Source organism: Heterodontus francisci, unplaced genomic scaffold (genome assembly GCF_036365525.1).
Source record: "Heterodontus francisci isolate sHetFra1 unplaced genomic scaffold, sHetFra1.hap1 HAP1_SCAFFOLD_878, whole genome shotgun sequence".
Lineage (NCBI taxonomy): Eukaryota > Metazoa > Chordata > Chondrichthyes > Heterodontiformes > Heterodontidae > Heterodontus > Heterodontus francisci.
Window position 1 is genome coordinate 5678 of NW_027140631.1, and position 72089 is coordinate 77766.

At 53.5% G+C, this 72089-nt stretch overlaps 1 protein-coding gene across 1 annotated transcript; it reads right to left on the reverse strand.

The window, feature by feature from the left end:
• Nucleotides 1-15366: 15366 nt before the first annotated feature.
• Nucleotides 15367-56678, reverse strand: LOC137360351 (caveolin-2-like). Its single transcript, XM_068025789.1, has 3 exons — nt 56529-56678; nt 16698-16885; nt 15367-15517 (listed from the first exon to the last, which is right to left on the reverse strand). Exons 1-3 carry the CDS (start codon nt 56676-56678, stop codon nt 15367-15369), a joined length of 489 nt encoding a protein of 162 aa, XP_067881890.1.
• Between the last annotated feature and the right edge of the window lie 15411 nt (nt 56679-72089).

A 72089-nucleotide genomic window follows, 5' to 3' on the forward strand; every position in this document is an offset into this window, starting at 1 on the left:
TGATTAACCCTAAATAATGGAGAAATACTGATTAACCCTAAATAATGGAGAAATACTGATTAACTATAAATAATGGAGAAATACTGATTAACTATAAATAATGGAGAAATACTGATTAACTCTAAATAATGGAGAAATACTGATTAACTATAAATAATGGAGAAATACTGATTAACTATAAATAATGGAGAAATACTGATTAACTATAAATAATGGAGAAATACTGATTAACTCTAATAATGGAGAAATACTGATTAACTATAAATAATGGAGAAATACTGATTAACTCTAAATAATGGAGAAATACTGATTAACTATAAATAATGGAGACATACTGATTAACTATAAATAATGGAGAAATACTGATTAACTCTAAATAATGGAGAAATACTGATTAACCCTAAATAATGGAGAAATACTGATTAACCATAAATAATGGAGAAATACTGATTAACTATAAATAATGGAGAAATACTGATTAACCCCAAATAATGGAGAAATACTGATTAACTCTAAATAATGGAGAAATACTGATTAACTCTAAATAATGGAGAAATACTGATTAACTCTAAATAATGGAGAAATACTGATTAACTCTAAATAATGGAGAAATACTGATTAACTCTAAATAATGGAGAAATACTGATTAACTATAAATAATGGAGAAATACTGATTAACTCTAAATAATGGAGAAATACTGATTAACTATAAATAATGGAGAAATACTGATTAACTCTAAATAATGGAGAAATACTGATTAACTCTAAATAATGGAGAAATACTGATTAACTCTAAATAATGGAGAAATACTGATTAACTATAAATAATGGAGAAATACTGATTAACTCTAAATAATGGAGAAATACTGATTAACTATAAATAATGGAGAAATACTGATTAACTCTAAATAATGGAGAAATACTGATTAACTCTAAATAATGGAGAAATACTGATTAACTCTAAATAATGGAGAAATACTGATTAACTATAAATAATGGAGAAATACTGATTAACTCTAAATAATGGAGAAATACTGATTAACTCTAAATAATGGAGAAATACTGATTAACTCTAAATAATGGAGAAATACTGATTAACTCTAAATAATGGAGAAATACTGATTAACTCTAAATAATGGAGAAATACTGATTAACTCTAAATAATGGAGAAATACTGATTAACTCTAAATAATGGAGAAATACTGATTAACTCTAAATAATGGAGAAATACTGATTAACTCTAAATAATGGAGAAATACTGATTAACTCTAAATAATGGAGAAATACTGATTAACTATAAATAATGGAGAAATACTGATTAACTCTAAATAATGGAGAAATACTGATTAACTCTAAATAATGGAGAAATACTGATTAACTCTAAATAATGGAGAAATACTGATTAACTCTAAATAATGGAGAAATACTGATTAACTCTAAATAATGGAGAAATACTGATTAACTCTAAATAATGGAGAAATACTGATTAACTCTAAATAATGGAGAAATACTGATTAACTCTAAATAATGGAGAAATACTGATTAACTCTAAATAATGGAGAAATACTGATTAACTCTAAATAATGGAGAAATACTGATTAACTCTAAATAATGGAGAAATACTGATTAACTCTAAATAATGGAGAAATACTGATTAACTCTAAATAATGGAGAAATACTGATTAACTCTAAATAATGGAGAAATACTGATTAACTCTAAATAATGGAGAAATACTGATTAACTCTAAATAATGGAGAAATACTGATTAACTCTAAATAATGGAGAAATACTGATTAACTATAAATAATGGAGAAATACTGATTAACTATAAATAATGGAGAAATACTGATTAACTATAAATAATGGAGAAATACTGATTAACCCTAAATAATGGAGAAATACTGATTAACTCTAAATAATGGAGAAATACTGATTAACTCTAAATAATGGAGAAATACTGATTAACTATAAATAATGGAGAAATACTGATTAACTATAAATAATGGAGAAATACTGATTAACCCTAAATAATGGAGAAATACTGATTAACTCTAAATAATGGAGAAATACTGATTAACTCTAAATAATGGAGAAATACTGATTAACTATAAATAATGGAGAAATACTGATTAACCCTAAATAATGGAGAAATACTGATTAACTCTAAATAATGGAGAAATACTGATTAACTCTAAATAATGGAGAAATACTGATTAACTATAAATAATGGAGAAATACTGATTAACTATAAATAATGGAGAAATACTGATTAACCATAAATAATGGAGAAATACTGATTAACTATAAATAATGGAGAAATACTGATTAACTCTAAATAATGGAGAAATACTGATTAACTCTAAATAATGGAGAAATACTGATTAACTCTAAATAATGGAGAAATACTGATTAACTCTAAATAATGGAGAAATACTGATTAACTCTAAATAATGGAGAAATACTGATTAACTCTAAATAATGGAGAAATACTGATTAACTCTAAATAATGGAGAAATACTGATTAACTCTAAAATAATGGAGAAATACTGATTAACTCTAAATAATGGAGAAATACTGATTAACTCTAAATAATGGAGAAATACTGATTAACTCTAAATAATGGAGAAATACTGATTAACTCTAAATAATGGAGAAATACTGATTAACTCTAAATAATGGAGAAATACTGATTAACTATAAATAATGGAGAAATACTGATTAACTCTAAATAATGGAGAAATACTGATTAACTCTAAATAATGGAGAAATACTGATTAACTATAAATAATGGAGAAATACTGATTAACTCTAAATAATGGAGAAATACTGATTAACTCTAAATAATGGAGAAATACTGATTAACCCTAAATAATGGAGAAATACTGATTAACTCTAAATAATGGAGAAATACTGATTAACTCTAAATAATGGAGAAATACTGATTAACTCTAAATAATGGAGAAATACTGATTAACCCTAAATAATGGAGAAATACTGATTAACCCTAAATAATGGAGAAATACTGATTAACTATAAATAATGGAGAAATACTGATTAACTCTAAATAATGGAGAAATACTGATTAACTATAAATAATGGAGAAATACTGATTAACTCTAAATAATGGAGAAATACTGATTAACTATAAATAATGGAGAAATACTGATTAACTCTAAATAATGGAGAAATACTGATTAACTATAAATAATGGAGAAATACTGATTAACCTAAATAATGGAGAAATACTGATTAACACTAAATAATGGAGAAATACTGATTAACTCTAAATAATGGAGAAATACTGATTAACCCTAAATAATGGAGAAATACTGATTAACTATAAATAATGGAGAAATACTGATTAACTCTAAATAATGGAGAAATACTGATTAACCCTAAATAATGGAGAAATACTGATTAACTATAAATAATGGAGAAATACTGATTAACTCTAAATAATGGAGAAATACTGATTAACTATAAATAATGGAGAAATACTGATTAACCCTAAATAATGGAGAAATACTGATTAACCTCTAAATAATGGAGAAATACTGATTAACTCTAAATAATGGAGAAATACTGATTAACTATAAATAATGGAGAAATACTGATTAACTCTAAATAATGGAGAAATACTGATTAACCCTAAATAATGGAGAAATACTGATTAACATAAATAATGGAGAAATACTGATTAACTCTAATAATGGAGAAATACTGATTAACCCTAAATAATGGAGAAATACTGATTAACTATAAATAATGGAGAAATACTGATTAACTCTAAATAATGGAGAAATACTGATTAACTATAAATAATGGAGAAATACTGATTAACTATAAATAATGGAGAAATACTGATTAACTCTAAATAATGGAGAAATACTGATTAACTATAAATAATGGAGAAATACTGATTAACTCTAAATAATGGAGAAATACTGATTAACTATAAATAATGGAGAAATACTGATTAACCTAAATAATGGAGAAATACTGATTAACTCTAAATAATGGAGAAATACTGATTAACTATAAATAATGGAGAAATACTGATTAACCTAAATAATGGAGAAATACTGATTAACTATAAATAATGGAGAAATACTGATTAACTATAAATAATGGAGAAATACTGATTAACCCTAAATAATGGAGAAATACTGATTAACTATAAATAATGGAGAAATACTGATTAACTCTAAATAATGGAGAAATACTGATTAACCCTAAATAATGGAGAAATACTGATTAACTATAAATAATGGAGAAATACTGATTAACTCTAAATAATGGAGAAATACTGATTAACTATAAATAATGGAGAAATACTGATTAACCCTAAATAATGGAGAAATACTGATTAACTCTAAATAATGGAGAAATACTGATTAACTATAAATAATGGAGAAATACTGATTAACCCTAAATAATGGAGAAATACTGATTAACTATAAATAATGGAGAAATACTGATTAACTATAAATAATGGAGAAATACTGATTAACTCTAAATAATGGAGAAATACTGATTAACTCTAAATAATGGAGAAATACTGATTAACTATAAATAATGGAGAAATACTGATTAACTCTAAATAATGGAGAAATACTGATTAACTATAAATAATGGAGAAATACTGATTAACTCTAAATAATGGAGAAATACTGATTAACTATAAATAATGGAGAAATACTGATTAACTCTAAATAATGGAGAAATACTGATTAACTATAAATAATGGAGAAATACTGATTAACTAAATAATGGAGAAATACTGATTAACTATAAATAATGGAGAAATACTGATTAACTCTAAATAATGGAGAAATACTGATTAACCTCTAAATAATGGAGAAATACTGATTAACTATAAATAATGGAGAAATACTGATTAACTCTAAATAATGGAGAAATACTGATTAACTCTAAATAATGGAGAAATACTGATTAACTCTAAATAATGGAGAAATACTGATTAACTATAAATAATGGAGAAATACTGATTAACTCTAAATAATGGAGAAATACTGATTAACTATAAATAATGGAGAAATACTGATTAACTCTAAATAATGGAGAAATACTGATTAACTCTAAATAATGGAGAAATACTGATTAACTCTAAATAATGGAGAAATACTGATTAACCTAAATAATGGAGAAATACTGATTAACTCTAAATAATGGAGAAATACTGATTAACTCTAAATAATGGAGAAATACTGATTAACTCTAAATAATGGAGAAATACTGATTAACTCTAAATAATGGAGAAATACTGATTAACTATAAATAATGGAGAAATACTGATTAACTCTAAATAATGGAGAAATACTGATTAACTCTAAATAATGGAGAAATACTGATTAACTCTAAATAATGGAGAAATACTGATTAACCCTAAATAATGGAGAAATACTGATTAACTCTAAATAATGGAGAAATACTGATTAACCCTAAATAATGGAGAAATACTGATTAACTCTAAATAATGGAGAAATACTGATTAACCCTAAATAATGGAGAAATACTGATTAACTCTAAATAATGGAGAAATACTGATTAACCCAAATAATGGAGAAATACTGATTAACTCTAAATAATGGAGAAATACTGATTAACCCTAAATAATGGAGAAATACTGATTAACTCTAAATAATGGAGAAATACTGATTAACCCCTAAATAATGGAGAAATACTGATTAACTCTAAATAATGGAGAAATACTGATTAACCCAAATAATGGAGAAATACTGATTAACTCTAAATAATGGAGAAATACTGATTAACCCTAAATAATGGAGAAATACTGATTAACTCTAAATAATGGAGAAATACTGATTAACCCCAAATAATGGAGAAATACTGATTAACTCTAAATAATGGAGAAATACTGATTAACCCCAAATAATGGAGAAATACTGATTAACTCTAAATAATGGAGAAATACTGATTAACCCTAAATAATGGAGAAATACTGATTAACTCTAAATAATGGAGAAATACTGATTAACCCTAAATAATGGAGAAATACTGATTAACTCTAAATAATGGAGAAATACTGATTAACCCCAAATAATGGAGAAATACTGATTAACTCTAAATAATGGAGAAATACTGATTAACTCCTAAATAATGGAGAAATACTGATTAACTCTAAATAATGGAGAAATACTGATTAACCCTAAATAATGGAGAAATACTGATTAACTCTAAATAATGGAAAATACTGATTAACTCTAAATAATGGAGAAATACTGATTAACTCTAAATAATGGAGAAATACTGATTAACCCTAAATAATGGAGAAATACTGATTAACTCTAAATAATGGAGAAATACTGATTAACCCTAAATAATGGAGAAATACTGATTAACTCTAAATAATGGAAAAATACTGATTAACTCTAAATAATGGAGAAATACTGATTAACCCTAAATAATGGAGAAATACTGATTAACCCTAAATAATGGAGAAATACTGATTAACTCTAAATAATGGAGAAATACTGATTAACCCTAAATAATGGAGAAATACTGATTAACTATAAATAATGGAGAAATACTGATTAACTCTAAATAATGGAAAAATACTGATTAACCCTAAATAATGGAGAAATACTGATTAACTCTAAATAATGGAGAAATACTGATTAACTCTAAATAATGGAGAAATACTGATTAACCCCAAATAATGGAGAAATACTGATTAACTCTAAATAATGGAGAAATACTGATTAACCCTAAATAATGGAGAAATACTGATTAACTCTAAATAATGGAGAAATACTGATTAACTCTAAATAATGGAGAAATACTGATTAACCCCAAATAATGGAGAAATACTGATTAACCCCAAATAATGGAGAAATACTGATTAACTCTAAATAATGGAGAAATACTGATTAACCCCAAATAATGGAGAAATACTGATTAACTCTAAATAATGGAGAAATACTGATTAACTATAAATAATGGAGAAATACTGATTAACCCTAAATAATGGAGAAATACTGATTAACTCTAAATAATGGAGAAATACTGATTAACTATAAATAATGGAGAAATACTGATTAACCCCAAATAATGGAGAAATACTGATTAACTCTAAATAATGGAGAAATACTGATTAACTCTAAATAATGGAGAAATACTGATTAACTCTAAATAATGGAGAAATACTGATTAACTCTAAATAATGGAGAAATACTGATTAACCCTAAATAATGGAGAAATACTGATTAACCCTAAATAATGGAGAAATACTGATTAACTCTAAATAATGGAGAAATACTGATTAACTATAAATAATGGAGAAATACTGATTAACCCCAAATAATGGAGAAATACTGATTAACTCTAAATAATGGAGAAATACTGATTAACTCTAAATAATGGAGAAATACTGATTAACTCTAAATAATGGAGAAATACTGATTAACTCTAAATAATGGAGAAATACTGATTAACTATAAATAATGGAGAAATACTGATTAACCCCAAATAATGGAGAAATACTGATTAACTCTAAATAATGGAGAAATACTGATTAACCCTAAATAATGGAGAAATACTGATTAACCCTAAATAATGGAGAAATACTGATTAACTCTAAATAATGGAGAAATACTGATTAACCCTAAATAATGGAGAAATACTGATTAACTCTAAATAATGGAGAAATACTGATTAACCCTAAATAATGGAGAAATACTGATTAACCCTAAATAATGGAGAAATACTGATTAACCCTAAATAATGGAGAAATACTGATTAACCCTAAATAATGGAGAAATACTGATTAACTCTAAATAATGGAGAAATACTGATTAACTCTAAATAATGGAGAAATACTGATTAACCCTAAATAATGGAGAAATACTGATTAACCCTAAATAATGGAGAAATACTGATTAACTCTAAATAATGGAGAAATACTGATTAACTATAAATAATGGAGAAATACTGATTAACCCCAAATAATGGAGAAATACTGATTAACTCTAAATAATGGAGAAATACTGATTAACTCTAAATAATGGAGAAATACTGATTAACTCTAAATAATGGAGAAATACTGATTAACTCTAAATAATGGAGAAATACTGATTAACTATAAATAATGGAGAAATACTGATTAACTCTAAATAATGGAGAAATACTGATTAACTCTAAATAATGGAGAAATACTGATTAACTATAAATAATGGAGAAATACTGATTAACCCCAAATAATGGAGAAATACTGATTAACTCTAAATAATGGAGAAATACTGATTAACTCTAAATAATGGAGAAATACTGATTAACTCTAAATAATGGAGAAATACTGATTAACCCCAAATAATGGAGAAATACTGATTAACTCTAAATAATGGAGAAATACTGATTAACTCTAAATAATGGAGAAATACTGATTAACTATAAATAATGGAGAAATACTGATTAACCCCAAATAATGGAGAAATACTGATTAACTCTAAATAATGGAGAAATACTGATTAACTCTAAATAATGGAGAAATACTGATTAACTATAAATAATGGAGAAATACTGATTAACCCCAAATAATGGAGAAATACTGATTAACTCTAAATAATGGAGAAATACTGATTAACTATAAATAATGGAGAAATACTGATTAACTCTAAATAATGGAGAAATACTGATTAACCCTAAATAATGGAGAAATACTGATTAACTCTAAATAATGGAGAAATACTGATTAACCCTAAATAATGGAGAAATACTGATTAACTCTAAATAATGGAGAAATACTGATTAACCCTAAATAATGGAGAAATACTGATTAACTCTAAATAATGGAGAAATACTGATTAACTCTAAATAATGGAGAAATACTGATTAACTCTAAATAATGGAGAAATACTGATTAACCCTAAATAATGGAGAAATACTGATTAACTCTAAATAATGGAGAAATACTGATTAACTATAAATAATGGAGAAATACTGATTAACCCGAAATAATGGAGAAATACTGATTAACTCTAAATAATGGAGAAATACTGATTAACTATAAATAATGGAGAAATACTGATTAACCCTAAATAATGGAGAAATACTGATTAACTCTAAATAATGGAGAAATACTGATTAACCCTAAATAATGGAGAAATACTGATTAACTATAAATAATGGAGAAATACTGATTAACTCTAAATAATGGAGAAATACTGATTAACTCTAAATAATGGAGAAATACTGATTAACTCTAAATAATGGAGAAATACTGATTAACTCTAAATAATGGAGAAATACTGATTAACTCTAAATAATGGAGAAATACTGATTAACTCTAAATAATGGAGAAATACTGATTAACTCTAAATAATGGAGAAATACTGATTAACCCTAAATAATGGAGAAATACTGATTAACTATAAATAATGGAGAAATACTGATTAACTCTAAATAATGGAGAAATACTGATTAACACTAAATAATGGAGAAATACTGATTAACTCTAAATAATGGAGAAATACTGATTAACCCTAAATATAGAGAAATACTGATTAACTATAAATAATGGAGAAATACTGATTAACCCTAAATACAGAGAAATACTGATTAACCCTAAATACAGAGAAATACTGATTAACCCTAAATACACAGCCCTATATATTAACCCAAATACCAGGCCCTATAGATTAATCCTAAGCACCAGTTACAGGATAACCCAGGCCCCAGGAACTTACTTTAACGATTTCCTCATTCAGGTGTTTGGGATCCCTCTTGACCAAGTCAATCTCTTTCGTGTGTCTGTCGAAGTGAAGATTTCCCTTCCTCTGGCCCTCCTCAGCCATGGCTCTGTGTGCCCGGTTGTTTTCCCTGTCAGAGAGCAGCTTCAGGACGAGGTCCAGGAGTCCAGCTGGAATCCAGCACAGCTGCTCCTGGGGTCGGTTCCCAGAGTAAATGTAGCCAGGTTCCTTCCCCCATCGACACTTTCGCCAACAGTCTTGAGATAGTTGTAACATGACAAGTGTGAAGAGGAGGCGGGGGGGGCCAGAGACGGAGAGTTCAGAGAAATGGAGAGGGAGGGATCAGAGACAGAGAGACAGACTGGAAAGTGTTCAGAATGGAGACGGAGAGAGACGGAGACACAGAGAGATGGAAAGGGAGATCAGGGTCAGGCACCCACGCACACAGAGGGGGAAAGAAGTAGAGAATGTGAAAGGAAGTGGAGAGAGAGAGAGTCGAAACAGAGAATAAAAGGACGGAGAGATGGGTCAGGGATGAACGAGTGTGGGAGAAAAAAGAGAATTATGAGGGAAGAGGAGGCAGAGAAATGTACATAGTAACATAGAAAATAGGAGCAGGCGTAGGCCATTCGTCCCTTCGCGCCTGGTCTGCCATTCAGAAAAGATCACGGCTAATCGTCTCATTCAGTACCCTGTTCCCGCTTTCTCCCCATATCCCTTGATCCCTTTGGCATTAAGAAATATATCTATCCCCTTCTTGAATATATTTAATGACTTGGCCTCCACTCCCTTCTGCAGTTGAGAAGTCCACAGGTTCACCACCCTCTGAGTAAAGAAATTTCTCCTCATCTCGGTTCTAAATGGCATTCCCCATATCCTGAAACTGTGACCCCTGGTTCTGGACTCCCCAGCCATCGGGAACATCCTCCCTGCATTGGGCCTGTCTAGTCCTGTTAGAATTTTATAGGTTTCTATGAGATCCCCTCTCATTCTTCTAAACTCTAGTGAATAAAGGCCTAGTCGACACAATCTCTCCTCATACGTCAATCTTGCCATCCCAGCAATCAGCCTAGTAAATCTTCTTTGCACTCCCTCCATGGCAAGAACATCCTTCCTCAGAAAAGGAGATCAAAACTGCACACAATACTCCAGATGTGGTCTCACCAAGGCCCTGTATAACTGCAGTAAGACATCCTTGCTCCTGTACTCAATTCCTCTTGCAATGAAGGCCAACATACCATTCGCCTTCCTAATTGCTTGCTGAACCTGAATGCTTACTTTCAGCGACTGGTGTACAAGGACACCCAGGTCTCGTTGCACCTCCCCCTTTCCCAATCTATCACCATTCAGATAATAGTCTGCCTTTCCATTTTTACATCCAAAGTGGATAACCTCATATTTATCCATGTTATACTGCATCTGCCATGTATTTGCCCACTCACCCAACTTGTCCAAATCACATTGGAGCCTCTTTGCATCCTCCTCACAGCTCACATTCCCCCCGCACCCCCCCCCCCCCCCACCCCCAGCTTTGTGTCATCTGAAAAGGTGGAAATGTTACGTTTAGTTCCCTCACCCAAGTTAATATATTGTGAATAGCCGGGGCCCAAGCACTGATCCCTGCGGTATCCCACTAGTCACTGCCTGCCACCCGGAAAAAGACCCGTTTATTCCTATTCTCTGCTTCCTGTCTGTCAACCAATTCTCAATCCATGCCGGTATATTACCCTCAATCCCATGTGCTTTAATTTTGCGCACTAACCACTTACGTGGGACCTTATCCAAAGCCTTCTGAAAATCCAAATACACCGCATCCACTGGTTCTCCCTTATCTATTCTACTAGTTACATCCTCAAAAAACTCCAGTAGATTTGTGAAGCTTGATTTCCCTTTCGTAAACCCATGCTGACTTTGTCCAATCCCGTTTGTGCTTTCCAGGTGCTCTGCTTTCACATCCTTTATAATAGACTCTAGCATTTTCCCCACTACTGATGTAAGGCTAACTGGTCTGTAGTTCCCTGTTTTTTCTCTCCCTCCTTTTTTTGAATAGTAGGGTTACATTTGCCAACCTCCAATCTGTAAGAATTGCTCCAGAGTCTATAGAATTTTGGAAGATGACCACCAATGCATCCACTATTTCCAGGACCACTTCCTTCAGTACTCTGGGATGTAGATTATCAGGCCCTGGGGATTTATCAGCCTTTAACCCCATTAATTTCCCTAGCACTTTTTTTTATTAATACTTCCTTTGCTGAATTCTAAACTGTTCCCAATCCTCAGACTTGCTGCATTTTCTGGCAATTTTATATGCCTCCTCTTTGGATCTAATACTATCCCTAATTTCTTTAGTAATCCACGGTTGAGTTCCCCAATCTACCATAGCCAACTCGCGCCTCATACCTTCGTAGTTTCCTTTATTTAGATTCAAGACGTTAGTTTCGGATTCAACTACGTCACTCTCCACCCTGATGAAGAATTCTATCATGTTATGGTCGCTCCTCCCCAAGGGACCCCGCACAAGATTGTTAATCCTTTCTCATTGCACAATACCCAGTCTAGGATAGCCTGTTCTCTAGTTGGTTCCTCAACGTATTGGTCTAAAAAAAAAAACCCGTCACGTACACACTCCAGGAAATCCTTCTTCACAGTATTATTGCTAATTTAGTTTGACCAATCTATATGTAGATTAAAGTCACCCATGATTACAGTAGTGCCCTTATTGCATGCGTCTCCAAATTCCTGTCTAATGCCATCCCTTACATCTCCACTACTGTTTGGGGGCCTACAGACAACCCCCACCAATGTTTTCTGCCCCTTGGTGTCTCTTAGCTCCACCCATACAGATTCCACATCATGATTTTCCGAGCCAATAACCTTCCTCACTATTGTATTGATTTCCTCCTTTACTAACAACGCTTCCTCTCCTCCTGTCCCTTTTTGCTTGTCCTTCCTAAATATTGAATACCCCTGGATGTTCAGTTCCCATCCTTGGTCACCCTGCAGCCATGTCTCCGTAATCACAACTATATCATAACCGTTTATATCTACTTGAGCTGTTAATTCATCTACCTTATTGCGAATGCTGCGTGCATTAAGACACACTGCCTTTAAGACTTGTCTCTTTAACATTGTTAGTCATCTTAGCTTTATTTTGTACAATGGCCCCTTTTGTTTCTCCCCCTTGTTTTCTCTGCCTTCCACTTTCGCTTCTTTCCTTTCTGTCTTTCATTTCTATCCTTCTTTCCCGTTCCTCTGTCTCCCTGCTCAGATTCCCACCCCCCTGCCATTCTACTTTAAGCCCTCCCCGACAGCAGGAGCAAACACCCACCCCGAGGAAATTGGTCCTGATCCTGTGCAGATGCAACGCGTCTGAGATGCTGGTCCGATGCTTATGATGATATTAAAAAAAAACACACTGGCAGATTCCACCCAGCGTGCCTGTTTCAGCACGGTCGGAAAACAAATTATTCCTTATTTGTCATCATTTATACTTTGCTTGCAAGGGATTCGCCTGACATTCCACCACATTGCAAAGAAGACCCCAGGAGATTGTTTGACAATTGATCACTCAACACTTTTAATAAAAACGACAAACAACTTGTGCTCATTTGGTGCCTTTAATATCATAAAGGAGTGTCTTAAAAGAGGAGAGAGAGGGAGGCGGAGAGGTTTAGGGAGGGAATTCCAGAGCTTAGGGCCCCAGGCAGCTGAAGGCACGGCCGCCAATGGTGGAGCGATGGGAATCGGGGGGATGGCCAAGAGGGCGGAATTGGAGGAGCGCAGAGATCTCGGAGGGTGGTAGGGGCTGGAGGAGGTTACAGAGAAAGGGAGGGTCGTAGGGGCTGGAGGAGGTTAGAGAGATAGGGAGGGTGGGAGGGGCTGGAGGAGGTTACAGAGATAGGGAGGGTTGTAAAGGCTGGAGGAGGTTACAGAGATAGGGAGGGTTTTGGGGCTGGAGGAGGTGACAGAGATAGGGAGGGTTGTAGGGGCTGGAGGAGGTTACAGAGATAGGGAGGGTTGTAGGGGCTGGAGGAGGTTACAGAGATAGGGAGGGTTGTAGGGGCTGGAGGAGGTGACAGAGATAGGGAGGGTTGTAGGGGCTGGAGGAGGTTACAGAGATAGGGAGGGTTGTAGGGGCTGGAGGAGGTTACAGAGATAGGGAGGGTTGTAGGGGTTGGAGGAGGGTACAGAGATAGGTAGGGTTGTTGGGGCTGGAGGAGGTTACAGAGATAGGGAGGGTTGTAGGGGCTGGAGGAGGTTACAGAGATCGGTAGGGTTGTTGGGGCTGGAGGAGGTTACAGAGATAGGGAGGGTTGTAGGGGCTGGAGGAGGTTACAGAGATAGGGAGGGCTGTAGGGGCTGGAGGAGGTTACAGAGATAGGGAGGGTTGTAGGGGCTGGAGGAGGTTACAGAGATAGGGAGGGGCTGGAGGAGGTTACTGAGATAGGGAGGGTTGTAGGGGCTGGAGGAGGTTACAGAGATAGGGAGGGTTATAGGGGTTGGAGGAGGTTACAGAGATAGGTAGGGTTGTCGGGGCTGGAGGAGGTTACAGAGAGAGGGAGGGTTGTAGGGGGCTGGAGGAGGTTACAGAGATAGGGAGGGTCGTAGGGGCTGGAGGAGGTTACAGAGATAGGGAGGGTGGGAGGGGCTGGAGGAGGTTACAGAGATAGGGAGGGGCTGGAGGAGGTTACAGAGATAGGTAGGGTTGTAGGGGGCTGGAGGAGGTTACAGAGAAAGGGATGGTTGTTGGGGCTGGAGGAGGTTACAGAGAAAGGGAGGGTTGTAGGGGCTGGAGGAGGTTACAGAGATAGGGAGGGTGGGAGGGGCTGGAGGAGGTTACAGAGATAGGGAGGATTGGGGCTGGAGGAGGTTACAGAGATAGGGAGGGTGGGAGGGGCTGGAGGAGGTTACAGAGATAGGGAGGGTTGTAGGGGCTGGAGGAGGTTACGGAAGGAACGGGGGAGGCGAGGGCCGTGGAGGGATTTGTAAACAGGGACGACGATTCTTCAATCGAGGCGTTGCTTAACTGGGAGCCAGTGTCGGTCAGCGAGCGCGGGCGTGCTGGGTGAGCGGGAGTCGGCGCGAGTGAGGGCACTGGCACGGGTGAGGGTTTTAGCGGCAGAAGAGCTGAGGCGGCGGGGGGGTGGGGGGCGGCGAGTGTTTCTGAGGGGGAACTAAGCTGTCTTAGTGATGGAGTGGGATGCTCATTTCGGGGTCAGTCTGTTTTCGCCTCAGACAGTTGCCAGGGAGAGGGATGGAGTCGGTAGGTAGAGACTGGAGCGAGGACTGAGAACGTTCGAGCAAGAATCCAGCGGGCGGTGATCAGGAGCCTTGACTTTGGCCAATTGCCAACCCCTTCGACCCTTCACGAACCCCGCCTGCTACCCACCCTGACTGAGATGCTAACTCAGGGTTTCCGCGGCCTTTGCAGGTCAGTACCTCATAGGGGTGGGGGGGGCTTACTGGTGGGCCTTATGTGGTACAGAGTTGGAGAGCGGGCATGGGCCTATGGCTGAGGCCTGGTAGCTGAATGAGGAGGCCCGTGCCTGGGAGAGTAGGCCTGGGGCCTGGTGACGGAATGAGCCCCGGGAGAGCGTGTTTGGGCTGGGGGTTGGGTCTCATACAGGGAGGAGGGACCTAGTATCTAGCCACGTGCAGGTGAACACTCCGGAAGCAGCGGCCCATGCTGGAGCAGAGCGGGGTAACGATGACGTCTGTCAGGCTGTGGCAGACACTCTGGCAGGTAGGCCGGCTTAGTAGACACATCCTCACACAGGGCGTCAGGCACCTAGAAACAAGAGACAGTAACTTCAGGCCCAGCTCCAGTGCCTTGTCTCCACAAGCCCGGCAACTCCTTGCACATACCCCAAGCCCAACAACAAGCTAATCCTCACCGATCTCCCAAACTCCTAATCCCCGGCCGACACCACTTCGCGCAACCTTGCTGCACTGTGGGGCTTTGGCCCTTCCCCCTGGTGTTCCTGCACCATAGCACCTCGGCTGTTCCCCTGGTATCCCTGCACCATGGGGTCTCAGCCCTCCCCCTGGTGTCCCTGCACCGTGGGGCCTCAGCCCTTCCCCAGGTGTCCCTGCACCACCGGGCCTCGGCCTTTCCCCTGGTGTCCCTGCACCGTGGGACTGCAGCCCATCCCCTGGTGTCCCTGCACCGTGGGACTGCAGCCCATCCCCTGGTGTCCCTGCACCGTGGGGCCTTGGCCCTGGTGTCACTGCACCGTGGGGTCTCGGCCCTTCCGCTGGTGTCCCTGCACCGTGAGGCCTCGCCCCTTCCCCCTGGTGTCCCTGCACCGTGGGCCCCGGCCCTTCCCCCTGGTGTCCCTTCGCCGTGGGGCCTCGGCCCTTCCCCTGATGTCCCTGCACCGTGGGGCCTCGGCCCTTCCCCTGGTGTCCCTGCACCGTGGGCCCCGGCCCTTCCCCCTGGTGTCCCTTCGCCGTGGGGACTCGGCCCTTCCCCAGGTGTCCCTTCGCCGTGGGGCCTCGGCCTTTCCCCTGGTGTCCCTGCACCGTGGGACCTTGGCCCTGGTGTCCCTGCACCGTGGGGCCTCGGCCCTTCCCCTGGTGTCCTTGCACCGTGGGACCTCAGCCCTTCCCCCTGGTGTCCCTTCGCCGTGGGGCCTCGGCCCTTCCCCTGGTGTCCCTGCACCGTGGGACCTCAGCCCTTCCCCCTGGTGTCCCTTCGCCGTGGGGCCTCGGCCCTTCCCCTGGTGTCCTTGCACCGTGGGACCTCAGCCCTTCCCCCTGGTGTCCCTTCGCCGTGGGGCCTCGGCCCTTCCCCTGGTGTCCCTGCACCGTGGGACCTTGGCCCTGGTGTCCCTGCACCGTGGGGCCTCGGCCCTTCCCCTGGTGTCCCTGCACCGTGGGACCTCAGCCCTTCCCCCTGGTGTCCCTTCGCCGTGGGGCCTCGGCCCTTCCCCTGGTGTCCCTGCACCGTGGGACCAACAAATACTCACCATATGTGTAGACAGGTGACCAGGGAAAAGAGGCAGCCAGTGAGGATGGAGACGGGGATGGCACAGAGCAGTGAGAGGATTCGGTAGCTCCACAGCTTGCAAACCTCGAACGAGACATTGCTCCAGGCCCAGACCTTGTCGAAACTGTGAATGCTGGAAGGTTCCGCAATCACCTCGGGGAAATCCACCTGCAACAAGGAAGGAGACGGTCCCAGCTCCAGCATTCCCAGCACAGACCCAGAGAAATTCCCTCCCTTGCTCTCTCCCCCTTTTAGAGGCACCCATTCTCGCTGGGTGCCCAGGCTCCACAAGCTCTGGCTGTCTGCAGTTCCTTACCCCTGAGGTTCAGTACCACACTGTGTGGGACCTTTACCCTCATCTGGCATTGTCTCCATGTGTAATCCCCCACAGACCTCCCCCAGCTGTAATTCCCACACAGCTCAGGCTTGATCCTCTGCATAGCCCCAGGTGTGATCCCCTGCATAGCCCCAGGTGCGATCCCCTGCATAGCCCCAGGTGGGATCCTCTGCATAGACCCAGGTGCGATCCTCTGCATAGCCCCAGGTGGGATCCCCTGCATAGCCCCAGGGTGCGAACCCTTGCACAGCTCCAGGGTGCGATCCCTTGCAAAACCCCAGGTGCGATCCCCTGCATAGCCCCAGATGCGATCCCCTGCATAGCCCCAGGTTGGATCCCTTGCATAGCCCCAGGTTGGATCCCCTGCATAGCCCCAGGTTGGATCCCCTGCATAGCCCCAGGTGTGATCCCTTGCATAGCCCCAGGTGTGATCCCCTGCATAGCCCCAGGTGCGATCCCTTGCATAGCCCCAGGTGGGATCCCCTGCACAGCCTCAGGTGGGATACCTTGCGTAGCCCCAGGTGCGATCCCCTGCATAGCCCCAGATGCGATCCCCTGCATAGCCCCAGGTGCGATCCCCTGCATAGCCCCAGGTGTGATCTCTTGCATAGCCCCAGGTGCGATCCCCTGCATAGCCCCAGGTGCGATGCCCTGCATAGCCCCAGGTGTGATCCCCTGCATAGCCCCAGGTGCGATCCCCTGCATAGCCCCAGGTGCGATCCCCTGCATAGCCCCAGATGGGATCCCTTGCATAGCCCCAGGTGCGATCCCCTGCATAGCCCCAGGTGTGATCTCTTGCATAGCCCCAGGTGGGATCCCTTGCATAGCCCCAGGTGGGATCCCCTGCATAGCCCCAGGTGGCAACCTCTGCATAGCCCCAGGTGTGATCCCCTGCATAGCCCCAGGTGCGATCCCCTGCATAGCCCCAGGTGCGATCCTCTGCATAGCCCCAGGTGGGATCCCTTGCATTGCCCCAGGTGTGATCCCCTGCATAGCTCCAGCTGTGATCCTCTGCATGGCCCCAGGTGGGATCCTCGGCATAGCCCCAGCTGTGTACCTCTGCATGCCCCAGGTGCGATACCCTGCATAGCCACAAATGAGTTTCCCTGCATAGCCCCAGGTGCGATTCCTTGCATAGCCACAGGTGCGATCCTCTGCATAGACCCAGGTGCGATCCCTTGCATAGACCCAGGTGCGATCCTCTGCATAGCCCCGGGTGTGATCCCTTGCAAAGACCCAGGTGTGATCCCCTGCATAGCCCCGGGTGCGATCCTCTGCATAGCCCCAGGTGCGATCCCTTGCAAAGCCCCAGGTGTGATCCCCTGCAAAGCCCCAGGGTGGGATCCCCTGCATAGCCGCAAATGCGATTCCCTGCATAGCCCCAGGTGCGATCCCCTGCATTGCCCCAGGTGCGATCCCCTGCATAGTTCCAGGTGGGATCCCCTGCATAGCCGCAAATGCGATCCCCTGCATAGCCCCAGGTGCGATCCCCTGCATAGCCCCAGGTGTGATCCCCTGCATAGCCGCAAATGCGATTCCCTGCATAGCCCCAGGTGCGATCCCCTGCATAGCCCCAGGTGCGATCCTCTGCATAGCCCCAGGTGCGATCCCCTGCATAGCCCCAGGTGTGATCCCCTGCATAGCCGCAAATGCGATTCCCTGCATAGCCCCAGGTGCGATCCCCTGCATAGCCCCAGGTGCGATCCTCTGCATAGCCCCAGGTGCGATCCCCTGCATAGCCCCAGGTGCGATCCTCTGCATAGCCCCAGGTGCGATCCTCTGCATAGCCCCAGGTGTGATCCTCTGCATAGCCCCAGGTGCGATCCTCGGCATAGCCCCAGGTGTGGTCCTCTGCATAGCCCCAGGTGTGGTCCTCTGCATTGCCCCAGGTGCGATACTCTGCATAGCCCCGGGTGCGATCCTCTGCATAGTCCCAGGTGTGATCCTCTGCATAGTCCCAGGTGCGATCCTCTGCAGAGCCCCATGTGATCCTCTGCATAGCCCCAGGTGTGATCCCCTGCATAGCCCCATGTGATCCCCTGCATAGCCCCAGGTGCGATCCCCTGCATAGCCCCAGGTGTGATCCCCTGCATAGCCCCAGGTGTGATCCCCTGCATAGCCCCAGGTGCGATCCTCTGCATAGCCCCAGGTGTGATTCCCTGCATAGCCCCAGGTGTGATCCCCTGCATAGCCCCAGGTGTGATCCCCTGCATAGCCACAAATGCGATTCCCTGCATAGCCCCAGGTGCGATTCCTTGCATAGCCCCAGGTGCGATTCCTTGCATAGCCCCATGTGCGATTCCCTGCATAGCCACAAATGCGATCCCCTGCATAGCCACAGGTGCGATCCCCTGCATAGCCACAGGTGCGATTCCCTGCATAGCCCCAGGTGTGATTCCCTGCATACCCCCATGTGATCCTCTGCATAGCCCCAGGTGTGATCCTCTGCATAGCCCCCGGTGTGATCCCCTGCATAGCCCCAGGTGTGATCCTCTGCATAGCCCCAGGTGCGATCCCCTGCATTGCCCCAGGTGCGATTCCCTGCATAGCCCCAGGTGCGATTCCTTGCATAGCCCCAGGTGCGATTCCCTGCATAGCCCCAGGTGCGATTCCCTGCATAGTCCCAGGTGTGATCCTCTGCATAGTCCCAGGTGTGATCCTCTGCATAGTCCCAGGTGTGATCCTCTGCATAGTCCCAGGTGCGATCCTCTGCATAGACCCAGGTGCGATCCCTTGCATAGACCCAGGTGCGATCCTCTGCATAGCCCCGGGTGTGATCCCTTGCAAAGACCCAGGTGTGATCCCCTGCATAGCCCCGGGTGCGATCCTCTGCATAGCCCCAGGTGCGATCCCTTGCAAAGCCCCAGGTGTGATCCCCTGCAAAGCCCCAGGGTGGGATCCCCTGCATAGCCGCAAATGCGATTCCCTGCATAGCCCCAGGTGCGATCCCCTGCATTGCCCCAGGTGCGATCCCTTGCAAAGCCCCAGGTGTGATCCCCTGCAAAGCCCCAGGGTGGGATCCCCTGCATAGCCGCAAATGCGATCCCCTGCATTGCCCCAGGTGCGATCCCCTGCATAGCCCCAGGTGTGATCCCCTGCATAGCCGCAAATGCGATTCCCTGCATAGCCCCAGGTGCGATCCCCTGCATAGCCCCAGGTGTGATCCTCTGCATAGCCCCAGGTGCGATCCTCTGCAGAGCCCCATGTGATCCTCTGCATAGCCCCAGGTGCGATCCTCTGCAGAGCCCCAGGTGTGATCCCCTGCATAGCCCCAGGTGGGATCCCCTGCATAGCCACAAATGAGTTTCCCTGCATAGCCCCAGGTGCGATCCCTTGCATAGCCCCAGGTGGGATCCCCTGCACAGCCTCAGGTGGGATACCTTGCGTAGCCCCAGGTGCGATCCCCTGCATAGCCCCAGATGCGATCCCCTGCATAGCCCCAGGTGCGATCCCCTGCATAGCCCCAGGTGTGATCTCTTGCATAGCCCCAGGTGCGATCCCCTGCATAGCCCCAGGTGCGATGCCCTGCATAGCCCCAGGTGTGATCCCCTGCATAGCCCCAGGTGCGATCCCCTGCATAGCCCCAGGTGCGATCCCCTGCATAGCCCCAGATGGGATCCCCAGCATAGCCCCAGGTGTGATCTCTTGCATAGCCCCAGGTGGGATCCCTTGCATAGCCCCAGGTGCGATCCCCTGCATAGCCCCAGGTGCGATCTCTTGCATAGCCCCAGGTGGGATCCCCTGCATAGCCCCAGGTGGCAACCTCTGCATAGCCCCAGGTGTGATCCCCTGCATAGCCCCAGGTGCGATCCCCTGCATAGCCCCAGGTGCGATCCTCTGCATAGCCCCAGGTGGGATCCCTTGCATTGCCCCAGGTGTGATCCCCTGCATAGCTCCAGCTGTGATCCTCTGCATGGCCCCAGGTGGGATCCTCGGCATAGCCCCAGCTGTGTACCTCTGCATGCCCCAGGTGCGATACCCTGCATAGCCACAAATGAGTTTCCCTCCATAGCCCCAGGTGCGATTCCTTGCATAGCCACAGGTGCGATCCTCTGCATAGACCCAGGTGCGATCCCTTGCATAGACCCAGGTGCGATCCTCTGCATAGCCCCGGGTGTGATCCCTTGCAAAGACCCAGGTGTGATCCCCTGCATAGCCCCGGGTGCGATCCTCTGCATAGCCCCAGGTGCGATCCCTTGCAAAGCCCCAGGTGTGATCCCCTGCAAAGCCCCAGGGTGGGATCCCCTGCATAGCCGCAAATGCGATTCCCTGCATAGCCCCAGGTGCGATCCCCTGCATTGCCCCAGGTGCGATCCCCTGCATAGTTCCAGGTGGGATCCCCTGCATAGCCGCAAATGCGATCCCCTGCATAGCCCCAGGTGCGATCCCCTGCATAGCCCCAGGTGTGATCCCCTGCATAGCCGCAAATGCGATTCCCTGCATAGCCCCAGGTGCGATCCTCTGCATAGCCCCAGGTGCGATCCCCTGCATAGCCGCAGGTGTGATCCCCTGCATAGCCGCAAATGCGATTCCCTGCATAGCCCCAGGTGCGATCCCCTGCATAGCCCCAGGTGCGATCCTCTGCATAGCCCCAGGTGCGATCCCCTGCATAGCCCCAGGTGTGATCCTCTGCATAGCCCCAGGTGCGATCCTCTGCATAGCCCCAGGTGCGATCCTCTGCATAGCCCCAGGTGTGATCCTCTGCATAGCCCCAGGTGCGATCCTCGGCATAGCCCCAGGTGTGGTCCTCTGCATAGCCCCAGGTGTGGTCCTCTGCATAGCCCCAGGTGCGATACTCTGCATAGCCCCGGGTGCGATCCTCTGCATAGTCCCAGGTGTGATCCTCTGCATAGTCCCAGGTGCGATCCTCTGCAGAGCCCCATGTGATCCTCTGCATAGCCCCAGGTGTGATCCCCTGCATAGCCCCATGTGATCCCCTGCATAGCCCCAGGTGCGATCCCCTGCATAGCCCCAGGTGTGATCCCCTGCATAGCCCCAGGTGTGATCCCCTGCATAGCCCCAGGTGCGATCCTCTGCATAGCCCCAGGTGTGATTCCCTGCATAGCCCCAGGTGTGATCCCCTGCATAGCCCCAGGTGTGATCCTCTGCATAGCCCCAGGTGCGATCCTCTGCATAGCCCCAGGTGCGATCCCCTGCATAGCCACAAATGCGATTCCCTGCATAGCCCCAGGTGCGATTCCTTGCATAGCCCCAGGTGCGATTCCTTGCATAGCCCCATGTGCGATTCCCTGCATAGCCACAAATGCGATCCCCTGCATAGCCACAGGTGCGATCCCCTGCATAGCCACAGGTGCGATTCCCTGCATAGCCCCAGGTGTGATTCCCTGCATACCCCCATGTGATCCTCTGCATAGCCCCAGGTGTGATCCTCTGCATAGCCCCCGGTGTGATCCCCTGCATAGCCCCAGGTGTGATCCTCTGCATAGCCCCAGGTGCGATCCCCTGCATTGCCCCAGGTGCGATTCCCTGCATAGCCCCAGGTGCGATTCCTTGCATAGCCCCAGGTGCGATTCCCTGCATAGCCCCAGGTGCGATTCCCTGCATAGTCCCAGGTGTGATCCTCTGCATAGTCCCAGGTGTGATCCTCTGCATAGTCCCAGGTGTGATCCTCTGCATAGTCCCAGGTGCGATCCTCTGCATAGACCCAGGTGCGATCCCTTGCATAGACCCAGGTGCGATCCTCTGCATAGCCCCGGGTGTGATCCCTTGCAAAGACCCAGGTGTGATCCCCTGCATAGCCCCGGGTGCGATCCTCTGCATAGCCCCAGGTGCGATCCCTTGCAAAGCCCCAGGTGTGATCCCCTGCAAAGCCCCAGGGTGGGATCCCCTGCATAGCCGCAAATGCGATTCCCTGCATAGCCCCAGGTGCGATCCCCTGCATTGCCCCAGGTGCGATCCCCTGCATAGTTCCAGGTGGGATCCCCTGCATAGCCGCAAATGCGATCCCCTGCATAGCCCCAGGTGCGATCCCCTGCATAGCCCCAGGTGTGATCCCCTGCATAGCCGCAAATGCGATTCCCTGCATAGCCCCAGGTGCGATCCCCTGCATAGCCCCAGGTGTGATCCTCTGCATAGCCCCAGGTGCGATCCTCTGCAGAGCCCCATGTGATCCTCTGCATAGCCCCAGGTGCGATCCTCTGCAGAGCCCCATGTGATCCTCTGCATAGCCCCAGGTGTGATCCCCTGCATAGCCCCAGGTGCGATCCCCTGCATAGCCCCAGGTGTGATCCCCTGCATAGCCCCAGGTGTGATCCCCTGCATAGCCCCAGGTGCGATCCTCTGCATAGCCCCAGGTGTGATCCCCTGCATAGCCCCAGGTGTGATCCCCTGCATAGCCACAAATGCGATTCCCTGCATAGCCCCAGGTGCGATTCCTTGCACAGCCCCAGGTGCGATTCCTTGCATAGCCCCATGTGCGATTCCCTGCATAGCCACAAATGCGATCCCCTGCATAGCCACAGGTGCGATTCCCTGCATAGCCCCAGGTGCGATCCCCTGCATAGCCACAGGTGCGATTCCCTGCATAGCCCCAGGTGTGATTCCCTGCATACCCCCATGTGATCCTCTGCATAGCCCCAGGTGTGATCCTCTGCATAGCCCCCGGTGTGATCCCCTGCATAGCCCCAGGTGTGATCCTCTGCATAGCCCCAGGTGCGATCCCCTGCATTGCCCCAGGTGCGATTCCCTGCATAGCCCCAGGTGCGATTCCTTGCATAGCCCCAGGTGCGATTCCCTGCATAGCCCCAGGTGCGATTCCCTGCATAGCCCCAGGTGCGATTCCTTGCATAGCCCCAGGTGCGATTCCCTGCATAGCCCCAGGTGCGATTCCTTGCATAGCCCCAGGTGCGATCCCCTGCATAGCCCCCGGTGCGATTCCCTGCATAGCCCCAGGTGCGATCCCCTGCATAGCCACAGGTGTGATCCCCTGCAAAGCCCCAGGTGTGATCCCCTGCGTAGCCCCAAGTGTGATCCCCTGCATCGCCCCAGGTGCGATTCCCTGCATAGCCCCAGGTGCGATTCCCTGCATCGTTCCAGGTGTGATCCCCTGCATAGCCCCCCATGTGATCCTCTGCATAGCCCCGGGTGTGATCCTCTGCATAGCCCCATGTGCGATCCCCTGCATAGCCCCAGGTGTGATCCCCTGCATAGCCCCAGGTGTGATCCTCTGCATAGCCCCCGGTGTGATCCCCTGCATAGCCCCAGGTGTGATCCCCTGCATAGCCCCATGCGATCCTCTGCATAGCCCCGGGTGTGATCCTCTGCATAGCCCCAGGTGTGATCCCCTGCATAGCCCCAGGTGTGATCCTCTGCATAGCCCCCGGTGTGATCCCCTGCATAGCCCCAGGTGTGATCCTCTGCATAGCCCCAGGTGCGATCCCCTGCATAGCCCCAGGTGTGATCCCCTGCATAGCCCCAGGTGTGATCCTCTGCATAGCCCCCGGTGTGATCCCCTGCATAGCCCCAGGTGTGATCCCCTGCATAGCCCCAGGTGTGATCCTCTGCATAGCCCCAGGTGCGATTCCCTGCATAGCCACAGGTGCGATTCCTTGCATAGCCCCAGGTGCGATTCCCTGCATAGCCCCAGGTGCGATCCCCTGCATAGCCACAGGTGTGATCCCCTGCAAAGCCCCAGGTGCGATTCCCTGCATAGCCCCAGGTGCGATTCCCTGCATAGCCCCGGGTGCGATCCCCTGCATAGCCACAGGTGTGATCCCCTGCAAAGCCCCAGGTGTGATCCTCTGCATAGCCCCCGGTGTGATCCCCTGCATAGCCCCAGGTGTGATCCTCTGCATAGCCCCGGGTGCGATCCTCTGCATAGCCCCATGTGCGATCCCCTGCATAGCCCCAGGTGTGATCCTCTGCATAGCCCCCGGTGTGATCCCCTGCATAGCCCCAGGTGTGATCCTCTGCATAGCCCCGGGTGCGATCCTCTGCATAGCCACAGGTGCGATTCCTTGCATAGCCCCAGGTGCGATTCCCTGCATAGCCCCAGGTGCGATTCCCTGCATCGTTCCAGGTGTGATCCTCTGCATAGCCCCGGGTGTGATCCTCTGCATAGCCCCATGTGCGATCCCCTGCATAGCCCCAGGTGTGATCCCCTGCATAGCCCCAGGTGTGATCCCCTGCATAGCCCCAGGTGTGATCCTCTGCATAGCCCCAGGTGCGATCCCCTGCATAGCCCCAGGTGTGATCCTCTGCATAGCCCCCGGTGTGATCCCCTGCATAGCCCCAGGTGTGATCCTCTGCATAGCCCCGGGTGCGATCCTCTGCATAGCCACAGGTGCGATTCCTTGCATAGCCCCAGGTGTGATCCCCTGCATAGCCTCCCATGTGATCCTCTGCATAGCCCCCGGTGTGATCCCCTGCATAGCCCCAGGTGTGATCCTCTGCATAGCCCCAGGTGCGATCCCCTGCATAGCCCCAGGTGCGATTCCCTGCATAGCCACAGGTGCGATTCCTTGCATAGCCCCAGGTGTGATCCCCTGCATAGCCCCCCATGTGATCCTCTGCATAGCCCCGGGTGCGATCCTCTGCATAGCCCCAGGTGCGATTCCCTGCATAGCCCCAGGTGTGATCCCCTGCATAGCCCCCCATGTGATCCTCTGCATAGCCCCGGGTTTGATCCTCTGCATAGCCCCGGGTGCGATCCTCTGCATAGCCCCAGGTGCGATTCCCTGCATAGCCCCAGGTGTGATCCCCTGCATAGCCCCCAATGTGATCCTCTGCATAGCCCCGGGTTTCATCCTCTGCATAGCCCCGGGTGCAATTCCCTGCATAGCCCCAGGTGCGATCCTCTGTTTTGCCACAAATGCGATTCCCTGCATAGCACCAGGTGCGATCCTCTGCATCACCCCAGTTTCGATCCCCTGCATAGCCCCAGGTGTGATCCCCTGCATAGCCCCAGGTGTGATCCCCTGCATAGCCCCAGGTGATCCTCTGCATCGCCCCAGTTTCGATCCTCTGCATAGCCCCAGGTGTGATCCTCTGCATCGCCCCAGTTTCGATCCTCTGCATACCCCCATGTGATCCTCTGCATAGCCCCAGGTGCGATCCTCTGCATATCCCCAGGTGCGATCCCCTGCATAGCCCCGGGTGTGATTCCTTGCATAGCCCCAGGTGCGATCCCCTGGATAGCCCCAGGTGTGATTCCTTGCATAGCCCCAGGTGCGATCCCCTGGATAGCCCCAGGTGTGATTCCTTGCATAGCCCCAGGTGCGATCCCCTGGATAGCCCCAGGTGTGATTCCTTGCATAGCCCCAGGTGCGATCCCCTGCATAGCCCCAGGTGTGATCCTCTGCATAGCCCCAGGTGCGATTCCCTGCATAGCAACAAATGCGATCCCCTGCATTCCCCCAGGTGCGATTCCCTGCATAGCCCCAGGTGTGATTCCTTGCATAGCCCCAGGTGCGATTCCCTGCAATCCCCCAGGTACGATCCCCTGCATAGCCCCAGGTGCGATCCCCTGCAAAGCCCCAGGTGTGATCCCCTGCATAGCCCCAGGTGCGATCCCCTGCAAAGCCCCAGGTGTGATCCCCTGCATAGCCCCAGGTGCGATCCCCTGCAAAGCCCCAGGTGTGATCCCCTGCATAGCCACATGTGCGATTTCCTGCATAGCCCCAGGTGCGATCCCCTGCATAGCCCCAGGTGCGATCCTCTGCATAGCCCCAGGTGCGATCCCCTGCATAGCCCGAGGTGGGATCCCCTGCATAGCCCCAGGTGCAATTCCCTGCATAGCCCCAGGTGCGATTCCCTGCATAGCCCCAGGTGCGATCCCCTGCATAGCAACAAATGCGATTCCCTGCATAGCCCCAGGTGTGATCCCCTGCATTGCCCCAGGTGCGATCCCCTGCAAAGCCCCAGGTGTGATCCCCTGCATAGCCACATGTGCGATTTCCTGCACAGCCCCAGGTGCGATTCCCTGCATAGCCCCAGGTGCGATCCCCTGCATAGCCCCAGGTGCGATCCTCTGCATAGCCCCAGGTGCGATCCCCTGCATAGCCCGAGGTGGGATCCCCTGCATAGCCCCAGGTGCGATTCCCTGCATAGCCCCAGGTGCGATCCTCTGCATAGCCCCAGGTGCGATCCCCTGCATAGCCCGAGGTGGGATCCCCTGCACAGCCCCAGGTGCGATTCCCTGCATAGCCCCAGGTGCGATCCCCTGCATAGCCCCAGGTGCGATCCCCTGCATAGCCCCAGGTGCGATCCCCTGCATAGCCACATGTGCGATTTCCTGCACAGCCCCAGGTGCGATTCCCTGCATAGCCCCAGGTGCGATCCCCTGCATAGCCCCAGGTGCGATCCTCTGCATAGCCCCAGGTGCGATCCCCTGCATAGCCCGAGGTGGGATCCCCTGCATAGCCCCAGGTGCGATTCCCTGCATAGCCCCAGGTGCGATCCCCTGCATAGCCCCAGGTGCGATCCCCTGCATAGCAACAAATGCGATTCCCTGCATAGCCCCAGGTGCGATTCCCTGCATAGCCCCAGGTGCGATCCTCTGCATAGCCCCAGGTGCGATCCCCTGCATAGCCCGAGGTGGGATCCCCTGCATAGCCCCAGGTGCGATTCCCTGCATAGCCCCAGGTGCGATTCCCTGCATAGCCCCAGGTGCGATCCTCTGCATAGCCCCAGGTGTGATCCTCTGCAGAGCCCCAGGTGCGATCCTATGCAGAGCCCCAGGTGCGATCCTCTGCATAACCCCAGGTGCGATCCTCTGCATAGCCCCGGGTGTGATCCTCTGCATAGCCCCGTGTGAGATCCTCTGCATAGCCCCGGGTATGATCCTTTGCATAGCCCCAGGTGTGATCCTCTGCATAGCACCAGGTGTGATCCTCTGCATACCCCCATGTGATCCTCTGCATAGCCCCAGGTGCGATTCCCTGCAGAGCCCCAGGTGTGATACCCTGCGTAGCCCCAGGTGTGATACCCTGCGTAGCCCCAAGTGTGATCCCCTGCATAGCCCCAGGTGGGATCCTCTGCATACCCCCATGTGATCCTCTGCATAGCCCCAGGTGCGATTCCCTGCATAGCCCCAAGTGTGATCCCCTGCATAGCCCCAGGTGCGATCCCCTGCATAGCCCCAGGTGCGATTCCCTGCATAGCCCCAGGTGCGATCCCCTGCATCGCCCCAGGTGTGATCCCCTGCATAGCCCCAGGTGCGATTCCCTGCATAGCCCCAGGTGCGATCCTCTGCATAGCCCCAGGTGTGATTCCTTGCATAGCCCCAGGTGCGATCCTCTGCATAGCCCCAGGTGCAATTCCCTGCATAGCCCCATGTGTGATCCCCTGCATAGCCACAAATGCGATTCCCTGCATAGCCCCAGGTGTGATTCCTTGCATAGCCCCAGGTGCGATCCTCTGCATAGCCCCAGGTGCAATTCCCTGCATAGCCCCATGTGTGATCCCCTGCATAGCCACAAATGCGATTCCCTGCATAGCCCCAGGTGCGATCCTCTGCATAGCCCCAGGTGTGATTCCCTGCATAGCCCCAGGTGTGGTCCTCTGCATAGCCCCAGGTGCGATACTCTGCATAGCCCCGGGTGCGATCCTCTGCATAGCCCCATGTGATCCTCTGCATAGCCCCAGGTGTGATCTGCTGCATAGCCCCATGTGATCCCCTGCATAGCCCCAGGTGCGATCCCCTGCATAGCCCCAGGTGTGATCCCCTGCATAGCCCCAGGTGTGATCCCCTGCATAGCCCCAGGTGCGATCCTCTGCATAGCCCCAGGTGTGATTCCCTGCATAGCCCCAGGTGTGATCCCCTGCATAGTCCCAGGTGTGATCCCCTGCATAGCCACAAATGAGATCCCCTGCATAGCCCCAGGTGCGATTCCCTGCAATCCCCCAGGTACGATTCCCTGCATAGCCCCAGGCGTGATTCCTTGCATAGCCCCAGGTGCGAAGCCCTGCATAGCCACAGGTGCGATCCCCTGCATAGCCCTAGGTGCGATTCCCTGCATAGCCCCAGGTGTGATCCCCTGCATAGCCCCAGGTGCGATTCCCTGCATAGCCCCAGGTGCGATTCCCTGCATAGCCCCAGGTGTGATCCCCTGCATAGCCCCAGGTGCGATTCCCTGCATAGCCCCAGGTGTGATCCCCTGCATAGCCCCAGGTGCGATCCCCTGCATAGCCCCAGGTGCGATCCTCTGCATAGCCCCAGGTGTGATCCTCTGCAGAGCCCCAGGTGCGATCCTATGCAGAGCCCCAGGTGCGATCCTCTGCATAACCCCAGGTGCGATCCTCTGCATAGCCCCGGGTGTGATCCTCTGCATAGCCCCGGGTATGATCCTCTGCATAGCACCAGGTGCTATCACCTGCATAGCCCCAGGTGTGATCCTCTGCATAGCCCCAGGTGTGATCCCCTGCAGAGCCCCAGGTGTGATCCCCTGCATAGACCCAGGTGTGATCCCCTGCATAGCCCCAGGTGTGATCCTCTGCATACCCCCATGTGATCCTCTGCATAGCCCCAGGTGGGATCCCCTGCATAGTCCCAGGTGCGATCCCCTGCATAGCCCCAGGTGGGATCCCCTGCATAGTCCCAGGTGCGATCCCCTGCATAGCCCCAGGTGTGATCCCCTGCATAGCCACAAATGCGATCACCTGCATAGCCCCAGGTGTGATCCCCTGCATAGCCCCAGGTGTGATCCTCTGCATAGCCGCAGGTGTGATCCCCTGCATAGCCACAAGTGCGATTCCCTGCATAGCCCCAGGTGTGATCACCTGCATAGCCCCAGGTGTGATCCCCTGCATAGCCACAAATGCGATCACCTGCATAGCCCCAGGTGTGATCCCCTGCATAGCCCCAGGTGTGATCCCCTGCATAGCCACAAATGCGATCACCTGCATAGCCCCAGGTGTGATCCTCTGCATAGCCCCAGGTGTGATCCTCTGCAGAGCCCCAGGTGTGATCCTCTGCAGAGCCCCAGGTGTGATCCCCTGCATTGCCCCAGGTGTGATCCCCTGCATAGACCCAGGTGTGATCCCCTGCATAGCCCCAGGTGTGATCCTCTGCATAGCCCCAGGTGTGATCCTCTGCAGAGCCCCAGGTGTGATCCCCTGCATTGCCCCAGGTGTGATCCCCTGCATAGACCCAGGTGTGATCCTCTGCATAGCCCCAGGTGCGATCCCCTGCATAGCCACAAATGCGATTCCCTGCATCGCCCCAGGTGTGATCCTCTGCATCGCCCCAGGTGCGATTCCTTGCATAGCCCCAGGTGCGATTCCTTGCATAGCCACAAATGCGATTCCCTGCATAGCCCCAGGTGCGATCCCCTGCATAGCCCCAGGTGCGATCCCCTGCATAGCCACAAATGCGATTCCCTGCATCGCCCCAGGTGGGATCCCCTGCATAGCCCCAGGTGTGATCCCCTGCATAGCCACAAATGCGATTCCCTGCATCGCCCCAGGTGGCATCCCCTGCATAGCCCCAGGTGTGATCCCCTGCATAGCCCCAGGTGCGATCCCCTGCATCGCCCCAGGTGTGATCCCCTGCATAGCCACAAATGCGATTCCCTGCATCGCCCCAGGTGGGTTCCCCTGCATAGCCACAAATGCGATTCCCTGCATCGCCCCAGGTGCGATCCCCTGCATAGCCCCAGGTGCGATCCCCTGCATAGCCACAAATGCGATTCCCTGCATAGCCCCAGGTGCGATCCCCTGCATAGCCCCAGGTGCGATCCCCTGCATAGCCACAGGTGTGATCCCCTGCATAGCCCCAGGTGCGATCCCCTGCATAGCCACAAATGCGATTCCCTGCATCGCCCCAGGTGGGATCCCCTGCATAGCCCCAGGTGTGATCCCCTGCATAGCCACAGGTGTGATCCCCTGCATAGCCCCAGGTGCGATCCCCTGCATAGCCACAAATGCGATTCCCTGCATCGCCCCAGGTGGGATCCCCTGCATAGCCCCAGGTGTGATCCCCTGCATAGCCACAGGTGTGATCCCCTGCATAGCCCCAGGTGTGATCCCCTGCATAGCCACAAATGCGATCCCCTGCATCGCCCCAGGTGCGATTCCCTGCATAGCTACAGGTGTGATCCCCTGCATAGCCCCAGGTGTGATCCCCTGCATAGCCCCAGGTGCGATCCCCTGCATAGCCACAAGTGTGATCCCCTGCAAAGCCCCAGGTGTGATCCCCTGCGTAGCCCCAAGTGTGATCCCCTGCATAGCCCCAGGTGCGATCCCCTGCATAGCCACAAGTGCGATTCCCTGCATAGCCACAAATGCGATCCCCTGCATAGCCCCAGGTGCGATTCCCTGCATAGCCCCAGGTGTGATCCTCTGCATAGCCCCAGGTGCGATCCCCTGCATAGCCCCAGGTGCGATTCCCTGCATAGCCACAGGTGCGATTCCTTGCATAGCCCCAGGTGTGATCCCCTGCATAGCCCCCCATGTGATCCTCTGCATAGCCCCGGGTGCGATCCTCTGCATAGCCCCAGGTGCGATTCCCTGCATAGCCCCAGGTGTGATCCCCTGCATAGCCCCCCATGTGATCCTCTGCATAGCCCCGGGTTTGATCCTCTGCATAGCCCCGGGTGCGATCCTCTGCATAGCCCCAGGTGCGATTCCCTGCATAGCCCCAGGTGCGATCCCCTGCATACCCCCATGTGATCCTCTGCATCGCCCCAGTTTTGATCCCCTGCATAGCCCCAGGTGTGATCCCCTGCATAGCCCCAGGTGTGATCCCCTGCATACCCCCATGTGATCCTCTGCATCGCCCCAGTTTCGATCCTCTGCATAGCCCCAGGTGTGATCCTCTGCATCGCCCCAGTTTCGATCCTCTGCATACCCCCATGTGATCCTCTGCATAGCCCCAGGTGCGATCCTCTGCATATCCCCAGGTGCGATCCCCTGCATAGCCCCGGGTGTGATTCCTTGCATAGCCCCAGGTGCGATCCCCTGGATAGCCCCAGGTGTGATTCCTTGCATAGCCCCAGGTGCGATCCCCTGGATAGCCCCAGGTGTGATTCCTTGCATAGCCCCAGGTGCGATCCCCTGGATAGCCCCAGGTGTGATTCCTTGCATAGCCCCAGGTGCGATCCCCTGCATAGCTCCAGGTGTGATTCCTTGCATAGCCCCAGGTGCGATCCCCTGCATAGCCCCAGGTGTGATCCCCTGCATAGCCCCAGGTGCGATCCCCTGCATAGCCCCAGGTGTGATCCTCTGCATAGCCCCAGGTGCGATTCCCTGCATAGCAACAAATGCGATCCCCTGCATTGCCCCAGGTGCGATTCCCTGCATAGCCCCAGGTGTGATTCCTTGCATAGCCCCAGGTGCGATTCCCTGCAATCCCCCAGGTACGATCCCCTGCATAGCCCCAGGTGCGATCCCCTGCAAAGCCCCAGGTGTGATCCCATGCATAGCCCCAGGTGCGATCCCCTGCAAAGCCCCAGGTGTGATCCCCTGCATAGCCACATGTGCGATTTCCTGCACAGCCCCAGGTGCGATTCCCTGCATAGCCCCAGGTGCGATCCCCTGCATAGCCCCAGGTGCGATCCTCTGCATAGCCCCAGGTGCGATCCCCTGCATAGCCCGAGGTGGGATCCCCTGCATAGCCCCAGGTGTGATTCCTTGCATAGCCCCAGGTGCGATTCCCTGCATAGCCCCAGGTGCGATTCCCTGCATAGCCCCAGGTGCGATCCCCTGCATAGCAACAAATGCGATTCCCTGCATAGCCCCAGGTGCGATTCCCTGCATAGCCCCAGGTGCGATCCCCTGCATAGCCCCAGGTGCGATCCCCTGCATAGCAACAAATGCGATTCCCTGCATAGCCCCAGGTGCGATCCCCTGCATAGCCCCAGGTGCGATTCCCTGCATAGCCCCAGGTGCGATTCCCTGCATAGCCCCAGGTGTGATCCCCTGCATAGCCCCAGGTGCGATCCTCTGCATAGCCCCAGGTGTGATCCTCTGCAGAGCCCCAGGTGCGATCCTATGCAGAGCCCCAGGTGCGATCCTCTGCATAACCCCAGGTGCGATCCTCTGCATAGCCCCGGGTGTGATCCTCTGCATAGCCCCGGGTGAGATCCTCTGCATAGCCCCGGGTGCGATCCTCTGCATAGCACCAGGTGCGATCACCTGCATAGCCCCAGGTGTGATACCCTGCGTAGCCCCAGGTGTGATACCCTGCGTAGCCCCAAGTGTGATCCCCTGCATAGCCCCAGGTGGGATCCCCTGCATAGCCCCAGGTGCGATACCCTGCATAGCCCGAGGTGGGATCCCCTGCATAGCCCCAGGTGCGATTCCCTGCATAGCCCCAGGTGCGATCCTCTGCATAGCCCCAGGTGTGATCCTCTGCATAGCCCCAGGTGCGATTCCCTGCATAGCCCCAGGTGTGATACCCTGCGTAGCCCCAAGTGTGATCCCCTGCATAGCCCCAGGTGCGATCCCCTGCATAGCCCGAGGTGGGATCCCCTGCATAGCCCCAGGTGCGATTCCCTGCATAGCCCCAGGTGCGATCCTCTGCATAGCCCCAGGTGCGATTCCCTGCATAGCCCCAGGTGTGATACCCTGCGTAGCCCCAAGTGTGATCCCCTGCATAGCCCCAGGTGCGATTCCCTGCATAGCCCTAGGTGCGATTCCCTGCATAGCCCCGGGTGTGATCCCCTGCATAGCCCCAGGTGCGATTCCCTGCATAGCCCCAGGTGTGATCCCCTGCATAGCCCCAGGTGCGATTCCCTGCATAGCCCCAGGTGTGATCCCCTGCATAGCCCCAGGTGCGATTCCCTGCATAGCCCTAGGTGCGATTCCCTGCATAGCCCCGGGTGTGATCCCCTGCATAGCCCCAGGTGCGATTCCCTGCATAGCCCCAGGTGTGATCCCCTGCATAGCCCCAGGTGCGATTCCCTGCATAGCCCCAGGTGTGATCCCCTGCATAGCCCCAGGTGCGATCCCCTGCATAGCCCCAGGTGTGATCCTCTGCAGAGCCCCAGGTGCGATCCTATGCAGAGCCCCAGGTGCGATCCTCTGCATAACCCCAGGTGCGATCCTCTGCATAGCCCCGGGTGTGATCCTCTGCATAGCCCCGGGTATGATCCTCTGCATAGCCCCAGGTGTGATCCTCTGCATACCCCCATGTGATCCTCTGCATAGCCCCAGGTGGGATCCCCTGCAGAGCCACAAATGCAATTCCCTGCATAGCCACAAATGCGATCCCCTGCATAGCCCCAGGTGTGATCACCTGCATAGCCCCAGGTGTGATCCCCTGCATAGCCACAAATGCGATCACCTGCATAGCCCCAGGTGTGATCCCCTGCATAGCCCCAGGTGTGATCCTCTGCATAGCCCCAGGTGTGATCCTCTGCAGAGCCCCAGGTGTGATCCCCTGCATTGCCCCAGGTGTGATCCCCTGCATAGACCCAGGTGTGATCCCCTGCATAGCCCCGGGTGTGATCCTCTGCATAGCCCCATGTGATCCTCTGCATCGCCACAGGTGCGATTCCTTGCATAGCCCCAGGTGCGATTCCTTGCATAGCCACAAATGCGATTCCCTGCATAGCCCCAGGTGCGATCCCCTGCATAGCCCCAGGTGCGATCCCCTGCATAGCCACAAATGCGATTCCCTGCATAGCCCCAGGTGTGATCCCCTGCATAGCCACAAATGCGATTCCCTGCATCGCCCCAGGTGCGATCACCTGCATAGCCCCAGGTGCGATCCCCTGCATAGCCCCAGGTGGGATCCCCTGCATAGCCCCAGGTGTGATCCCCTGCAGAGCCCCAGGTGGGATCCCCTGCATAGTCCCAGGTGCGATCCCCTGCATAGCCCCAGGTGGGATCCCCTGCATAGCCCCAGGTGTGATCCCCTGCAGAGCCACAAATGCAATTCCCTGCATAGCCACAAATGCGATCCCCTGCATCGCCCCAGGTGTGATCACCTGCATAGCCCCAGGTGTGATCCCCTGCATAGCCACAAATGCGATCACCTGCATAGCCCCAGGTGTGATCCCCTGCATAGCCCCAGGTGTGATCCTCTGCAGAGCCCCAGGTGTGATCCCCTGCATTGCCCCAGGTGTGATCCCCTGCATAGACCCAGGTGTGATCCCCTGCATAGCCCCGGGTGTGATCCTCTGCATAGCCCCATGTGATCCTCTGCATCGCCCCAGGTGCGATTCCTTGCATAGCCCCAGGTGCGATTCCTTGCATAGCCACAAATGCGATTCCCTGCATAGCCCCAGGTGCGATCCCCTGCATAGCCCCAGGTGCGATCCCCTGCATAGCCACAAATGCGATTCCCTGCATCGCCCCAGGTGGGATCCCCTGCATAGCCCCAGGTGTGATCCCCTGCATAGCCACAAATGCGATTCCCTGCATCGCCCCAGGTGGGATCCCCTGCATAGCCCCAGGTGCGATCCCCTGCATAGCCACAGGTGTGATCCCCTGCATAGCCACAAATGCGATTCCCTGCATCGCCCCAGGTGGGATCCCCTGCATAGCCCCAGGTGCGATCCCCTGCATAGCCACAAATGCGATTCCCTGCATCGCCCCAGGTGCGATCCCCTGCATAGCCACAAGTGTGATCCCCTGCAAAGCCCCGGGTGCGATCCCCTGCATAGCCACAAATGCGATTCCCTGCATAGCCCCAGGTGCGATCCCCTGCATAGCCACAAGTGTGATCCCCTGCATAGCCCCAGGTGTGATCCCCTGCATAGCCCCAGGTGTGATCCCCTGCATAGCCCCCCATGTGATCCCCTGCAAAGCCCCGGGTGCGATCCCCTGCATAGCCACAAGTGTGATCCCCTGCATTGCCCCAGGTGCGATTTCCTGCATAGCCCCAGGTGTGATCCCCTGCATAGCCCCAGGTGTGATCCCCTGCATAGCCACAAGTGCGATTTCCTGCATAGCCCCAGGTGTGATCCCCTGCATTGCCCCAGGTGCGATTTCCTGCATAGCCCCAGGTGTGATCCCCTGCAAAGCCCCAGGTGTGATCCTCTGCATAGCCACAGGTGTGATCCCCTGCAAAGCCCCAGGTGTGATCCTCTGCAAAGCCCCGGGTGCGATCCCCTGCATAGCCCCAGGTGTTGATCCCCTGCATAGCCCCAGGTGTTGATCCCCTGCAAAGCCCCAGGTGTGATCCTCTGCATAGCCACAGGTGTGATCCCCTGCATAGCCCCAGGTGTGATCCCCTGCATAGCCACAAATGCGATTCCCTGCATAGCCCCAGGTGCGATCCCCTGCAAAGCCCCAGGTGTGATCCTCTGCAAAGCCCCGGGTGCGATTCCCTGCATAGCCACAAGTGTGATCCCCTGCAAAGCCACAAGTGTGATCCCCTGCATAGCCCCGGGTGTGATCCTCTGCATAGCCACAAATGCGATTCCCTGCATAGCCCCGGGTGCGATTCCCTGCATAGCCCCAGGTGTGATCCTCTGCATAGCCACAGGTGTGATCCCCTGCATACCCCCATGTGATCCTCTGCATCGCCCCAGGTGCGATCCCCTGCATAGCCCCAGGTGTGATCCTCTGCATAGCCTCAGGTGTGATCCCCTGCATACCCCCATGTGATCCTCTGCATAGCCCCGGGTGTGATCCTCTGCATAGCCCCAGGTGTGATCCACTGCATAGCCCCAGGTGCGATCCCCTGCATAGTCCCAGGTGGGATCCCCTGCATAGTCCCAGGTGGGATCCCCTGCATAGCCACAAATGCGATTCCCTGCATTGCCCAAGGTGCGATCCCCTGCATCGCCCCAGGTGCGATCCCCTGCATAGCCGCAAATGCGATTCCCTGCATAGCCCCAGGTGCGATCCCCTGCATAGTCCCAGGTGGGATCCCCTGCATAGCCCCAGGTGCGATTCCCTGCATAGCCACAGGTGTGATCCCCTGCATACCCCCATGTGATCCTCTGCATCGCCCCAGGTGCGATCCCCTGCATAGCCCCAGGTGCGATCCTCTGCATAGCCCCAGGTGTGATCCTCTGCATAGCCCCAGGTGTGATCCTCTGCATAGCCCCAGGTGTGATTCCTTGCATAGCCACAGGTGTGATCCCCTGCATACCCCCATGTGATCCTCTGCATCGCCCCAGGTGCGATCCCCTGCATAGCCCCAGGTGCGATCCTCTGCATAGCCCCAGGTGTGATCCTCTGCATAGCCACAGGTGTGATCCCCTGCATACCCCCATGTGATCCTCTGCATAGCCCCGGGTGTGATTCCTTGCATAGCCACAAATGCGATTCCCTGCATAGCCCCGGGTGCGATTCCCTGCATAGCCACAGGTGTGATCCCCTGCATACCCCCATGTGATCCTCTGCATCGCCCCAGGTGCGATCCCCTGCATAGCCCCAGGTGCGATCCTCTGCATAGCCCCAGGTGTGATCCTCTGCATAGCCCCAGGTGTGATCCCCTGCATACCCCCATGTGATCCTCTGCATAGCCCCGGGTGTGATTCCTTGCATAGCCCCAGGTGCGATCCTCTGCATCGCCCCAGTTTCGATCCTCTGCATAGCCCCAGGTGTGATCCTATGCATACCCCCATGTGATCCTCTGCATAGCCCCGGGTGTGATTCCTTGCATAGCCCCAGGTGCGATCCCCGGGATAGCCCCAGGTGTGATTCCTTGCATAGCCCCAGGTGTGATCCCCTGCATAGCCCCAGGTGTGATCCCCTGCATAGCACCAGGTGTGATCCTCTGCATACCCCCATGTGATCCTCTGCATAGCCCCGGGTGTGATTCCTTGCATAGCTCCAGGTGTGATTCCTTGCATAGCCCCAGGTGCGATCCCCTGCATAGCCCCAGGTGCGATCCCCTGCATTGCCCCAGGTGTGATCCTCTGCATAGCCCCAGGTGTGATCCACTGCATAGCCCCAGGTGCGATCCCCTGCATAGTCCCAGGTGGGATCCCCTGCGTAGTCCCAGGTGGAATCCCCTGCATAGCCGCAAATGCGATTCCCTGCATTGCCCAAGGTGCGATCCCCTGCATCGCCCCAGGTGCGATCCCCTGCATAGCCGCAAATGCGATTCCCTGCATAGCCCCAGGTGCGATCCCCTGCATAGTCCCAGGTGGGATCCCCTGCATAGCCCCAGGTGCGATCCCCTGCATAGCCACAAATGCGATCCTCTGCATCGCCCCAGGTGCGATCCTCTGCATCGCCCCAGGTGCGATCCCCTGCATAGCCACAAATGCGATCCTCTGCATCGCCCCAGGTGCGATCCCCTGCATAGCCCCAGGTGCGATCCTCTGCATAGCGCCAGGTGTGATCCCTGCATAGCCGCGAATGCGATTCCCTGCATTGCCCCAGGTGCGATCCCCTGCATCGCCCCAGGTGCGATCCTCTGCATCGCCCCAGGTGTGATCCCCTGCATAGCCCCAGGTGCGATCCTCTGCATAGCCCCAGGTGCGATCCCCTGCATAGCCCCAGGTGTGATCCTCTGCATAGCCCCAGGTGTGATCCTCTGCATAGCCCCAGGTGCGATCCTCTGCATAGCCCCAGGTGTGATCCTCTGCATAGCCCCAGGTGTGATCCTCTGCATAGCCCCAGGTGCGATCCTCTGCATAGCCCCAGGTGTGATCCTCTGCATAGCCCCAGGTGTGATCCTCTGCATAGCCCCAGGTGTGATCCCCTGCATAGCCCCAGGTGCGATCCTCTGCATAGCCCCAGGTGCGATCCTCTGCATAGCCCCAGGTGTGATCCTCTGCATAGCCCCAGGTGTGATCCTCTGCATAGCCCCAGGTGCGATCCTCTGCATAGTCCCAGGTGTGATCCTCTGCATAGCCCCAGGTCCGATCCTCTGCATAGCCCCAGGTGCGATCCTCTGCATAGCCCCATGTGATCCTCTGCATAGCCCCAGGTGTGATCCCCTGCATAGCCCCGGGTGTGATCCCCTGCATAGCCCCAGGTGTGATCCCCTGCATAGCCACAAATGCGATTCCCTGCATAGCCCCAGGTGTGATCCTCTGCATAGCCCCAGGTGCGATCCCCTGCATAGCCCCAGGTGCGATCCCCTGCATAGCCCCAGGTGCGATTCCCTGCATAGCCCGAGGTGCGATCCTCTGCATAGCCCCAGGTGCGATCCTATGCAGAGCCCCAGGTGCGATCCTCTGCATAACCCCAGGTGCGATCCTCTGCATAGCCCCGGGTGTGATCCTCTGCATAGCCCCAGGTGCGATCCTATGCAGAGCCCCAGGTGCGATCCTCTGCATAACCCCAGGTGCGATCCTCTGCATAGCCCCGGGTGTGATCCTCTGCATAGCCCCAGGTGTGATCCTCTGCATAGCACCAGGTGCGATCACCTGCATAGCCCCAGGTGTGATCCTCTGCATAGCCCCAGGTGTGATCCTCTGCATAGCCCCAGGTGTGATCCTCTGCATAGCCCCAGGTGGGATCCCCTGCATAGCCACAAATGCAATTCCCTGCATAGCCACAAATGCGATTCCCTGCATAGCCCCAGGTGCGATCCCCTGCATAGCCACAAGTGTGATCCCCTGCATAGCCCCAGGTGTGATCCCCTGCATAGCCCCAGGTGTGATCCCCTGCATAGCCCCAGGTGTGATCCCCTGCATAGCCCCCCATGTGATCCTCTGCATAGCCCCGGGTGTGATCCTCTGCATAGCCACAAATGCGATCCCCTGCATTGCCCCAGGTGCGATCCCCTGCATAGCCACAGTTGTGATCCCCTGCAAAGCCCCGGGTGCGATCCCCTGCATAGCCACAAATGCGATCCCCTGCATAGCCCCAGGTGCGATCCCCTGCATAGCCACAGGTGTGATCCCCTGCAAAGCCCCAGGTGTGATCCTCTGCAAAGCCCCGGGTGCGATCCCCTGCATAGCCCCAGGTGTTGATCCCCTGCAAAGCCCCAGGTGTGATCCTCTGCATAGCCACAGGTGTGATCCCCTGCATAGCCCCAGGTGTGATCCCCTGCATAGCCACAAATGCGATTCCCTGCATAGCCCCAGGTGCGATCCCCTGCAAAGCCCCAGGTGTGATCCTCTGCAAAGCCCCGGGTGCGATTCCCTGCATAGCCACAAGTGTGATCCCCTGCAAAGCCACAAGTGTGATCCCCTGCATAGCCCCGGGTGTGATCCTCTGCATAGCCACAAATGCGATTCCCTGCATAGCCCCGGGTGCGATTCCCTGCATAGCCCCAGGTGTGATCCTCTGCATAGCCACAGGTGTGATCCCCTGCATACCCCCATGTGATCCTCTGCATCGCCCCAGGTGCGATCCCCTGCATAGCCCCAGGTGTGATCCTCTGCATAGCCCCAGGTGTGATCCCCTGCATACCCCCATGTGATCCTCTGCATAGCCCCGGGTGTGATCCTCTGCATAGCCCCAGGTGCGATCCTCTGCATAGCCCCAGGTGTGATCCACTGCATAGCCCCAGGTGCGATCCCCTGCATAGTCCCAGGTGGGATCCCCTGCATAGTCCCAGGTGGGATCCCCTGCATAGCCGCAAATGCGATTCCCTGCATTGCCCAAGGTGCGATCCCCTGCATAGCCGCAAATGCGATTCCCTGCATAGCCCCAGGTGCGATCCCCTGCATAGTCCCAGGTGGGATCCCCTGCATAGCCCCAGGTGCGATTCCCTGCATAGCCACAGGTGTGATCCCCTGCATACCCCCATGTGATCCTCTGCATCGCCCCAGGTGCGATCCCCTGCATAGCCCCAGGTGCGATCCTCTGCATAGCCCCAGGTGTGATCCTCTGCATAGCCCCAGGTGTGATCCTCTGCATAGCCCCAGGTGTGATTCCTTGCATAGCCACAGGTGTGATCCCCTGCATACCCCCATGTGATCCTCTGCATCGCCCCAGGTGCGATCCCCTGCATAGCCCCAGGTGCGATCCTCTGCATAGCCCCAGGTGCGATCCTCTGCATAGCCACAGGTGTGATCCCCTGCATACCCCCATGTGATCCTCTGCATAGCCCCGGGTGTGATTCCTTGCATAGCCACAAATGCGATTCCCTGCATAGCCCCGGGTGCGATTCCCTGCATAGCCACAGGTGTGATCCCCTGCATACCCCCATGTGATCCTCTGCATCGCCCCAGGTGCGATCCCCTGCATAGCCCCAGGTGCGATCCTCTGCATCGCCCCAGTTTCGATCCTCTGCATAGCCCCAGGTGTGATCCTCTGCATACCCCCATGTGATCCTCTGCATAGCCCCGGGTGTGATTCCTTGCATAGCCCCAGGTGCGATCCCCGGGATAGCCCCAGGTGTGATTCCTTGCATAGCCCCAGGTGTGATCCCCTGCATAGCCCCAGGTGTGATCCCCTGCATAGCACCAGGTGTGATCCTCTGCATACCCCCATGTGATCCTCTGCATAGCCCCGGGTGTGATTCCTTGCATAGCTCCAGGTGTGATTCCTTGCATAGCCCCAGGTGCGATCCCCTGCATAGCCCCAGGTGCGATCCCCTGCATTGCCCCAGGTGTGATCCTCTGCATAGCCCCAGGTGTGATCCACTGCATAGCCCCAGGTGCGATCCCCTGCATAGTCCCAGGTGGGATCCCCTGCATAGTCCCAGGTGGGATCCCCTGCATAGCCGCAAATGCGATTCCCTGCATTGCCCAAGGTGCGATCCCCTGCATCGCCCCAGGTGCGATCCCCTGCATAGCCGCAAATGCGATTCCCTGCATAGCCCCAGGTGCGATCCCCTGCATAGTCCCAGGTGGGATCCCCTGCATAGCCCCAGGTGCGATCCCCTGCATAGCCACAAATGCGATCCTCTGCATCGCCCCAGGTGCGATCCTCTGCATCGCCCCAGGTGCGATCCCCTGCATAGCCACAAATGCGATCCTCTGCATCGCCCCAGGTGCGATCCCCTGCATAGCCCCAGGTGCGATCCTCTGCATAGCGCCAGGTGTGATCCCTGCATAGCCGCGAATGCGATTCCCTGCATTGCCCCAGGTGCGATCCCCTGCATCGCCCCAGGTGCGATCCTCTGCATCGCCCCAGGTGTGATCCCCTGCATAGCCCCAGGTGCGATCCTCTGCATAGCCCCAGGTGCGATCCTCTGCATAGCCCCAGGTGTGATCCTCTGCATAGCCCCAGGTGTGATCCTCTGCATAGCCCCAGGTGCGATCCTCTGCATAGCCCCAGGTGTGATCCTCTGCATAGCCCCAGGTGCGATCCTCTGCATAGCCCCAGGTGTGATCCTCTGCATAGCCCCAGGTGTGATCCTCTGCATAGCCCCAGGTGCGATCCTCTGCATACTCCCAGGTGTGATCCTCTGCATAGCCCCAGGTCCGATCCTCTGCATAGCCCCAGGTGCGATCCTCTGCATAGCCCCATGTGATCCTCTGCATAGCCCCAGGTGTGATCCCCTGCATAGCCCCAGGTGTGATCCCCTGCATAGCCACAAATGCGATTCCCTGCATAGCCCCAGGTGTGATCCTCTGCATAGCCCCAGGTGCGATCCCCTGCATAGCCCCAGGTGCGATTCCCTGCATAGCCCGAGGTGCGATCCTCTGCATAGCCCCAGGTGCGATCCTATGCAGAGCCCCAGGTGCGATCCTCTGCATAACCCCAGGTGCGATCCTCTGCATAGCCCCGGGTGTGATCCTCTGCATAGCCCCAGGTGCGATCCTATGCAGAGCCCCAGGTGCGATCCTCTGCATAACCCCAGGTGCGATCCTCTGCATAGCCCCGGGTGTGATCCTCTGCATAGCCCCAGGTGTGATCCTCTGCATAGCACCAGGTGCGATCACCTGCATAGCCCCAGGTGTGATCCTCTGCATAGCCCCAGGTGTGATCCTCTGCATAGCCCCAGGTGTGATCCTCTGCATAGCCCCAGGTGTGATCCTCTGCATAGCCCCAGGTGGGATCCCCTGCATAGCCACAAATGCGATCACCTGCATAGCCCCAGGTGTGATCCCCTGCATAGCCCCAGGTGTGATCCTCTGCATAGCCCCAGGTGTGATCCTCTGCATAGCCCCAGGTGTGATCCTCTGCATAGCCCCAGGTGGGATCCCCTGCATAGCCACAAATGCGATCACCTGCATAGCCCCAGGTGCGATTCCCTGCATAGCCACAAATGCAATTCCCTGCATAGCCACAAATGCGATCCCCTGCATAGCCCCAGGTGGGATCCCCTGAATAGCCCCAGGTGTGATCCCCTGCATAGCCACAAATGCGATCACCTGCATAGCCCCAGGTGTGATCCCCTGCATAGCCCCAGGTGTGATCCTCTGCATAGCCCCAGGTGTGATCCTCTGCATAGCCCCAGGTGTGATCCCCTGCATTGCCCCAGGTGTGATCCCCTGCATAGCCCCAGGTGTGATCCCCTGCATAGCCCAAGGTGTGATCCCCTGCATAGACCCAGGTGTGATCCCCTGCATAGCCCCAGGTGTGATCCTCTGCATAGCCCCATGTGATCCTCTGCATCGCCCCAGGTGTGATCCTCTGTAGAGCCCCAGGTGCGATCCTCTGCATAGCCCCGGGTGCAATCCCCTGCATAGCCCCAGGTGCGATTCCCTGCATAGCCCCAAGTGCGATTCCTTGCAAAGTCCCAGGTGCGATCCCCTGCATAGCCACTAATGCGATTCCCTGCATCGCCCCAGGTGCGATCCCCTGCATAGCCCCAGGTGCGATTCCCTGCATAGCCCCAGGTGTGATCCCCTGCATAGCCCCAGGTGCGATTCCCTGCATAGCCCCAGGTGCGATCCCCTGCATAGCCACAAATGCGATTCCCTGCATCGCCCCAGGTGTGATCCCCTGCATAGCCCCAGGTGCGATTCCCTGCATAGCCCCAGGTGCGATCCCCTGCATAGCCACAAATGCGATTCCCTGCATCGCCCCAGGTGCGATTCCTTGCATAGCCCCAGGTGCGATTCCTTGCATAGCCCCAGGTGTGATCCCCTGCATAGCCCCAGGTGCGATTCCCTGCATCGCCCCAGGTGTGATCCCCTGCATAGCCCCAGGTGCGATTCCCTGCATAGCCCCAGGTGCAATCCCCTGCATAGCCACAAATGCGATTCCCTGCATCGCCCCAGGTGCGATTCCTTGCATAGCCCCAGGTGCGATTCCCTGCATAGCCCCAGGTGCGATCCCCTGCATAGCCACAAATGCGATTCCCTGCATCGCCCCAGGTGCGATTCCTAGCATAGCCCCAGGTGCGATCCTCTGCCTAGCCCCAGGTGTGATGCCCTGCATAGCCCCAGGTGTGATCCTCTGCATAGCCCCAGGTGTGATCCCCTGCATAGCCCCAGGTGCGATCCCCTGCATAGCCCCAGGTGTGATCCTCTGCATAGCCCCAGGTGTGAACCCCTGCATAGCCCCAGGTGCGATCCCCTGCATAGCCCCAGGTGTGATCCTCTGCATAGCCCCAGGTGTGATCCCCTGCATAGCCCCAGGTGCGATCCCCTGCATAGCCCCAGGTGTAATCCTCTGCATAGCCCCACGTGCGATCCCCTGCATAGCCGCAGGTGCGATCCCCTGCATAGCCCCAGGTGTGATCCCCTGCATAGCCCCAGGTGTGACCCTCTGCAGAGCCACAAATGCGATTCACTGCATAGCCCCAGGTGTGATCCCCTGCATAGCCCCAGGTGTGATCCCCTGCATAGCCCCAGGTGTGATCCCCTGCATAGCCACAAATGCAATTCCCTGCATAGCCACAAATGCGATCACCTGCATAGCCCCAGGTGTGATCCCCTGCATAGCCACAAATGCAATTCCCTGCATAGCCACAAATGCGATCACCTGCATAGCCCCAGGTGTGATCCCCTGCATAGCCCCAGGTGTGATCCTCTGCATAGCCCCAGGTGTGATCCTCTGCATAGCCCTATGTGATCCTCTGCAGAGCCCCAGGTGTGATCCCCTGCATTGCCCCAGGTGTGATCCCCTGCATAGCCCCAGGTGCGATCCTCTGCATAGCCCCAGGTGTGATCCCCTGCATAGCCCAAGGTGTGATCCCCTGCATAGACCCAGGTGTGATCCCCTGCATAGCCCCAGGTGTGATCCTCTGCATAGCCCCATGTGATCCTCTGCATCGCCCCAGGTGTGATCCTCTGCAGAGCCCCAGGTGCGATCCTCTGCATAGCCCCGGGTGCAATCCCCTGCATAGCCCCAGGTGCGATTCCCTGCATAGCCCCAAGTGCGATTCCTTGCAAAGTCCCAGGTGCGATCCCCTGCATAGCCACTAATGCGATTCCCTGCATCGCCCCAGGTGCGATTCCCTGCATAGCCCCAGGTGCGATTCCCTGCATCGCCCCAGGTGCGATCCTCTGCCTAGCCCCAGGTGTGATGCCCTGCATAGCCCCAGGTGTGATCCTCTGCATAGCCCCAGGTGTGATCCCCTGCATAGCCCCGGGTGCGATCCCCTGCATAGCCCCAGGTATGATCCCCTGCATAGCCCCAGGTGTGATCCCCTGCATAGCCACAAATGCGATCCCCTGCATAGCCCCAGGTGCGATCCCTTGCATAGCCCCAGATGCGATCCCCTGCATAGCCCCAGGTGTGATCCTCTGCATAGCCCCACGTGCGATCCCCTGCATAGCCGCAGGTGCGATCCCCTGCATAGCCCCAGGTGTGATCCCCTGCATAGCCCCAGGTGTGACCCTCTGCAGAGCCACAAATGCGATTCACTGCATAGCCCCAGGTGCGATCCCCTGCATAGCCCCAGGTGCGATCCCCTGCATAGCCCCAGGTGTGATCCTCTGCATAGCCCCAGGTGTGATCCTCTGCAGAGCCCCAGGTGCGATCCTCTGCATAGCCCCATATGATCCCCTGCATAGCCCCAGGTGTGATCCCCTGCAGAGCCCCAGGTGTGATCCCCTGTATAGCCCCAGGTGCGATCCTCTGCATAGCCCCAGGTGTGATCCCCTGCATAGCCCCAGATGTGATCCTCTGCATAGCCCCAGGTGTGATCCCCTGCATGGCCCCAGGTGTGATCCTCTGCATAGCCCCATGTGATCCTCTGCATAGCCCCAGGTGTGATCCTCTGCAGAGCCCCATGCGATCCTCTGCAAAGCCCCATGTGATCCTCTGCATAGACCCATGTGATCCTCTGCATAGCCCCAGGTGCGATCCTCTGCAGAGCCCCAGGTGCGATGCTCTGCATAGCCCCAGGTGCGATCCACTGCAGAGCCCCAGGTGCGATCCTCTGCATAGCCCCAGGTGCGATCCTCTGCATTGCCCCAGGTGCGATCCTCTGCAGTGCCCCAGGTGTGATCCTCTGCATAGCCCCAGGTGTGATCCTCTGCATCGCCCCAGGTGCGATCCTCTGCATAGCCCCAGGTGCGGTCCCCTGCATAGCCCCAGGTGCGATCCTCTGCAAAGCCGCAGGTGCGATCCCCTGCATAGCCCCAGGTGCGATCCTCTGCATAGCCCCAGGTGCAATACCCTGCATAGCCCCAGGTGCGATCCTCTGCATAGCCCCAGGTGCGATTCCCTGCATCGCCCCAGGTGCGATTCCTTGCATAGCCCCAGGTGCGATCCTCTGCCTAGCCCCAGGTGTGATGCCCTGCATAGCCCCAGGTGTGATCCTCTGCATAGCCCCAGGTGTGATCCCCTGCATAGCCCCAGGTGCGATCCCCTGCATAGCCCCAGGTGTGATCCTCTGCATAGCCCCATGTGTGAACCCCTGCATAGCCCCAGGTGCGATCCCCTGCATAGCCCCAGGTGTGATCCTCTGCATAGCCCCAGGTGTGATCCCCTGCATAGCCCCAGGTGCGATCCCCTGCATAGCCCCAGGTGTAATCCTCTGCATAGCCCCACGTGCGATCCCCTGCATAGCCGCAGGTGCGATCCCCTGCATAGCCCCAGGTGTGATCCCCTGCATAGCCCCAGGTGTGACCCTCTGCAGAGCCACAAATGCGATTCACTGCATAGCCCCAGGTGTGATCCCCTGCATAGCCCCAGGTGTGATCCCCTGCATAGCCCCAGGTGTGATCCCCTGCATAGCCACAAATGCAATTCCCTGCATAGCCACAAATGCGATCACCTGCATAGCCCCAGGTGTGATCCCCTGCATAGCCACAAATGCAATTCCCTGCATAGCCACAAATGCGATCACCTGCATAGCCCCAGGTGTGATCCCCTGCATAGCCCCAGGTGTGATCCTCTGCATAGCCCCAGGTGTGATCCTCTGCATAGCCCTATGTGATCCTCTGCAGAGCCCCAGGTGTGATCCCCTGCATTGCCCCAGGTGTGATCCCCTGCATAGCCCCAGGTGCGATCCTCTGCATAGCCCCAGGTGTGATCCCCTGCATAGCCCAAGGTGTGATCCCCTGCATAGACCCAGGTGTGATCCCCTGCATAGCCCCAGGTGTGATCCTCTGCATAGCCCCATGTGATCCTCTGCATCGCCCCAGGTGTGATCCTCTGCAGAGCCCCAGGTGCGATCCTCTGCATAGCCCCGGGTGCAATCCCCTGCATAGCCCCAGGTGCGATTCCCTGCATAGCCCCAAGTGCGATTCCTTGCAAAGTCCCAGGTGCGATCCCCTGCATAGCCACTAATGCGATTCCCTGCATCGCCCCAGGTGCGATTCCCTGCATAGCCCCAGGTGCGATTCCCTGCATCGCCCCAGGTGCGATCCTCTGCCTAGCCCCAGGTGTGATGCCCTGCATAGCCCCAGGTGTGATCCTCTGCATAGCCCCAGGTGTGATCCCCTGCATAGCCCCGGGTGCGATCCCCTGCATAGCCCCAGGTATGATCCCCTGCATAGCCCCAGGTGTGATCCCCTGCATAGCCACAAATGCGATCCCCTGCATAGCCCCAGGTGCGATCCCTTGCATAGCCCCAGATGCGATCCCCTGCATAGCCCCAGGTGTGATCCTCTGCATAGCCCCACGTGCGATCCCCTGCATAGCCGCAGGTGCGATCCCCTGCATAGCCCCAGGTGTGATCCCCTGCATAGCCCCAGGTGTGACCCTCTGCAGAGCCACAAATGCGATTCACTGCATAGCCCCAGGTGCGATCCCCTGCATAGCCCCAGGTGCGATCCCCTGCATAGCCCCAGGTGTGATCCCCTGCGTAGCCACAAATGCGATTCCCTGCATAGCCCCAGGTGTGATCCTCTGCATAGCCCCAGGTGTGATCCTCTGCAGAGCCCCAGGTGCGATCCTCTGCATAGCCCCATATGATCCCCTGCATAGCCCCAGGTGTGATCCCCTGCAGAGCCCCAGGTGTGATCCCCTGTATAGCCCCAGGTGCGATCCTCTGCATAGCCCCAGGTGTGATCCCCTGCATAGCCCCAGATGTGATCCTCTGCATAGCCCCAGGTGTGATCCCCTGCATGGCCCCAGGTGTGATCCTCTGCATAGCCCCATGTGATCCTCTGCATAGCCCCAGGTGTGATCCTCTGCAGAGCCCCATGCGATCCTCTGCAAAGCCCCATGTGATCCTCTGCATAGACCCATGTGATCCTCTGCATAGCCCCAGGTGCGATCCTCTGCAGAGCCCCAGGTGCGATGCTCTGCATAGCCCCAGGTGCGATCCACTGCAGAGCCCCAGGTGCGATCCTCTGCATAGCCCCAGGTGCGATCCTCTGCATTGCCCCAGGTGCGATCCTCTGCAGTGCCCCAGGTGTGATCCTCTGCATAGCCCCAGGTGTGATCCTCTGCATCGCCCCAGGTGCGATCCTCTGCATAGCCCCAGGTGCGGTCCCCTGCATAGCCCCAGGTGCGATCCTCTGCAAAGCCGCAGGTGCGATCCCCTGCATAGCCCCAGGTGCGATCCTCTGCATAGCCCCAGGTGCAATACCCTGCATAGCCCCAGGTGCGATCCTCTGCATAGCCCCAGGTGCGATTCCCTGCATAGCCCCAGGTGCAATTCCCTGCATAGCCCCAGGTGTGATCCTCTGCATAGCCCCAGGTGCGATTCCCTGCATAGCCCCAGGTGCAATTCCCTGCATAGCCCCAGGTGTGATCCTCTGCATAGCCCCAGGTGCGATTCCCTGCATAGCCACAGGTGTGATTCTCTGCATAACCCCAGGTGTGATCCTCTGCATAGCCCCGGGTGCGATTCCCTGCATAGCCCCAGGTGCGATTCCCTGCATAGCCCCAGGTGTGATCCCCTGCATAGCCCCAGGTGTGATCCCCTGCATCGCCCCGGGTGCGATCCCCTGCATAGCCGCAGGTGCGATCCCCTGCATAGCCCCAGGTGTGATCCCCTGCATAGCCCCAGGTGCGATCCCCTGCATAGCCCCAGGTGCGATCCCCTGCATAGCCCCAGGTGTGACCCTCTGCAGAGCCACAAATGCGATTCACTGCATAGCCCCAGGTGTGATCCCCTGCATTGCCCCAGGTGTGACCCTCTGCAGAGCCACAAATGCGATTCACTGCATAGCCCCAGGTGTGATCCCCTGCATTGCCCCAGGTGCGATCCCCTGCATAGCCCCAGGTGCGATCCCCTGCATAGCCCCAGGTGTGATCCCCTGCGTAGCCACAAATGCGATCCCCTGCATAGCCCCAGGTGTGATCCTCTGCATAGCCCCATGTGATCCTCTGCATAGCCCCAGGTGTGATCCTCTGCAGAGCCCCAGGTGCGATCCTCTGCATAGCCCCGGGTGTGATCCTCTGCAGAGCCCCATGCGATCCTCTGCATAGCCCCATGTGATCCTCTGCATAGCCCCAGGTGTGATCCCCTGCATAGCCCCAGGTGTGATCCCCTGTATAGCCCCAGGTGCGATCCTCTGCATAGCCCCAGGTGTGATCCCCTGCATAGCCCCAGGTGTGATCCCCTGCATAGCCCCAGGTGTGATCCTCTGCATAGCCCCAGGTGTGATCCCCTGCATAGCCCCAGGTGTGATCCCCTGCATAGCCCCAGGTGCGATCCTCTGCATAGCCCCAGGTGTGATCCCCTGTATAGCCCCAGGTGCGTTCCTCTGCATAGCCCCAGGTGTGATCCCCTGCATAGCCCCAGGTGTGATCCCCTGCATAGCCCCAGGTGTGATCCTCTGCATAGCCCCAGGTGTGATCCCCTGCATAGCCCCAGGTGTGATCCCCTGCATAGCCCCAGGTGTGATCCTCTGCATAGCCCCATGTGATCCTCTGCATAGCCCCAGGTGTGATCCTCTGCAGAGCCCCATGCGATCCTCTGCAGAGCCCCATGTGATCCTCTGCATAGCCCCAGGTGTGATCCTCTGCAGAGCCCCAGGTGCGATGCTCTGCATAGCCCCAGGTGTGATCCTCTGCAGAGCCCCAGGTGCGATCCTCTGCATAGCCCCAGGTGCGATCCTCTGCATTGCCCCAGGTGTGATCCTCTGCAGAGCCCCAGGTGTGATCCCCTGCATAGCCCCAGGTGCGATCCTCTGCATAGCCCCAGGTGCGATCCCCTGCATAGCCCCAGGTGTGATCCCCTGCATAGCCCCAGGTGTGATCCTCTGCATAGCCCCATGTGATCCTCTGCATCGCCCCAGGTGTGATCCTCTGCAGAGCCCCAGGTGCGATCCTCTGCATAGCCCCGGGTGCAATCCCCTGCATAGCCCCAGGTGCGATTCCCTGCATAGCCCCAGGTGCGATTCCTTGCAAAGTCCCAGGTGCGATCCCCTGCATAGCCACTAATGCGATTCCCTGCATCGCCCCAGGTGCGATTCCCTGCATAGCCCCAGGTGTGATCCCCTGCATAGCCCCAGGATCGATTCCCTGCATAGCCCCAGGTGTGATCCCCTGCATAGCCACAAATGCGATTCCCTGCATCGCCCCAGGTGCGATCCTCTGCCTAGCCCCAGGTGTGATGCCCTGCATAGCCCCAGATGTGATCCTCTGCATAGCCCCAGGAGTGATCCCCTGCATAGCCCCAGGTGCGATCCCCTGCATAGCCCCAGGTGTGATCCTCTGCATAGCCCCAGGTGTGATCCCCTGCATAGCCCCAGGTGCGATCCCCTGCATAGCCCCAGGTGTGATCCTCTGCATAGCCCCAGGTGTGATCCCCTGCATAGCCCCAGGTGCGATCCCCTGCATAGCCCCAGGTGTGATCCTCTGCATAGCCCCAGGTGTGATCCCCTGCATAGCCCCAGGTGCGATCCCCTGCATAGCCCCAGGTGTAATCCTCTGCATAGCCCCACGTGCGATCCCCTGCATAGCCGCAGGTGCGATCCCCTGCATAGCCCCAGGTGTGATCCACTGCATAGCCCCAGGTGTGACACTCTGCAGAGCCACAAATGCGATTCACTGCATAGCCCCAGGTGCGATCCCCTGCATTGCCCCAGGTGCGATCCCCTGCATAGCCCCAGGTGTGATCCCCTGCATAGCCCCAGGTGTGATCCCCTGCATAGCCCCGGGTGCGATCCCCTGCATAGCCCCAGGTATGATCCCCTGCATAGCCCCAGGTGTGATCCCCTGCATAGCCACAAATGCGATCCCCTGCATAGCCCCAGGTGCGATCCCCTGCATAGCCCCAGATGCGATCCCCTGCATAGCCCCAGGTGTGATCCTCTGCATAGCCCCACGTGCGATCCCCTGCATAGCCGCAGGTGCGATCCCCTGCATAGCCCCAGGTGTGATCCCCTGCATAGCCCCAGGTGTGACCCTCTGCAGAGCCACAAATGCGATTCACTGCATAGGCCCAGGTGTGATCCCCTGCATTGCCCCAGGTGCGATCCCCTGCATAGCCCCAGGTGCGATCCCCTGCATAGCCCCAGGTGTGATCCCCTGCGTAGCCACAAATGCGATTCCCTGCATAGCCCCAGGTGTGATCCTCTGCATAGCCCCAGGTGTGATCCTCTGCAGAGTCCCAGGTGCGATCCTCTGCATAGCCCCATATGATCCTCTGCATAGCCCCAGGTGTGATCCCCTGCATAGCCCCAGGTGTGATCCTCTGTATAGCCCCAGGTGCGATCCTCTGCATAGCCCCAGGTGTGATCCCCTGCATAGCCCCAGATGTGATCCTCTGCATAGCCCCAGGTGTGATCCCCTGCATGGCCCCAGGTGTGATCCTCTGCATAGCCCCATGTGATCCTCTGCATAGCCCCAGGTGTGATCCTCTGCAGAGCCCCATGCGATCCTCTGCAGAGCCCCATGTGATCCTCTGCATAGACCCATGTGATCCTCTGCATAGCCCCAGGTGCGATCCTCTGCAGAGCCCCAGGTGCGATGCTCTGCATAGCCCCAGGTGCGTTCCTCTGCAGAGCCCCAGGTGCGATCCTCTGCATAGCCCCAGGTGCGATCCTCTGCATTGCCCCAGGTGCGATCCTCTGCAGTGCCCCAGGTGTGATCCTCTGCATCGCCCCAGGTGTGATCCTCTGCATCGCCCCAGGTGCGATCCTCTGCATAGCCCCAGGTGCGGTCCCCTGCATAGCCCCAGGTGCGATCCTCTGCAAAGCCGCAGGTGCGATCCCCTGCATAGCCCCAGGTGCGATCCTCTGCATAGCCCCAGGTGCAATACCCTGCATAGCCCCAGGTGCAATCCTCTGCATAGCCCCAGGTGCGATTCCCTGCATAGCTCCAGTTGCAATTCCCTGCATAGCCCCAGGTGTGATCCTCTGCATAGCCCCAGGTGCGATTCCCTGCATAGCCCCAGGTGTGATCCTCTGCATAGCCCCAGGTGCGATTCCCTGCATAGCCCCAGGTGCGATTCCCTGCATAGCCCCAGGTGCAATTCCCTGCATAGCCCGAGGTGTGATCCTCTGCAGAGCCCCAGGTGGAATTCCCTGCATAGCCCCAGGTGTGATCCTCTGCATAGCCCCAGGTGCGATTCCCTGCATAGCCCCAGTTGCAATTCCCTGCATAGCCCGAGGTGTGATCCCCTGCATTGCCCCCGGTGCGATCCCCTGCATAGCCCCAGGTGTGATCCTCTGCAGAGCCCCAGGTGGAATTCCCTGCATAGCCCCAGGTGCGATCCTCTGCATAGCCCCAGGTGCGATTCCCTGCATAGCCCCAGGTGTGATCCTCTGCATAGCCCCAGGTGCGATTCCCTGCATAGCCCCAGGTGCGATTCCCTGCATAGCCCCAGGTGCAATTCCCTGCATAGCCCGAGGTGTGATCCTCTGCATAGCCCCAGGTGCAATTCCCTGCATAGCCCGAGGTGTGATCCTCTGCATAGCCCCAGGTGCGATTCCCTGCATAGCCCCAGGTGTGATCCCCTGCATAGCCCCAGGTGATCCTCTGCATAGCCCCAGGTGCGATCCCCTGCATAGCCCCAGGTGTGATCCTCTGCATAGCCCCAGGTGCGATTCCCTGCATAGCCCCAGGTGTGATCCCCTGCATAGCCCCAGGTGATCCTCTGCATTGCCCCCGGTGCGATCCCCTGCATAGCCCCAGGTGCGATCCCCTGCATAGCCCCAGGTGTGATCCCCTGCGTAGCCACAAATGCGATCCCCTGCATAGCCCCAGGTGTGATCCTCTGCATAGCCCCATGTGATCCTCTGCATAGCCCCAGGTGTGATCCTCTGCAGAGCCCCAGGTGCGATCCTCTGCATAGCCCCGGGTGTGATCCTCTGCAGAGCCCCATGCGATCCTCTGCATAGCCCCATGTGATCCTCTGCATAGCCCCAGGTGTGATCCCCTGCATAGCCCCAGGTGTGATCCCCTGTATAGCCCCAGGTGCGATCCTCTGCATAGCCCCAGGTGTGATCCCCTGCATAGCCCCAGGTGTGATCCCCTGCATAGCCCCAGGTGTGATCCTCTGCATAACCCCATGTGATCCTCTGCATAGCCCCAGGTGTGATCCTCTGCAGAGCCCCATGCGATCCTCTGCAGAGCCCCATGTGATCCTCTGCATAGCCCCAGGTGTGATCCTCTGCAGAGCCCCAGGTGCGATGCTCTGCATAGCCCCAGGTGTGATCCTCTGCAGAGCCCCAGGTGCGATCCTCTGCATAGCCCCAGGTGCGATCCTCTGCATTGCCCCAGGTGTGATCCTCTGCAGAGCCCCAGGTGTGATCCCCTGCATAGCCCCAGGTGCGATCCTCTGCAAAGCCGCAGGTGCGATCCCCTGCATAGCCCCAGGTGCGATCCTCTGCATAGCCCCAGGTGCAATACACTGCATAGCCCCAGGTGCGATCCTCTGCATAGCCCCAGGTGCGATTCCCTGCATAGCCCGAGGTGCTATTCCCTGCATAGCCCCAGGTGCAATTCCCTGCATAGCCCCAGGTGTGATCCTCTGCATAGCCCCAGGTGCGATTCCCTGCATAGCCCCAGGTGCGATTCCCTGCATAGCCCCAGGTGCGATTCCCTGCATAGCCCCAGGTGCAATTCCCTGCATAGCCCCAGGTGTGATCCTCTGCATAGCCCCAGGTGCGATTCCCTGCATAGCCCCAGGTGCGATCCTCTGCATAGCCCCAGGTGCAATTCCTTGCATAGCCCCAGGTGTGATCCTCTGCATAGCCCCAGGTGCGATTCCCTGCATAGCCCCGGGTGCGATTCCCTGCATAGCCCCAGGTGCTATTCCCTGCATAGCCCCAGGTGTGATCCCCTGCATAGCCCCAGGTGTGATCCCCTGCATTGCCCCAGGTGGGATCCCCTGCATAGCCCCAGGTGCGATCCTCTGCATAGCTCCAGGTGCGATCCCCTGCATAGCCCCAGGTGCGATCCTCTGCATCGCCCCAGGTGCGATTCCCTGCATAGCCCCAGGTGCGATCCCCTGCATAGCCGCAGGTGCGATCCCCTGCATAGCCCCAGGTGTGATCCCCTGCATAGCCCCAGGTGCGATCCCCTGCATAGCCCCAGGTGTGATCACCTGCGTAGCCACAAATGCGATCCCCTGCATAGCCCCAGGTGTGATCCTCTGCATAGCCCCATGTGATCCTCTGCATAGCCCCAGGTGTGATCCTCTGCAGAGCCCCAGGTGCGATGCTCTGCATAGCCCCATGTGATCCTCTGCATAGCCCCATGTGATCCTCTGCATAGCCCCAGGTGTGATCCTCTGCATAGCCCCGGGTGCGATTCCCTGCATAGCCCCAGGTGCTATTCCCTGCATAGCCCCAGGTGTGATCCCCTGCATAGCCCCAGGTGTGATCCCCTGCATCGCCCCAGGTGGGATCCCCTGCATAGCCCCAGGTGCGATCCTCTGCATAGCTCCAGGTGCGATCCCCTGCATAGCCCCAGGTGCGATCCTCTGCATTGCCCCAGGTGCGATTCCCTGCATAGCCCCAGGTGCGATCCCCTGCATAGCCCCAGGTGCGATCCTCTGCATAGCCCCAGGTGCAATTCCCTGCATAGCCCCAGGTGCGATCCTGTGCATAGCCCCAGGTGCAATTCCCTGCATAGCCCCAGGTGCGATCCTGTGCATAGCCCCAGGTACGATTCCCTGCATAGCCCCAGGTGTGATTCTCTGCATAACCCCAGGTGTGATCCTCTGCATAGCTGCAGGTGCGATTCCCTGCATAGCCCCAGGTGTGATCCCCTGCATAGCCCCGGGTGCGATTCCCTGCATAGCCCCAGGTGTGATTCCCTGCATAGCCCCAGGTGCGATTCGCTGCATAAGCCCAGGTGTGATCCCCTGCATAGCCCCGGGTGCGATTCCCTGCATAAGCCCAGGTGGGATCCCTTGCATAGCCCCAGGTGCGATTCCCTGCATATCCCCGGGTGGGATCCCCTACATAGCCCCGGGTGTGATCCCCTGCACAGCCCCGGGTGCGATTCCCTGCATAGCCCCAGGTGGGATCCCTTGCATAGCTGCAGGTGCGATTCCCTGCATAGCCCCAGGTGGGATCCCTTGCATAGTCCCAGGTGCAATTCTCTGCATAGCCCCATGTGGGATCCCTTGCATAGCTGCAGGTGCGATCCTCTGCATAGCCCCAGGTGCGATCCTCTGCACAGCCCCGAGTGCGATCCTCTGCATAGCCCCAGGTGGGATCCCTTGCATAGTCCCAGGTGTGATCCCCTGCATAGCCCCTGGTGCGATCCCCTGCATAGCCCCGGGTGCGATTCCCTGCATAGCCCCAGGTGGGATCCCTTGCATAGCCCCAGGTGGGATCCCTTGCATAGCCCCAAGTGTGATTCCCTGCATAGCCCCGGGTGCCATCCCCTGCTTAGCCCCGGGTGTGATCCCCTGCATAGCCCCGGGTGCGATTCCCTGCATAACCCCAGGTGCGATTCCCTGCATAGCCCCAGGGTGGGATCCCTTGCATAGCCCCCAGATGGGATTCTCTGCACAGCCCCAGGTGGGATCCCTTGAATAGCCCCAGGTGCAATCCTCTGCATAGCCCCGGGTGCGATCCCCTGCATCGCCCCAGGTGGGATCCCCTGCATTGCCCCGAGTGCGATCCCCTGAATAGCCCCAGGTGGGATCCCCTGCCTAGCCCCACATGTGATCCCCTGCATAGCCCCAGGTGCAATCCCCTGAAAAGCCCCAGGTGGGATCCCCTGCACAGCCCCAGCTCTGTTCCTCTACATAGCCCCAGATGCGATCCCCTGCAGAGTCCCAGCTCCGATCCCCATGAGTTATCCCTCAGACCCCGTGGTTGTCCATTATCCAGGTGCCTGTCACCCCTCATTCCCACCCATTCCCCCACCCAATCCCTTGCACCAGTCTCTGGCCCACAAGGCCCCTTAGCTATTAAATAGCCCATGGCGGGGCACTGCTCCCTCTCTCTCTCTGCTCCTGCCAGACGCATGATGCTGAACCTGCTGGATCTAAAGAGCCTGTTCTAATACCTTGAGGTGCTGGTTGAGCCCCCGCGGGTCTCTGTTCTCCTGGCCAGAGGTCCCTGTGGGTTGGGTGGGCTCGGGTGTCGATTCCCTGCTGGTTTCAGGATCATCAGTTCGCCCCTCCAGATCGACCATTGTATAGTCCTCGTTCTTCATGACTCAGAACAGAACCTATCTACTCAGTGCAAGAGGCAAAGGCAGAAAGGGCAGAAAACCTTTCATCCGCGATGTTGAATAAAATCTTGGGGCCTGGTGCTTCAACCTTCTCCCTCCACACTTTCTCTCTCTCTGTCTGCTCGTCTCTCCCTCTTTCAGGAATGGAATGAACTTGTTCTATTTTGAGAGGCAGATTCAATTCTTCCCAACATTGTGCTGACACAGAGACCAGGGCTGCAACCACTTAAAGGGACTCTGAAATGTTTCTCCTCTGATCTGATCTCATCTCCTGACCCTTCGAAGCCTCTCCACCAGCTACAAGCTGCCAGTCGGGGAGTGTGATGGGACACTCTCCTCTCTCCTGGATGGCTGCAGCTCCAACAACACTCCAGAAGCTCGACCCAATCCAGGACCGAGTGGAGCGATAGGTTAGGGATAGATTTGATTTTTATTCTTTCCCTCTGCCGGGGCACTGTGGCGTCAGTGTGTACCACCTACAGAATGCATTCCTGCAAATCATTAAGGCTACTTGGACAGCAGCTCCCAAATGCCCGACCTCTACTGCTGAGAAGGACAAGGGCAGCAGGCGCATGGGGACACCACCACCTGCAGGTTCCCCTCCAAGTCACACACCATTGTAACTATATCGGCCGTTCCTCCACTGTCGCTGGGTCAAAATCCTGGAACTCCCTCCCTAACAGCACTGTGGGTGTACCTACCCCGCATGGACTGCAGCGGTTCAAGAAGGCAGCTCACCACCACCTTCTCAAGGGCAATTAGGGATGGGCGATCAACGCTGGCCTGGCCGGCGACGCCCACATCCCGGGAATAATTTAAAAACTGAAGCAGAAGCTGCAGATAAGTGGAGTAATTGCAGGTAACGGGAGAGGGAAGGGGAATGCATGCCAACCCTTTGAGAGAGTGAGAAAGAGAGACTGAGGAGAAAAGAGACAGAGAGACAGGGAGAGAGAAAGAGACAGGGAGGGCTTGTGGTGAGTTTTCCCGTCAGCAGAGACTAGGCTTCATGTTGCAAATTTGCATTTAATTTACTCGGAGAACATTGCCCCATTTACCCAAACCTGGGTGAGAGGGGCAGCAGGTTACCTATTCCCCAGTTCCACGGGTTGTGCGCTGACGGCAGACCCTCAAGGGCTACCCAGAGCTGGGAAATGGGGAAAATCGAAGGCCCCAACCCCATATCTCCCCGTTTCTCCCAGTAGTCAGTCAGAAGTCCGGGGACTCACTGTTCCCTGGTCTTCGACTCCGTCACTCTTCTTGATAACGATCTGGGGCTGAACCAGACTGTTCGCAACCTTAGAGACATGCTTGATCCCAGGATGAGCTTCCGACCGCAGACCCGCGCCATCGCAAAGACCGCCTATTTCCACCTCCGTAACATCGCCTGGCTCCGCCCCTGCCTCAGCTCATCCACTGCCGAAACCCTCATTCACTCACGCCTTTGTTACCCCCCTGGCCGGCCTCCCACATTATACCCTCTGCAAACTCTGCGAGACGCTCCTTGGAACCCACCTCTCTGACCGAGCTTCTTGGTTACCAACCATCCCCTTATTTGGTTCAGGGCCGACTCTACTCCCCTGTGAAATGTTTTCCGACGTTAAAGGCACAATATAAATGCAAGCTGCTACCCCCCCACTCCCAAACATATATCGGGTAAATGGAGAAGGTCTGCCCTCTGGTGTCCACCCGAGTTCAGGGCATGCTGAGCGAAGCTCGGAACCGAGTAAGAGGAGAAGGCCACTCGGCCCCTCGAGCATGCTACACCATTTAATCATATCTGTATCGTAACTCCATTCACCCGCCTTACTTCCGTAACCCCGGCAGCAAGAGCAGAACGAAATTAGATGAGGAAGTTGCCACTTGTTGGGAGAAACTGTGCAAACTGGGACCGCCAGCAGATTCTCGCAAGTCATCCCCCTTCCCTCCGAGGGCAGTGATTCTCTCTGGAAGGTCACGGACCACCCTCGCAATGCTTGATACCAGCGCACGGATGCTCCCTGAGCTACTCCTCTTTGTTACTCCTATTTCAGTTTATTTTAATTAAGGTATCAGAGGGAAGAATGTTTCATCGGTTGCGAAAACTCTGTTCCATTTACTGAACATCAATTGGATCTTGGAAAAAAATGATTCCCATTATTACGTCACCTTTCCCAGTTTCCAGATGTCCCAGAGAACTTTAGACAATGACATACTTTCATTAATGTGTCACCACTGCTCTTATGCAGGAACTGCAGCAGCCAATTTACAAACAGCAAGCTCCCACAAACAGCAATGTGAAAATGTCCAGATTATCTGTTATTTGTGATGTTGGTCCAGGGATACAGATTTGCCCCGGGACACTGGGAGAAGGCGGCACCCAACACCCCGCTACCCCCGGCCCCCCGCCCTCCCACCCGCACCCGCTGCACTGCTTTTCATCCACTAATCTCATTTTCTACTCACCTGAGAGGGCAGACGGAGCCCTCGGGTTCAACGTTCCATCCCAAAAGATGGCCACTCCGACAGTGCGGCGCTCCCTCAGTACTGACCCTCCGACAGTGCGGCGCTCCCTCAGTACTGACCCTCCGACAGTGCGGCGCTCCCTCAGTACTGACCCTCCGACAGTGCGGCGCTCCCTCAGTACTGACCCTCCGACAGTGCGGCGCTCCCTCAGTACTGACCCTCAGACAGTGCGGCACTCCCTCAGTACTGACCCTCCGACAGTGCGGCGCTCCCTCAGTACTGACCCTCTGACAGTGCGGCGCTCCCTCAGTACTGACCCTCCGACAGTGCGGCGCTCCCTCAGTACTGACCCTCCGACAGTGCGGCACACCCTCAGTACTGACCCTCCGACAGTGCGGCGCTCCCTCAGTACTGACCCTCCGACAGTACGGCGCTCCCTCAGTACTGACCCTCCGACAGTGCGGCACTCCCTCAGTACTGACCCTCCAACAGTGCGGCACTCCCTCAGTACTGACCCTCCGACAGTGCGGCACTCCCTCAGGACTGACCCTCCGACAGTGCGGCGCTCCCTCAGTACTGACCCTCCGACAGTACGGCACTCCCTCAGTACTGACCCTCCGACAGTGCGGCGCTTCCTCAGTACTGACCCTCCGACAGTGCGGCACTCCCTCAGTACTGACCCTCAGACAGTGCGGCGTTCCCTCAGTACTGACCCTCCGACAGTGCGGCGCTCCCTCAGTACTGACCCTCCGACAGTGCGGCACTCCCTCAGTACTGACCCTCCGACAGTGCGGCACTCCCTCAGTACTGACCCTCAGACAGTGCGATGTTCCCTCAGTACTGACCCTCCGACAGTGCGACGCTCCCTAAGTACTGACCCTCTGACAGTGCAGAGCTCCCTCAGTACTGACCCTCCGACAGTGCGGAGCTCCCTCAGTACTGACCCTCCGACAGTGCGGCACTCCCTCAGTCCTGACCCTCCGACAGTGCGGCGTTCCCTCAGTACTGACCCTCTGACAGTGCGGCACTCCCTCAGTACTGACCCTCCGACAGTGCGGCGTTCCCTCAGTACTGACCCTCCGACAGTGCGGCACTCCCTCAGTACTGACCCTCCAACAGTGCAGCACTCCCTCAGTACTGACCCTCCAACAGCGCAGCACTCCCTCAGTACTGACCCTCTGACAGTGCGGCGCTCCCTCAGTACTGACCCTCTGACACTGCGGCGCTCCCTCAGTACTGACCTTCCAACAGTGCGACGCTCCCTAAATACTGACCCTCCGACAGTGCAGCGCTCCCTCAGTACAGACCCTCCAACAGTGCGGGACTCCCTCAGTACTGACCCTCCAACAGCGCAGCACTCCCTCAGTACTGACCCTCCAACAGTGCGGCGCTCCCTCAGTACTGACCCTCTGACACTGCGGAGCTCCCTCAGTACTGACCTTCCAACAGTGCGGTGCTCCCTCAGTACTGACCCTCTGACACTGCGGCGCTCCCTCAGTACTGACCTTCCAACAGTGCGACGCTCCCTAAATACTGACCCTCCGACAGAGCGGCACTCCCTCAGTACTGACCCTCTGACAGTGCAGCGCTCCCTCAGTACTGACCCTCCAACAGTGCGGCGCTCCCTCAGTACTGACCCTCTGACAGTGCGGCGCTCCCTCAGTACTGACCCTCCAACAGCGCAGCACTCCCTCAGTACTGACCCTCTGACAGTGCGGCACTCCCTCAGTACTGACCCTCTGACAGTGCGGCGCTCCCTCAGTACTGACCCTCCGACAGTGCGGCTTTCCCTCAGTACTGACCCTCCAACAGCGCAGCACTCCCTCAGTACTGACCCTCTGACAGTGCGGCACTCCCTCAGTACTGACCCTCTGACAGTGCGGCGCTCCCTCAGTACTGACCCTCCAACAGTGCGGCGCTCGCTCAGTACTGACCCTCCGACATTGAGTTCCTCCATCATTACTGACCCTCCGACAGTGCGGCGCTCCCTCAGTACTGACCCTCCAAAAGTGCGGCGCTCCCTCAGTACTGACCCTCCAAAATTTCGGCGCTCCCTCAGTACTGACCCACCGACAGCGCAGCACTCCCTCAGTACTGACCCTCCGACAGTGTGGCGCTCCCTCAGTACTGACCCTCCAACAGTGCGGCACTCCCTCAGTACTGACCCTCTGACATAGCGGTACTCTCTCAGTACTGACCCTCTGACAGTGCGGCGTTCTCTCAGTACTGACCCTCTGACAGTGCGGCGCTCCCTCAGTACTGACCCTCCGACAGTGCAGCGCTCCCTCAGTACAGACCCTCCAACAGTGCGGGACTCCCTCAGTACTGACCCTCCAACAGCGCAGCACTCCCTCAGTACTGACCCTCCAACAGTGCGGCGCTCCCTCAGTACTGACCCTCTGACACTGCGGAGCTCCCTCAGTACTGACCTTCCAACAGTGCGGCGCTCCCTCAGTACTGACCCTCTGACACTGCGGCGCTCCATCAGTACTGACCTTCCAACAGTGCGACGCTCCCTAAATACTGACCCTCCGACAGAGCGGCACTCCCTCAGTACTGACCCTCCAACAGCGCAGCACCCCTTCAGTACTGACCCTCCGACAGTGCAGCGCTCCCTCAGTACTGACCCTCCAACAGTGCGGCGCTCCCTCAGTACTGACCCTCTGACAGTGCGGCGCTCCCTCAGTACTGACCCTCCGACATTGAGTTCCTCCATCATTACTGACCCTCCGACAGTGCGGCGCTCCCTCAGTACTGACGCTCCAAAAGTGCGGCGCTCCCTCAGTACTGACCCACCGACAGCGCAGCACTCCCTCAGTACTGACCCTCCGACAGTGTGGCGCTCCCTCAGTACTGACCCTCTGACATAGCGGTACTCTCTCAGTACTGACCCTCTGACAGTGCGGCATTCTCTCAGTACTGACCCTCCGACAGTGCGGCATTCTCTCAGTACTGACCCTCTGACATAGCGGTACTCTCTCAGTACTGACCCTCTGACAGTGCGGCGCTCCCTCAGTACTGACCCTCCTACAGTGTGGCGCTCCCTCAGTACTGACTGTCCGACATTGTGGCGCTCTCTCAGTACTGACCCTCCAAAAGTGCAGCGCTCCCTCAAAACTGACCCTCCGAAAGTGCGGCCTTCCCTCAGTACTGAACCTCCAACAGTGCGGCGCTCCCTCAGTACTGAAACTCCGACAGGGCGGCGCTCCCTCAGTGCTCCCCCTCTGACAGAGTGTTGCACTGTTCGAAGCTCAGTACTGAGGGAGTGCTCCACTGTCGAAGTGGCTGTCTTTCGGATGAGACGTTAAACCGAGGCCCTGTCTGTCGTCTTGGCTGGACGTATAAGATCCCACAGTACAATGTTGATGAAGTGTTGGAGTATCTTTGGATTGTGGCCAATATTTACTTGCAACCAACACCTTTGTGATTTCCAGTTTATCTGGTCATTCTGATACATAAGCATGACAGTGCTGTTAGACTGGGTGGGTTATCAGAGGATACGTGAAGTGAGCAGGAGAGAGAGATTAAACTGGATAGGGTATTAAAGGGTAAGGAGAGTAAACTTAAGAATGGGAATAGTGGGATATTACAGGGCAGCGAGAGCAGGAGAGTGGTATTAGACTGTTTGGGATATTACAGGGTACTGGGAGTGAGCAGGAGTGTGGAATTTGACTGGGTGGGATATTACAGAGTAGTCGGAGTGAGCAGAGAGTGGTATTAGACTGTTTGGGATATTACAGGGTACTGGGAGTGAGAAGGGAGTGGAATTAGACTGTTTGGGATATTACAGGGTAGTGGGAATGAGCAGGGAGTGGAATTAGACTGGGTGGGATATTACAGGGTAGTGGGAGTGAGCAGGAGTGTGGAATTAGACTGGGTGGGATATTACAGGGTACTGGGAGTGAGAAGGGAGTGGAATTAGACTGTTTGGGATATTACAGGGTAGTGGGAATGAGCGGGACAGTGGAATTAGACTGTTTGGGATATTACAGGGTAGTGGGAATGAGCGGGACAGTGGAATTAGACTGTTTGGGATATTACAAGGTAGTGGGAATGAGCGGGACAGTGGAATTAGACTGTTTGGGATATTACAGGGTAGTGGGAATGAGCAGGACAGTGGAATTAGACTGGGTGGGATATTACAGGGTAGTGGGAGTGATCAGGAGTGTGGAATTAGACTGGGTGGGATATTACAGGGTAGTGGGAGTGAGCAGGAGTGTGGAATTAGACTGGGTGGGATATTACAGGGTAGTGGGAGTGAGCAGGAGTGTGGAATTAGACTGGGTGGGATATTACAGGGTCGTGGGAATGAGCAGGAGTGTGGAATTGGACTGGGTGGGATATTACAGGGTAGTGGGAGTGAGCAGGAGTGTGGAATTAGACTGGGTGGGATATTACAGGGCAGTGGGAATGAGCAGGAGTGTGGAATTAGACTGGGTGGGACATTACAGGGTAGTGGGAATGAGCTGGAGTGTGGAATTAGACTGGGTGGGATATGACAAGGTAGTGGGAGTGAGCAGGAGTGTGGAATTCGACTGGGTGGGATATTACAGGGTAGTGGGAATGAGCAGGGGTGTGGAATTAGACTGGGTGGGATATTGCAGAGTCGTGGGTGTGAGCAGGAGTGTGGAATTAGACTGGGTGGGATATTACAGGGTAGTGGGAATGAGCTGGAGTGTGGAATTAGACTGGGTGGGATTTTACAGGGTAGTGGGAGTGAGCAGGAGTGTGGAATTAGACTGGGTGGGATATTACAGGGTAGTGGGAATGAGCAGGAGTGTGGAATTAGACTGGGTGGGATATTACCGGGTAGTGGGAGTGAGTAGGAGTGTGGAATTAGACTGGGTGGGATATTACAGGGTAGTGGGAGTGAGTAGGAGTGTGGAATTAGACTGGGTGGGATATTACAGGGTAGTGGGAGTGAGCAGGAGTGTGGAATTATACTGGGTGGGATATTACAGGGTAGTGGGAGTGAGCAGGAGTGTGGAATTAGACTAGGTGGGATATTACAGGATAGTGGGAATGAGCAGGAGTGTGGAATTGGACTGGGTGGGATATTACAGGGTAGTGGGAGTGAGCAGGAGTGTGGAATTAGACTGGGTGGGATATGACAAGGTAGTGGGAGTGAGCAGGAGTGTGGAATTAGACTGGGTGGGATATGACAAGGTAGTGGGAGTGAGCAGGAGTGTGGAATTAGACTGGGTGGGATATTACAGGGTAGTGGGAATGAGCTGGAGTGTGGAATTAGACAGGGTGGGATATGACAAGGTAGTGGGAGTGAGCAGGAGTGTGGAATTAGACTGGGTGGGATATTACAGGGTAGTGGGAGTGAGCAGGAGTGTGGAATTAGACTGGGTGGGATATTACAGGGTAGTGGGAATGAGCAGGGGTGTGGAATTAGACTGGGTGGGATATTGCAGGGTCGTGGGAGTGAGCAGGAGTGTGGAATTAGACTGGGTGGGATATTACAGGGTAGTGGGAATGAGCAGGGGTGTGGAATTAGACTGGGTGGGATATTGCAGGGTCGTGGGAGTGAGCAGGAGTGTGGTATTAGACTGGGTGGGATATTACAGGGTAGTGGGAATGAGCTGCAGTGTGGAATTAGACTGGGTGGGATATGACAAGGTAGTGGGAGTGAGCAGGAGTGTGGAATTAGACTGGGTGGGATATTACAGGGTCGTGGGAGTGAGCAGGAGTGTGGAATTAGACTGGGTGGGATATTACAGGGTAGTGGGAGTGAGCAGGAGTCTGGAATTAGACTGGGTGGGATATTACAGGGTAGTGGGAATGAGTAGGAATGTGGAATTAGACTGGGTGGAATATTACAGGATAGTGGGAATGAGGAGTGTGGAATTAGACGGGGTGGGATATTACAGGATAGTGGGAATGAGCAGAGAGTGGAATTAGACTGGGTGGGATATTACAGGGTAGTGGGAGTGAGCAGGAGTGTGGAATTAGACTGGGTGGGATATTACAGGGTAGTGGGCATGAGTAGGAGTGTGGAATTAGACTGGGTGGAATATTACAGGATAGTGGGAATGAGGAGTGTGGAATTAGACTGGGTGGGATATTACAGGATAGTGGGAATGAGCAGAGAGTGGAATTAGACTGGGTGGGATATTACAGGGTAGTGGGAGTGAGCAGGAGTGTGGAATTAGACTGGGTGGGATATTACAGGGTAGTGGGAATGAGTAGGAGTGTGGAATTAGACTGTGTGGAATATTACAGGATAGTGGGAATGAGGAGTGTGGAATTAGACTGGGTGGGATATTACAGGGTAGTTGGAGTGAGCAGGAGTGTGGAATTAGACTGGGTGGGATACTACAGGATAGTGGGAATGAGCAGAGAGTGGAATTAGACTGGGTGGGATATTACAGGGTAGTTGGAGTGAGCAGGAGTGTGGAATTAGACTGGGTGGGATATTACAGGGTAGTTGGAGTGAGCAGGAGTGTGGAATTAGACTGGGTGGGATACTACAGGATAGTGGGAATGAGCAGAGAGTGGAATTAGACTGGGTGGGATATTACAGGGTAGTTGGAGTGAGCAGGAGCGTGGAATTAGACTGGGTGGGATATTACAGGGTAGTGGGAATGAGTAGGAGTGTGGAATTAGACTGGGTGGAATATTACAGGATAGTGGGAATGAGGAGTGTGGAATTAGACTGGGTGGGATATTACAGGATAGTGGGAATGAGCAGAGAGTGGAATTAGACTGGGTGAGATATTACAGGGTAGTGGGAATGAGCAGGAGTGTGGAATTAGACTGGGTGGGATATGACAGGGTAGTGGGAGTGAGCAGGAGTGTGGAATTAGACTGGGTGGGATATTACAGGGTAGTGGGAGTGAGCAGGAGTGTGGAAATAGACTGGGTGGAATATTACAGGATAGTGGGAATGAGCAGAGAGTGTGGAATTAGACTGGGTGGGATATTACAGGATAGTGGGAATGAGCACAGAGTGGAAATTAGACTGGGTGGGATATTACAGGATAGTGGGAATGAGCAGAGAGTGGAATTAGACTGGGTGGGATATTACAGGATAGTGGGAATGAGCAGAGAGTGGATTTAGACTGGGTGGGATATTACAGGATAGTGGGAATGAGCACAGAGTGGAATTAGACTGGGTGGGATATTACAGGATAGTGGGAATGAGCACAGAGTGGAATTAGACTGGGTGGGATATTACAGGATAGTGGGAATGAGCAGAGAGTGGATTTAGACTGGGTGGGATATTACAGGATAGTGGGAATGAGCAGAGAGTGGATTTAGACTGGGTGGGATATTACAGGATAGTGGGAATGAGCACAGAGTGGAATTAGACTGGGTGGGATATTACAGGATAGTGGGAATGAGCACAGAGTGGAATTAGACTGGGTGGGATATTACAGGATAGTAGGAATGAGCAGAGAGTGGATTTAGACTGGGTGGGATATTACAGGATAGTGGGAATGAGCAGAGAGTGGATTTAGACTGGGTGGGATATTACAGGATAGTGGGAATGAGCACAGAGTGGAATTAGACTGGGTGGGATATTACAGGATAGTGGGAATGAGCAGAGAGTGGATTTAGACTGGGTGGGATATTACAGCGTAGTGGGAATGAGCAGAGAGTGGAATTAGACGAGGTGGGATATTACAGGATAGTGGGAATGAGCAGAGAGTGGAATTAGACTGGGTGGGATATTACAGGTTAGTGGGAATGAGGAGAGAGTGGAATTAGACGAGGTGGGATATTACAGGATAGTGGGAATGAGCAGAGAGTGGATTTAGACTGGGTGGGATATTACAGGATAGTGGGAATGAGCAGAGAGTGGATTTAGACTGGGTGGGATATTACAGGATAGTGGGAATGAGCACAGAGTGGAATTAGACTGGGTGGGATATTACAGGATAGTGGGAATGAGCAGAGAGTGGATTTAGACTGGGTGGGATATTACAGCGTAGTGGGAATGAGCAGAGAGTGGAATTAGACGAGGTGGGATATTACAGGATAGTGGGAATGAGCAGAGAGTGGAATTAGACTGGGTGGGATATTACAGGATAGTGGGAATGAGCACAGAGTGGTATTAGAATGGGTGGGATATTGCAGGTTAGTGGGAATGAGCAGAGAGTGGATTTAGACTGGGTGGGATATTACAGGATAGTGGGAATGAGCAGAGAGTGGAATTAGACTGGGTGGGATATTACAGGATCGTGGGAATGAGCAGAGAGTTGATTTAGACTGGGTGGGATATTACAGGATAGTGGGAATGAGCACAGAGTGGAATTAGACTGGGTGGGATATTACAGGATAGTGGGAATGAGCAGAGAGTGGATTTAGACTGGGTGGGATATTACAGGATAGTGGGAATGAGCACAGAGTGGAATTAGACTGGGTGGGATATTACAGGATAGTGGGAATGAGCAGAGAGTGGATTTAGACTGGGTGGGATATTACAGGATAGTGGGAATGAGCAGAGAGTGGAATTAGACTGGCTGGGATATTACAGGATAGTGGGAATGAGCAGAGAGTGGATTTAGACTGGGTGGGATATTACAGCGTAGTGGGAATGTGCAGAGAGTGGAATTAGACGAGGTGGGATATTACAGGATAGTGGGAATGAGCAGAGAGTGGAATTAGACTGGGTGGGATATTACAGGTTAGTGGGAATGAGGAGAGAGTGGAATTAGACGGGGTGGGATATTACAGGATAGTGGGAATGAGCAGAGAGTGGAATTAGACTGGGTGGGATATTACAGGATAGTGGGAATGAGCACAGAGTGGTATTAGAATGGGTGGGATATTACAGGTTAGTGGGAATGAGCAGAGAGTGGATTTAGACTGGGTGGGATATTACAGGATAGTGGGAATGAGCAGGAGAGTGGAATTAGACTGGTTGGGTTATTACAAGGTAGTGGGAGTGAGCCGGAGAGTGGAATTAGACTGGGTGGGATATTATATGGTACTGGGAGTGAGCCGGAGAGTGGAATTAGACTGGGTGGGTTATTACAAGGTAGTGGGAGTGAGCCGGAGAGTGGAATTAGACTGGGTGGGTTATTACAAGGTAGTGGGAGTGAGCCGGAGAGTGGAATTAGACTGGGTGGGATATTAGATGGTACTGGGAGTGAGGGGAAGTGGGGGATTTGTCTGGGATATCAAAGGGTACTTGGCATGAACTGGAGAGTGGGTCCTGACTGGGTGGCTCACATGGAGAAAAACAACACTACAGACTTGAGGGCTTTTTTTCTGTTCTGGAATATTCTACAGTGCTGTGATTTCAGAACCTAGCCTCTGGGAGTACGCTGTCCAGCACTTGACCTTGTTAAAACTCAATCATGGTACTGCTTATGTAATCTCACAATGGGAGGATGAGAGCTCTTAATGGCAGGAGTAATAGCTGGGTCCGTTCTCGTTCCAGCTCATTAATCCAATAGAAAACGTTGCAAAGTTATTGTGAAGGCATTTAGTAGGTCGATTTATCCCCTGAATGAAATATCATTTTGCTACAGTAACCCTTCATCGTAACAGACTCTGCTTCACCAACTGTTTGCGGAGAAACCACACGAAGCATTCAAGAGGTGGTTCTGGATGAGCCTAAAAGATGGCATCACTTTCGGGATGCGACGTGTTGGATGGCTCCTCCGTCCATGCCGTCGAGCTTATCCTGTAGTGAACGTCTTTAGGACAGGATCGATCCTGGGCCGAGCGACGCAAAGCAACCCCTCTCCTGGCCTCCTCCTGTTCGTATTACCTAAGCTTGAAATGCCAGGCCATGGTTAAGATAGTGGCAACAGGTTGTCATGAGGATACGATTTAGGTCCCCTAAGTGGGATGAACTGATAACGTCTGAGCGATGAAGTCTCTGCGAGTGAGTTATGGGAAGCTTTATGAGTGGGATGTCTGTGATATCCCACGGGTCTCATAATGCACTTTCTGTCAAGGCATTTGACAGAAAACTCCCAGTGATGCCTTTAATTTAAAAGCCTTGGTTAGGCCAAAGTGCAAGTATTTGCACAATGCACTGGGCTGTTAAACTAAAGTGCTATTTTGCGATTATCTCGTGACTGAGATAGTGAATGTTCTGCAAGTTGTGTTTTCGCGTGTTGTGCATCTTTATGGACCGCTCCAAAGAAACAGTTGATTCGTACACTGATGTTCAGACTTTTTAAGTGAAATCTCCCCAAGCTGGTGGGGTGGAGGGTGGTGTTTGATCCATTGGCGGGTGGTGCTGGTTGGACTGCCAGCTTGCTGCTGGTCTCGTGGAGAGTATGAGGACTTGCTGGTGGTCAGCACAATGTCCACCCTGTCTTGTTCTGGTTGGACATCTCTGCTGGTGTTCCAGTGGAGGGCAGGGGGTCCGATCCTCGGCCGTCTTGCTCTGGGTAGAAATCTCTGCTGGTGTTCCAGCGGTTTGCGGGAGGGGGGGGGGGTCCGCTCCTCCGCTGTCCTGCTCCGGCCGTAGACATCTCTGATGGATGGTGGTCTGGTTTTAAACTCTGTCTGAGCCTTGGCGGTGCCGCCAGGAGCTGGCGCCCGGTGCCGGGTCGTCCAGCTCGACCTGCGAGGTTGACGTTTGCCTTCGTCCATTTGACCGTCGTTGAGCTTGCGGGGGGGGGGGGGGGGTAGAATTGGTGGGGGGGGGGTGAGGTTGGGAAAGGGGGGGGGGGCAAAATGGGACTCTTTAAACCAAATAAAAAATAATTAATGCCCACGACAATACCATTTAACTCTTAAATTTTGTTTTTGTTTTAGCCAAAAAAAAATTTGAAAGAAAATAAAAGTGTCTTGAGGGAATGTTCCTCATGGTGGTTGAGGGGGTCAAGGTGGACAACACTGGAATTGGCGGGAAACGCCCCAGCGGGCGGCGCATGCGCCGTGCCCGGGCGGGCGCGCGGGACCCCGGTGACCGTTGGGAACCCCCTGCCCCCCACGGGCGCGCGAGGCTACCCGGCCCTCCCAACTGCGACGAAAAACAACGCCATTAAAACATTCGACATTCACATCGCTCTCGGGGCTCGCTCGGCTCAGCCCGGTGCAAAAATAAAAAAAAAAGGGGGTGGGGGGAATTTGACTGTTGTTGGAGTTGTTGTTGTCGGATGGCGTGCGTGCGTGGGCCCGGGCGGCGACGCGCATGCGCGCCTCCCCTCCCTCCGGGGCCCGCCTCCCCCGCCCTCCGACGCGCATGCGCGCCTCCCCTCCCTCCGGGGCCCGCCTCCCCCGCCCTCCGACGCGCATGCGCGCTCTCCCTGTCACTGTCATCACAGAGAGAGAGAGAAGGAGGAGGAGGAGAGAGAAGGAGCAGAAGCAGAGAGGTTTGGCACACTGCAGCATTATAAGCCAGGAGAGCAGAGAGAGAAGGAAGAAGGAAGGAGAAAAGGAAATAAAGGGAAGAAAGGAAGGGAGGAGAACAGGTGGAGCAGGTTGCCCTTGGGCATCACTCACCTGTGCACAGGTAAGCTACCTTGCAAGCATGTCCAGCTGCCCGCAGTGGGGAGGGTGGCAACACAGGCAAATAACACGTAATTTGTGCATTTCATTAAATAAAGGGGAAATATTTTAAAATGCAAGGTGAGGATGTGAAGACAGAGGGCAAATAAATGTGGGGTTGGATAGGAATTGTGTTTCGTTGTGATATAGGAATTGGCTTAATGTTCTCAATGCACCCCTCCCTCATCCTCTTACCCCCCCCGCCCCCCAGATCCTGAGACTGTCTAATGTAGAATTGCACCTTTTTTTTTTCTCTCTGTCTCTCTTTTTTTTCTCAAAACCCAAACCTGGAGTTTGTGTGTGTTGAATCTCAATAAGACGCGAAAGATCGGGTCGGGGAATGGTTAATTCTCCCAAGGCAAATGGGGTGGGGTGGGAACGTTGCAGGAGCAGGGCATGGAATACCAGTGGCTCATCTCCCTCGCTGCCCTGTTCTGCTCCAGGTACATTGCTCCTTCTTTCAGCCTCAGGTGACTATTTCTGAATGATTTTTATCTGTAGCTGTGTGTGTGTGTAAGAGAGAGAGTGGGGGGGGGGGGGGTGCAGAACAATGAATGGTGTATCTTAGCATCTTTCTCAAAATTCCTCCCTCCCATCAAAGATGATTCAGGAGGCGATTTATTTTTTGGGATGGGTTTAACATTAGCAGTGCATATGCTGGTGAGCAACTGCAGAACCCAGCCCTGATAATTTCAGTAACTGCGGAAAAGCTGTTAAATTCAGATTCCTCCCTTGGGCAAAGGGGATTACGGGCTCCTTTATAATTTTTAATCAAATCTTAAAACAGTAAACACTGTGGCGTTAGAGGACTGTTGTAGGAATGATGTTTGCAGAGCGAAAGCGGTGGGCTGAGATGTGATTTATAATCTTTTTTTTGGTTCTGGTATAAATTGCTGGTGTTTTCTCCATTGTGTGTGGTTTGACCAGTTTAAAATAAAACAAAATTGTCTGACTGTAAGGATCTTTTGTTTTAGAATTAACCATTCAGGGTGTCTGTTGCATTAATGAAATTAGCATTAAAAATACTTTGTACTTGTCAGATTTAAAAAAAAAAAGAAAATCCAGTTTTCCCCAAGGTCTTGCTTTTAAGAATGGCTCAATTACATTTTGGAAGACCAAATCCAATCTTATCTTGAGAAGTGGCTTTTATTGCAGTCGGGAATTCTCGGTGTCTTATAGTGACAAGTAGCTGTTGGATCCTACCACACCCTGATTTATTAAGGACTTGACATCAGTGGGCTCCCTTTTTTTAAAGGCGTTTGGTGTCTCATTCCACCTCCTGTGCTTCTATTCCTACCCCCTGTGTTTTATAGGGGAGATTTTAGTTCATTCAAGCAGGCAAAATACTGTGCCATTGTCTTTAATAATGAGGATGGAGTGTTGTTCAGGGCGATCGGGAGTGAGCATAAAGTAGATTTTGTCGTCAGACTGAGAAGGACGTTTGAAGGAAAGGAAATTTGAGCCTAATTTCATGTACAGAAGACAGTA

What these genes read in the sequence shown, in the direction of transcription:
- LOC137360351 (XM_068025789.1), bottom strand. Translation starts at nt 56,678, where the DNA reads ATGAAGAACGAGGACTATACAATGGTCGATCTGGAGGGGCGAACTGAT. An exon ending in GGCTCAACCAGCACCTCAAG is followed by an intron (nt 16,886 to 56,528) that starts GTATTAGAACAG and finishes TCCTTGTTGCAG; the next exon opens with GTGGATTTCCCCGAGGTGAT. An exon ending in GTCACCTGTCTACACATATG is followed by an intron (nt 15,518 to 16,697) that starts GTGAGTATTTGT and finishes TCTTGTTTCTAG; the next exon opens with GTGCCTGACGCCCTGTGTGA.